This window comes from Gossypium arboreum, chromosome 8, assembly GCF_025698485.1.
Source record: "Gossypium arboreum isolate Shixiya-1 chromosome 8, ASM2569848v2, whole genome shotgun sequence".
NCBI classification, from domain to species: Eukaryota; Viridiplantae; Streptophyta; class Magnoliopsida; order Malvales; family Malvaceae; genus Gossypium; species Gossypium arboreum.
Window position 1 is genome coordinate 134281962 of NC_069077.1, and position 72089 is coordinate 134354050.

General features: G+C 32.3%; 2 protein-coding genes and 1 long non-coding RNA gene across 3 annotated transcripts; 1 reads left to right on the forward strand and 2 right to left on the reverse strand.

Moving 5' to 3' along the window:
* The first annotated feature begins 7114 nt into the window (after positions 1–7114).
* On the forward strand, positions 7115–7733 carry LOC128279439 (uncharacterized). The gene is made up of 2 exons (XR_008269614.1): positions 7115–7261; positions 7361–7733. It is a non-coding gene; the product is annotated as an uncharacterized LOC128279439 (long non-coding RNA).
* Positions 7734–22511: 14778 nt separating this feature from the next.
* Positions 22512–23857, reverse strand: LOC108469355 (fasciclin-like arabinogalactan protein 7). Its single transcript, XM_017770247.2, has 2 exons — positions 23721–23857; positions 22512–23547 (listed from the first exon to the last, which is right to left on the reverse strand). Exon 2 carries the CDS (start codon positions 23490–23492, stop codon positions 22695–22697), a length of 798 nt encoding a protein of 265 aa, XP_017625736.1. The 5' UTR covers positions 23493–23547; positions 23721–23857; the 3' UTR covers positions 22512–22694.
* A 9743-nt stretch (positions 23858–33600) lies between these two features.
* LOC108468410 (rho GDP-dissociation inhibitor 1-like) lies at positions 33601–35280 on the reverse strand. Its single transcript, XM_053018324.1, has 5 exons — positions 34793–35280; positions 34599–34665; positions 34278–34496; positions 34052–34176; positions 33601–33973 (listed from the first exon to the last, which is right to left on the reverse strand). Exons 1-5 carry the CDS (start codon positions 34967–34969, stop codon positions 33893–33895), a joined length of 669 nt encoding a protein of 222 aa, XP_052874284.1. The 5' UTR covers positions 34970–35280; the 3' UTR covers positions 33601–33892.
* Between the last annotated feature and the right edge of the window lie 36809 nt (positions 35281–72089).

Genomic DNA, 72089 nt, shown 5'->3' on the forward strand with positions numbered 1-72089 from the left:
ATTGCAGAAATTCATTGTAGAAATTGAGTTTCTTGTAATACATTTATCAAGTGCTTAGTGGACTATTCTCGTCAATGCAAAACGTAAATAGTCATTGGCTTCATTGTATCATCGAGGTTAATTTGCTTGAAACTCTTTTGCACATCGAAGATAATTTGCTTGAAACTCTTTTGCACATCGAAGATAGGTGAGGGAAAATATAACCTTAAAGATAGTGGTTTGATACATGCCTTGGAGCCTTGTCCTATTTCTTCATTTTCTATTCGAGTTCCGTTCGTGTGTTCGAGATTTTCCTCACTAGAGATTTGTACTAACAATAAATGCCTTAATAGGAGCTCTGGCACCCATGAGTGTCGAGTTTAGTTAATGTTAAATTTTAGCTATTTTCCTTAACCTAACCGTCATAAACAAAGACTCTTAAAAAAAAAAACAAATTTTGCCATACCTATAAATGCCCTCTATCCCCATTTGTTTTTTTTCCACTAAAACAAAAGTTGCCTCCATTGTTGTCAAGTACTTAAGCAAAAAATCTCTCTGATCCTTTCTTTTCACATTAAAATCAATCTTTTAAATCCTATTATGACTTTGTTAAGGAAAACAAATCATACTATTATGACTTTGTTGAAGAAAACGAATCATATAGCTCTAGTAGTCGACGATAACTTGATATGAATTTTTTTATTAACTTATTAATTATGTATTTATTTTTCATTAATATTTAATTTTAATATTATATTTTTATTATATTGAATTTAAAATATTGATTTATTTTTTCGGTTATTTACTAATTTAAGGAACGAAATCTTCAAATTCATCCAAACGTACAGTCTGTGATATCGAATTAAGAGAATGCTCAATATAGAATTGTCTAGATGTAGCAGGGTTTCTGAATGTGGCCAAAGTACCTCGTATTTCAATGTGATCATCATTCCTTACAGTCTTGATGGAAATGTGGAGATTGGAGACTCTTACCTTCCACTTCCATTATATTGAAATAATAATCATGGAAGTTGTAACTCTAGTTACAGGCTTTCCAATTGAATGAGTCATTGTCATTGGTGTGGCTAAATCTGACATTGAGCTAGAAATGAGGAGGTTAATTGGCCATTATCTAGTTGGCAAGGATAATTTCAAGGGATGACTACATACATTAGTCAGCCATCCACTAGCCGACAATGTGAGTAATGAAGAGTTCAACTAGTATGTTAGAGTGTATATATTGTATGTCATTGGTTGACTGTTTATGACTGAAGTCTAGGAGTCTCTGCCATTCAATGTATTCTCCATTACTGAAGGACCTTGCTTGTGCCCAAACATACAACTATGGGATCACGATATTGGCATTCTTGTATCAAGCCCTTAACATGTAATTAGAGGTTTCCATGGACCAAGTCTGACTGAGGCTCAGTTCCAAAAGGTTTTCAAGCCAATGCTCATTTTCGATTAGCCCGGCTTGTCCAAAAAATTGTTTTACTATTCAAAAATTAATTAAATATTAAAAATACATTTTTAGTTTATATTTTATATATTTTTATAATTAAAATTTAAATCTAAAAATATTTTTTACTACTTAAATTGAAATCAAGTTGACTCCACCCAAGGTGCAAAAATCCTTGTCCAATCTCAGCCCATGTCAAGTCAGGTGGACTACTCGGTCCTTGGACTGGTCTACATCCAACCAATAAAAAAAAAGAAATTGAACGGTTGCTTCACCCTCCTACAAGTATAGGCTTAGGTGCAAATGTCTTTACAGTGTTGATCCATTCTCATCCCTTATCTTTTCCACTAGCAAGAAGGTAGAAAGATATTTATACCTAACATTTAAAATGTATTTTAGGTTATAAGTTTTTTTTATAATGTCTTTGGTAAATATTTAAAATGTTTGTAGATTTATGGTTAGTTTGAACCACGCCACTTATTATTAGGAGCTTACATAGATCCGAGTTTACATTGATAAATATATAGTTCAAGAGCTTAGTTGTTAAAGTCGCGACACTAGTTTGGTAAAGTTTGGAGACTTTGCATTTTTGTCCTCAAATGGTCTCGGGTTATCCAAAAAGCTTTCGTAAGCTCGGGTAAACCCCGAACAAGATAATATATTACAATATGATGATGTAATGAACATGTTAGTGCGTATAAAGTATTGAATCGATAGAATTTGTGATTGTATTTGCTCCAGCAACGAATGTGGCATCTTGTAGCTCGAACCCGACGATGGGGTCGGGTATGGGGTGTTACAATTAATCTATTTTAGTATTTAATGAATTGATTGTTATCATCAATTTTTGTTGTTATTTGTAGTTTCAATGGACATCATATTGAGTTGAGAACATTTAGGCCGTGCTCCCGAGGGATGTAGTTGAAGAGTCACATAGATTGGGGATGATCTATACTTAGATTTTCCTCAAGATCCTCTTTTTCATGTTATGCAAGGCATCATTACTCTTAAAGGTCATGTTTGATTGGAATATGACTCTATCATCAGTCAAATGCATATCTTTATTCAAATAGATTTTTGCCAAGATTCAATTTGCCATCTTGAGGTGGCCAAATATTACATTTCAATTATTGCAAAATAAATTTATCAATTTCAACAAGTCTAAATAACAAAGAATCCAATCAAATTATCACCAACTTATACTATAATGACAACTATATGCAATAACACACCTTCTTTATACCATACATAGAACATATTTAACAAGTGTAACAATAATAATAACAACATAATAATTCTTACGATTTCAACAACCTTTAAAAAAAATCCAAAAATGTAACATCAATTTCAGAATTAACACTAACTTACTACAATGGAAACCATGCATAATAACACAAAATCCTTAGTTCCCAAAAACAGTAATATGATAACATTAGTTCCCCAAAGCACTAAAAATTTTATTTTCAACATTTGCTAAAACAAAGTAATAATATAATATTGTCTACAAAAACTAGTGACAACTATCATATCACTATTTCATGAATTATGAAAAGAACACTTAACTAATTAGCTAAGTTGTAGAAACTTTACACGTAGTGAAATGATTGTGAGAGAGTTTGGGATGAGAGGGCTTTGAGAGAGAGTTGTTTTTTAATGACTTTTTACCATTCTTTTTCAATTAAACTTTGCTGATGTCGCATACATGTAGATCGCCATATGAATGCTACATAACAATTAATTGATTTTTTTAAAATTTTAAAAAGTAAAAAATTTAAAAACATTTTAAAAATTAAAAAAGTATAAAAAGTATAAAATATTTAATATTTTTAATTTAAAAAATTAATAAATTGCTAATGTGGCATACATGTGGGCTGCCACATCAGAAAAGTTAACAAACGTTAATTTTTCCAACTATTTTAGAGTGATTTGACAAACAATACAAGTTTAAGAATTAAAAGAGACGAAAAATTAAATGAATAACTAAAATGACTTTTTCTTTATAAATTTGGAGAGGTAAATAAGTCATTATGCCTATATTTAACATAAATAACATAACTTGACACCTATGAATATCAAGTTACTCCTTAAAAAATGTATTTTCGAAATAAATTTTGGAGATACATATAATGGGAAATAATATTTTTTTGCTATATTGTAGTAAAAATTGTAATTAATACATTTATTTCACATTTACAAAATTTGATATATCATGAATACATTTGAATTGTTTTTTTAAGGTGCAAACTACAATTTGTAATTAATCGACATAAAGGATTATGTGACCCTCTAATTTTATTAAAAAAAATCATTTTAGCTCTTCATTTAACTTGTCATCTTTTTTAGCCCTTAAACTTGTGTTTTTTTTTTCAAATCACTCAGAATAGTTGAAAAAATTAATGTTTTTTCACTGTATTGATGTGACATACAAGTGAATTGCTATGTGGATGACATGTCAGCATTTAATAATTTTTTTAAAATTTATAAATTTAAAAATTTTTAAAAATTCATTTTTAAAATTAAAATTAATTAAATTTATATAAAAGTATAAAAATATATTTTTTTAATATTTTAATATTTTAAAAAAGTTAATTAAATGTTGACATATCATCCATATGGCAATTCATATGTATGCCACATCAGCAAAGTTAACCAACATTAACTTTGTAACCTCCCCAACCCGGCCTAAACATTAAACCCGAATTCAGAAGATTACATTAGCCACTGTAATGGCGTAGTAAGCTATCGAAGTTTCTAAAACAGCCATATTAAAATATTTTTTTGTTTTAGAAGAAAACTTAGTCTGTTTTTAGAAAAACTTACGAGTTATGAAAACCAGATTAAATTATCTAACCTATGTAATGGTGACTCCTTTTTGGAAACTTGATTAACTACCAGTTTATGTATCACTCAAAATTTTATCTATATCTTAGCAGCAAAAAAGTAATATCTATTTACGTATTAATAGAAATCGGGGTTCATGCATAACTAATTAATATTCATAATTTGATGTCCTAAAATCAAATTAAATGTCATGCAAGCTATAAAATAAAAACCAAATTCTATGTCTTATGCCACAATTCAAAATAAAATAATACAGTCTCTGAATAATTAAAAGACCAAATAATAAATCTAAAATATATTATTAACTAAAATCGAGCCGAGACCTTCCGGATGTCGTGTCCGTATCCTAACTTGGTGGGTTATCTATAAGGATGAAAATTAAAGGGAGGGTGAGCTATGAAGCTCAGTGTGAGTTCCATCACAAGAAAATCAGTGCAAAGTAATAAACCAAGCATATAATAACAATGTTCAGTACAATAACAATCATATAGCATAGAAAAAATTGATAGTTCATTCGATTATGCTTATGAGTGCCGATGTAATGCAATTTTATTTTAACAGTTAAGAAAGTTCCTACCTCACCGCTACATTCTACAATAAGAGTTCCTTAGAACTCTTATATCTTGGACACTCTAATTTGTGGATGAACAATAAGTGTTGTAGGTTAATACGCTGCTATTAGTTGTGAATACACAACAAGTTTGCAAATAAAAGCTGTCAGTAAAAGTTGTGGATAAGCCACAAGTGTTTGCAGGTTAATACGTTACCAGTAGGTTGTGAATGCACAACAGTTTGCAGATAAAAGCTGCCAATAAATTTGTGGATAAACCACCAGTGTTTGCAAATAAACTGCCAGTACTTACTCTTTTCAATCTTCTCACCCCATGCAATGTAATATGGCATGCTAGTAACAGTACAGTATATTAAAGAAATAGTAGACATACTTAGCATGTATTTAGACTAATAGTAGCAGTGGCTATGTATGACATGTATTCATTTTTCAGTAATAGTAGTCATGTCGATCATGCAATCGAAAACACAATGGTACAAGTAACAGTAACAGTTTATCAGTAAACCAATGACAATAAACATGAACTAATCACATATCATGCATTTATAGTAACAATTTAGTCAATTAGATCATGGATTCCAACATTATTCATAAAATGAAGGACTCAATTGAATGAGATAAAAAAATAAAAAATAGTTCGGGGACTATTCATGGATTAAACTGACCAATTCACAAAATTTTAGGCAAAATTGTAAATCAGGGGTCACATGGCCATGTGAGAGGCTCTAGGCCGTGTGGAAGGGTTACACTGCCATGTGGCCAGGCCTGTAACAAATTGTGACTGTGTGGCAATTGCAAAATTAACCTACATGAGGGGCACAACCGTGTGGAAGGACTGTGGCCATGTGGTTCACGAACTAGCCTAGGGTTTCAGGGGTACATAGTCGTGTGAGGGGCCATATGGCCCTATTCCTATACACAGTTTGCCACACACTTTTCATCGAGAGCCCAAACAACATTCCTCATGATCAAGAATGGTTCGGTTCGCCTAAATCAGGTCCTTCAACAATATATTTTGTATGTATTAACATTGGGTATCAAGATTCAACGATATTATCGAAATATTTTGGCAAGAACCATTAAAGAATTTTTAATCGATTGCAAGATTATCATTAGATAGAAATTCTATAAAGATTTTAGATCAAACATCAGAATTGAGACATATTTATCGATTCTTGACAACAATTAAAGAATGTTTGTAATAGCGATTACGATTTCGGTTGGAAAACGACTTGAATCGGAAAACAAAAATGATTTCAGCAATAGATAAAATATTATGCAAAGAAGAAAATGAAAAGAAATGGGAGAAAAAATAGGGAAAATAAGCAAAAATTATGCTTGGATTTGAAAAAGAAAGCAAAGCTTCTAATGCTCTATTAGGGATAGGACTAAATACCTAGGCTTTTCAAACTTTGAGGGGATGTTAAGTAATTTACCCCTGTTGCCGAATAAAAGGAAATGGAATTGGGTAAGGGGTGATTCAAACTTGGGTAAGTAAAGGGGAGTTTGGGCGTATTAATCATTGGGCTGCTACTCATTTCTTATTTAATTTTTACTCCAAATAATATTTGTTGTAGTGTGATTTTCATCCTAATTTGCTAAAAATAAAAAGGAAATAATTGAATAAGCAATGGCTTAAACCTAAGACCTCTAAAGAGTGCACTAACTACTTAACTGTTTAACCTAGGTCACTACTTGATTAATTATTTCAATTAACCCCTATATTTTGGGGTGTGACAAACTTTTCCATCCATTTTTAGGATAATTTGACAAAAAAAATATAAGTTCAAAGGCTAAAAAAGATGAAAAATTAAATTGAGGGTTAAAATAATTTTTCCTATAGAGTTGGAGGGCAAAAAAAAAAAGCCTTACAAATATAACTACAATTAGAATTAAATTACTACTTGTACAAATGGATAGTTTGATAATCAAAATATATGTGAATCTAAATTAAAATAAACAAGATTTTTAAGGTACAAATTACAATTACCAATTACAAGTATTACATTTATAAAATTACAATAACAGGCACAAGCAAATTGACATTGTTATCAAATTATATCTAAACCTAAATTAAAATAAATTTAAACAGGACACACACATAATAAACTTAAATCAAAATAAAATCAAAATCGAAAACACATATACGTGTAAATATAAATAATAAAATTTAAACTTAGATACTCAAAATCTGAAAACAACTTATTAACTATTTAAAGTATTATGTATTTATATAATAAAAAAACGTATTTTTTGTCAACTAAAGAAAAGTGTTATATATCCTATTCGCATTTTATAATTGTGTTTACATATGAAGGCAACATTAATACGGGAAATGCTGGTCTCATCTTCTTGGGAACACCTTTCCCTTTTTTTCCTGCCTCTTTTATAACATATATATATATATACACGTTGGTCTCATCTTCTTTGTGTTAACTCCTGTATAATCTCTTCATTTTTTGTTTTCCCTTATCATTTCATAACCTTTTGCTGTTTTCTTCTTGTTTCAGATAATCCCAGGAAAAAAAAAAACAAAAGTTATGAAGAGGATGAAGAATAAATATGATGTTATGGCTTGCTTACAAATTGATTACAGTAATTTCAACCATCTTTCTGGAAAATTTCTATCTTCTCAAGTTTCTCTTTGCGCGGTTGACTGAAGCACTTCCGGCGTCGACGTCGGCCGGCCGCCGATATAAAAATCGTTTCGAGAAAAAAAAAATGGAGCGGCGTACATGGGAAAGCCAGGCATTTCTTCTCTGTTATGTTCTTCATCTTCTGTTTGTTCATGCTGTTACTTTTTCTGGTGATTTTTTTTCATTAATTTTTCCTTTTGGTTTATGAAATTTACAGCAATGAAATAGTATATAATTTTGGTCCTAATTTTTATTTTTCCTATTTAATGACGTAATATATAGTATTTTTATTGATAGAATATAATCATATTAGTAAATTTTAGAAATCAATCCTTCTCTTTAATTTAATGTCATTAAGTAGGTTTAATAGCTATATATCTATTTAACTTTTTAGGCCTCTTAATGAGGGCCTTTACTTTGTCGAATGGTCATCTACAAAATTTTCAATTTTCCCCAACGTAACAAATTTTAGGGCTGAATTGAAATTTTATTTTTTATAGCATATATCTTTATAATTTTAAATGATTAAATCAATTTTTATAATTTTAAGGAATCAAAGTATAATTTTACCTTTACTAATTTAATATTTTAAAAAATTTAAAGAACTTCAATAATAATTTTCTATTTTAAGGGACGAGGCCATGCCAGCCCCCTAAATTTGACTCTACTTTTCCCTCAATTTTCATTTAAATGAGATAATCTAACTTCAAATACACTCAATAAAATTAAAATTAAAGAATTATACAAGATAAATGTTTAATAATTTAAGTTGCATTTACTCTGAATCCAAAAATACACCAATAAGTATTGAGTGTAGTGTTAAGATATATTACATTCTTAATAGGAGAACCAGGTTTGAGTCTTAAAGATAAAATTATTGTGAAGAATAACCACGAACCCCAAACATAAATCAAACACGAAAAATATAAAAAATAATCAATAAACTAAAATATAAATTATAATAAAATAATTATTAGGTCATGCTAACCTGAGCATACGTAAAGAAATAGTAGGTTAGTTTGGAAACCAAACACCTTAAAATAAAATAAGATCCATAAATTGTTTTTGACTTTTAAACTCTTAAATTAATATGCAATTTACCTAATTCGTTTTTTTCCTTTTTCGGTGTGCTTAATCTTGACCACTTAGCCCTATTAATTATACTTTAGATTGAGGGGGACATGTGCTTTAATTTTGTTGTTTCCATGATTAAAATAAACCAATCTTCATTTTACTATTAATATATTAGTTACTGACTGCTTTAATATATATTTTTAAAAAATATAAAATTTATACATGAATTTTGATATAATTTATAATGTTATACGTCAATTTTAATTTGGTATATTTGTATACATCAAATTTTAATTTTGTTTTAATTTTCATATTTCACTGACCCGTTATCTCACGTGACATAATTTTTCGTTAAGTTATATATAAATTGTTGAAATAACATTTTATTAGGTTTAAAATATACAATAATTTTAATTATTTTCATCTAGATTAAAAAAGAAGTGCACTTGAGAAAAGCATTTCTTATTTCCCCTAGAAAATCTTTTTTTTAATTTAATCCAAGTGAAAATAATTTAAATTTACGTGTATATTTTAGCCTAATAAAATGTCATTTCAATAATCTATAAGTGATTTAATGAAAAATTGGGTCATATAAATAACAGATCAGTGAAATGTAAAATAGAACCAAAATTAAAATTTGAAGTATACAAATACACCAAATTAAAGTTGATGTATAACATTAAAATTATATCAAAGTTTATATATAATTTTAGTATTTATCCTCTATTGTTTTCCTTAGATTCTAATGGATTGTGATTTATTGAAATGTTATTACTGAAAAAGTTACATTATTTGATATACATGTTTTACGAATTACGCTTATTAAATGAAAGTATAATTTTCTCATGTTTTAATGGAATCTATAACATAAATACAGTTGAAAAACAGCTTGTGTATTAACTCAAGATTATGAAAATGTACAAACTGCAATTTTTACATTACAATGTAAGTATAAATTCAAGTATATTTATATATAAAATATATAGCTTTAAATTATTTTAATACTAAAATTTGATGTTGATTTAAAATATTTATAATAAAATAATATATATTTACCTAGTGATACCACATAAACATATTTTGTTAAAAAAGAAAATATAATATATTTATTTGTGAATATATATGTTGAGTAGAATTTACATATTGGGAATAAAATCATAAAAAATAAAATTTATTTTAGAAGAATGAATTGAAGTTTAGAGACCAAAGAACAAGAGAACAAATAACATGTGAATTGAAGTTTAGAGACCAAAGAACAAGAGAACAAATAACATGCATTTTTTTCTTTTTTGTCATAATATTTTTTTTTTCTTTCAATTTACATAGGAAAATAACTCTACCACAAATTATCGAGGGAACCACTTTTCATTACTAGTGGAAAAGTAACTCCTAATGAAATGTTAAATTCCAAGAAGCAAATCAATTTTTGCATACCAAAACTTTGGAATCACATACCAAAACCAATTAAATTAATAGGAAAATGATAACTTTCTATTTTTACTAAATGCCCTCTAAAGGTTGAGATCAGTTTGATTCGATGTTTTTATGTATTTTGGATTTTTAATCCTTCATGATAATTCAATTTGATTCTTGATTTTTCATATTAATTTTGAGTTCTGAAATTTTAGATTTTATTTTGACAAAATAATTTTGTTTTATGGTTTTATAATTTTTTTAGAAAGTTTCATAGTTTTTTTAACAAATATTTCTTTAAAATTTAATTTTTCAAGTAAATAAAAAGTAGCCCAAACTTTTATATAATGTTTTTTTGAAAAAATATTTTTATTTTATTTTATATTTAATTTATTCACTTTTTACTTCATAAAAATAAAATTAACTATAAATTAAATAAAAATAAAAATTATTTGATTTGAATAATTCAACACTATTTTAAATTACAAATTTCACTCTATTGAAATTTATGAAATTAATTATCAATTGTGGTGTTTTAATATAAGAGAGCTTATTAATAATTGCTCTATAGACACTATTTAAATTTACTGTATATATAAGTAGTAGTAATATATTATTCAAGATATTGAAGATGATGTCTTAGTTCGGTTGATATTGGTATTATTGTCGAATACAAGGACGTGAATTGTATTTATCCTCCTATCTAAATGTCGAGAGAAGATATGGGTAGTTCAAGATGTTATATAAAAATATATTAAAATGATAAATAAAATCATTCATTGTCAATTAATATAGTATTCTTTTGAAGACATCTTACACGAGATTCAATAATTTATAAAATAGTATGAGAATTATGTTGAGTCTAAGTATCAATATTATGCATAATTGTCTAAGTCTAATTTAATCCGAAATATAAGTGTTAAAATTTGTTAAGTAGTGGCTAACCTAAGTTTAATTAGGTATTCCTATTTTTTATAAAAATAATTGTTTTTATTTGATATTTAGTAGTTATATATCTCTTTACTATCATTATATATTTTTAGCTTAATACCTCTTTTAGCCCTGTATTATAATTAAATTATCACTTTTATATTTGTATTTTGTTTATCAATATTTGACCCTGTACTTTCATTATGTATAGCATTGTTACACCAACCTGATTTTTGTTAAAATTTTAAATCAACCAATGAAAATTGCCACGTGGTAAAAATTACTTAAAATTAAAAATTCTTGAAAACAAAAATCTCGAAAAATATTAAAACTTAGAAAATTATAATCTAATTTTGAAATTTATATTTTTAAAAAATTTCATAATATTTAAAAATGTGTTTGTTTGGAATTTTAGGTTTTCGGAAAATTTTAATAAAGTTTTAAATAATTTTATGATGTTTTTTTTGGAATTTTTTTGCATTTTTATAAAATTTTTATATTTTAAAGAAATTTCTAGTTTTAAAGTAAAAAAAGACATAAAATTCTTAAATTTTTCATAAAATTCTAAAAGTTTTCTAAAACTCAAATTCCTAAGAAATATATATTTTTTAATTTTATGATTTTAATTTTTTAAGTTTTGTATATTTATTATTTTAATTTTTATAATTTTCACAAATATATTAATATTTTTTTTTTTTTTTTGTGTTTTCAGATTTTTAGGGATTTTTTTAAAATTTTTATAAATTTAATGATTTTTAATTTTTCTTAAAATTTTTTAAGTGAATTTGAATTTTTTTAAGTGACTGCATGCTATTGGTTTGTTTAATTTTTTAAATAGAAATCTGGGTTGAGATAACAGGGATTATCAATTAAAATATTTGGCTTGAAATTTAATTTTTTAGTTCATGAATTAACTTGGGCAAAAAAAAAGTTTAGGTCCAATGTAAGAAAAATTACCAAGTTAAAGCCCCAAAAAGTGATTTAACCCTGAGGATAACTCGTTAAACTAATCTAATAAAATAATTTAAATATTCTTAATTTATTTTGTACTTTAAACCCCTAGATATCATGAGTCAATCCGTCACTAACTTAGGTTCTATATGATAAAGTATTGAAAAATTTAATCAATTGACAATTAATATTTTCAACAACTTAATTTTTAAACACTTTTGGTAACCCAAAATAAAACTACTAGATAGATATTTTTTCTACAAAAAGTGTAGAAAATGATAAGTGGATGGGGATTTACTTCTCACTTAATAGAAAATAAATTCAATGGTTATTTTATTTTATTTCATTTAAGATTATATTATTTTTATCAATCAATTTAATTATATTCTATATTTAATTTTTAATAAAATACTAAACATATTTATAGCTTAACTTCAACACTTATTTTTCAGTTTATCAAACTAACCTTAATTAAAATTGATTAAAAGTCGTTTTTTTTAAAAAATAATTTATATTATTATTGAAATATTTTTATTTTTATATAAATTAAATACAATTTACATAATCAAATTTCAACTTAAAATATTATAAATTTTAAACTTTCAGTTTCAACATCTCAATTAAACTTTATTTGGTTCTTATATATTTTTTGGTGAACTACAAGAAGGAGCAAAACTCTAATAATAATGTGACTAGATTGATTTAAATTTAGACCACACTTAAAGCGGTGAACACCTTAAACTTTTTTAATCTGTATTTAAATACACGAGATTCTGTTTAGGTAAACACGGGATTCTATTTGATTCTTATATTATTTTTAATAAATAAATTATTTTCACGTGTATTTATTTAAAAAAATTTCCTAATAAATATTTACAAATACACGTTAAGCTAAACTAATAAAATTAAGGTGAAGATTTTCGAGAGGAGAAAAAGAAAAAAAGGGTAGAGCGTGTCGGAGGGCATGCATTGCGCCCGAGGTATTTCATTCATTTCTTGACTTTCAATGCTTCATTTTCATTTCCTATGATTCCTTCTCTTTCTTCATTTGACGTTTGTTAAACGTTGCCATATAATTTATTCACTAATCTAAATCTGGATTTTGTTACCCGGAAAACAAAATGTGGAAAATAAAAATCTAAAACAATTTAACCACATAATTCGAAATTAATCGTTAAAATGATTCGAATCAGAAATGATTTAATTCAGAAAAAATTAAATTTAAAATAATGTAGACTCAAAATATTCTAAACTTCATATGACTTGAACCCATAATAATTTAAATTAGATAAAGGTTAAAATGAATCGTAGAATTGTATTAGCAAGTTAAGGTAAGTTTAACAATACTATACTAGACTTATACTTTATGGTAGATCTATAGATGATATTTAATATAAATTATTAGTTTACAATTGTCATTAAAGTGAATGGTTTACATTGAAATAGTGTGAACAGTGAAATTGATTGCAAGAGACTTGAAGATTTGTATTGCAATATTACTTATTAGATAAAAGATAAGTAATGAAAAATTAAAACTTTAAATTACTTTTATAAGGCATAAATATTTGAAATTAATAATGCTATCAAATTATGAAAAGTGATATTATAATCATCATTTTAAGAAGATTGTAACAATAATATAAATTCTTGATTTGAAGAGAAGGATAGATGATAAATATTACAAAGTTTGATAGGATAACATTGACAGATGTCATAAGTTTACAATATGTAAAAATAGATTAAACATAGACTTATAATAAAGTAAATCACAATTGATCTAAATTTAAATCAGATTCATAAAATTAGATAAATTGAAAATGATATATTGATTATGATGTATAATGTACAGTAATATGTAATGTAATGTATATAGACATCATATTGTTAGTATCAATTGTGGAATCAGATTGCTAGAGTTCCAAAATTTGCTTACAAAGAGAACTGATTAAAGCTATTGATTGAAGTTGACTATTAACTTGAATTAATTTTAGTAAGGATTAATAGTTGTTAAATTAATTCATTGATTACAAATTAATAATACAAGTTAATTACTTTGACATCCTAATATCACATGAGCATAATGAAAATTACTAAATGTTAGAAAATTGATAATTTTATCTAAATTTATGTCTAATAAATAGTGATAAATACAATACTTTTATATTGGAATTAAGAATCATTAATCAAATTTAATATCAACTAATTTATAAGGTATTAAGCAAGTAATAATGATAGATTTAAACTTGATATAATGACTAATTGAAGCTTTAAATAATCAAATATCTATAAGTGTAGCAAGATAATTTATGTAGACTAAAGTAAAATATGATTCTAAATTGAATTATATTAAATCTCAATAAATTGACTCAAATTAATTAGATGTCACACAATTGTTATATGTAAAGTTGAACATCTATTATTGAGTATATGTGTTGACAGTACATTGTACTAGTAATAAGAAAATTCTTATATTAATTAGGTCCGTAATGAAAATAGATATGTAACTATAATGGCATAGCATATATTTGATATTAAATCTCAGAACTTATAAGGATCTACCTATGTAGAATTTGGTTAAATCAAGATCTATTGACTCAAAGTGTAGGAAATTAGACATTATTAATGTCCTATATACTATGATTACCATAATATACTTATGAATTAACATTTCATGCAAAATTATAGGTATCAAATAATGTGGTAAAAGTTACTCATGAATATTATATAACTATCTTTCACTATAAGTTAATGTACAATCTATAGAAATTCTTGAACAAAATTAAATTTTTGAGAATAATTAGTGTCCATGTAAAAGTCATAGATCTTGATAGATTTATATTTAATAATGGTATGTAATTTATCAAATAAATTTTGGATAGTTGTAATATAATGATAATTTAATATTTGATAATATAAATAGACTAAACTTGAATGTAGAATTAAATCTGATATCATTAATGTATTATTGATAGCAGTTCTAATTCAAGATTGAATCTAATGACTGATTTCAAGAAATATGATATGTAATTTATTTAAGCTTCTACAATATAAGACAATATAATCCATATATTAATGACTAATATGTATTATTTCAAATACATAATGTATTCAGCAATTTGTATTGATCTTAATACTATTATAGATAGTTTGCCTAAAACTTAACAATCTATGCAATTGTATTGTACATACTATGTAAAGCTAATCATACTATGAATGAAAGTTATAAGTTATCTAATATGATTCATTGATTAATGTAATCTGATATGTAGAGTCAAATTAATTTAATGATAGTGTTAGTATACATATGGATCATTTGTCATCTTAAAATTATAATTAAGTTCCTAGTGTGACAGTTTCTTGATAGATTTGTAATTAAATTAATTCTTAATAGTGATCTCATAGTACTATTATGAAGTTTCTACAATAATTCTAAATAACGTAATGATTAAGTAATACATTTCAATATTAAAATGACTAAGTTACAATTTAATTATCATTGAATATTGTCAGATTCGTTCATAGTATACATCAAAATTATAAAAAATTAATTTCTATACTTATCAAGTGTTAGCATATGGTAGTATTAAATTCATATATTTCTTCTAATGACCTAAGTGAAAATATCTAGATACGAACGATCTTTTAATTAAATAATTTTAATTCTATACTTAGGTTATGTAAAAATATTTAACATTAATTTTAGTTGCAATAATTCATCATTGATTAATTATGTCTTATTACTTATTTATGAATTTTAATTAGATACATTTTATCCTATTAATTGTTCTTAAATAACTATAATAGAATCGACGATTAGTATAGTTAATGTAATGTCAGTAATTTTCATTTAATCGTTATTGTGAATTATGGACTAACTTGCATTCATTAATAATTGAACATAATCTTAAGTGAATCTTTTTAATTAATGAATTATGCCATCAATTTGTAGTCATGAATTTCTTAATTATTATTTATGATAATTTTTGAGATATTGATTGTGACTTCAATTTATATTTCATGAATTATAATCTAATGATGGTAATGAATCAGATATGAGTTCAATTTGTATTCAGATAGTAGAGTTAATTTTAGTTGTTTAAATTAACATTATTTCAAGATCTTACATTTAAACAATTTACAATATAATCAAATCACTTATGAATATTTTATTAACTAATATGCAATTAATGTTTCATACTTACAGTAATATTAGAATTCAATTAATTATAAGTATTTAGAATTGTTACGAGATTCTCGCTTATGTTAATAAATAATTTAAAATAACTTTGATGATGATATTGGATATTCACATAATTAAATTAATTAAATTATATAATTTATTCATTTCAAGACTCAATAATGTATTTTCAATTGATCATAATATTCAATGTTCATAAATATAATTAATCACTATGTCTAAATTTAATGTAATAATGCAAATTAATTATCAATTTAATATATGTATCAATAGATATCAGGTCAAATTGTAGACTTTCATTAGCAATAGTAGTTAAGATTATCGTTCTTTAATACTTTGTAAGTTCACATATAATCTAAAATTAGATTGTCATTCAATGATTCAGACTTTATGAAACTTAATACATTGAAATCATATTCAATATCTATTCTATTAAGTTAAGCATGTAGTAATGTAATTAGTCAGCACACAGTTGAATTGAGACAGTTTCAAGTTTTGTCAAGATTCAATTTCTAGATGATTAAAACTTAAGTCTAATATAAGAACCTATAATTAAGTATAACTTAACTATTATGAAGTTTGAAGTTAGTAGTAGTTTTATATTTAATATTTATTCAATCTAACTTCCATTTATACTCATAGATGATCTTGACAATGTATTACAAATATTTCATTTAGATAAATAAGCTGTAATAATATAGTATTATTTTCATTTATCAATAGAATTATGGAATTGCGATGTTAAGTACGTTTAATTCAATTTAGATAAAGCAATTGGATCTTACTTTATAATTAAATACATCTTATCTTATTAACTTATCTAATTAGTTTTAATATATTTATATAGATAAAATTATTATATCTTATAATTTTAATAATTGTTGGAAATATTAAATGCTAATTTAGTTACTAATTAAATATTTAATTAATTAATATTATTAATGTTACTATTTAAATTAATATTAAATTGAATTGTCACTATCATATGTAAATCAATGTATTTGATATCAATATTACAATAACTTTCTTTACTAAACATATTAGTGCCAAATGTATTACATTCGAATTATTAAATATTTCAAATTAGATTAAAATGTCTATAATAATATTTTAAATATACCATTATATTAAACAATTAATATGAATAATTATATGATAAATATCAATTAAATTTATTTTAAATATTCATACAACATATTGTAATTATGTTCAGCAATTAAACATACTGTATATGAAATGTTAATTATGTAATAACTTAATCAATCTAATTTATGTAAATTATCAATGAAATGTATGTACATATTTGGAAATATTGATTGAAATGCATGTTAATGATGATACATTAGTCAACAAACTGAAATGTCCATTTAATGTGCTAACATTAGTTAATAATATTATTTCTAACTAAATAATTTATACACATCAATTTGTCAATATTTAGTAATATGAAAATGCAAAATATTAAAACTTATTAATCAAATTGATGCATAAGTTACAGTATAACAATAAAGATAATAATTATACATTACAGATTTGCATTATGCACATTTCATTCTTAAGGACTATTACATGAATATAACTAATGTACGAATCATATAAATCAAGATATTACATTACAACTTAAATTCTAACATAGTATAAGCATAATTAAGTTATCATTATCTTAAACAATGATAAATATTAACAAATCTAGTAATAAAAGTATCATAATTAATATTCATAATTTCGAAAATTAATAAATAATTATTATACATTACAGTTTAAATTGCAAAATAAAGTAATCCTAATAATTTAAGTACATAACTAATTAATATCATATTAGAGATTAAAGTTAAATGTAATAAATACATTTTCATAAATTGATGCATTTCTTTATAAGACCCATGTAAATAAGTTTATTCAAATATAAAGTTAAATATATTAATTAATTAATATAAATAAAGAATTGTAGGAGTACAATTAGATCAATTAATGATTAAGTTAAATTAAATTTTGATAAATATTAAATTATAATTACATATTATATCAAATACATATTTAACTATATAATATAAAAATTTTAAATTTACTACATAATGGATATTTAATTTATTAATTTAATTTATTTATTAATATTTTAATTTTTAATCAACTTAATTTGAAATTAACCTTTGATATTAGTTGTAATTACATAACTTATTTTAATTAATAGTAATTTAATTAATTTTAATAAAAATTAAAAATTTTAAAAATTAAAATTTTAAAGTATTAAATTATTAATTATTTAAATTAAATAATATTGTAATGTATATTAAACCTATTAATGTACCCAACTTATTTCCATAAAATTAAGATTAATTGACTAACCCAAATATGAATTAAAACAATAAAATATTTTAACATAAATTTTTTTAGAAATTGGTTAAAAATAAATTTATTCTAATTATCTAAATCCTTTGAAACTTGATATCAGTTATACACTCAAAATTCTTTAAAATTAATCATAAAGATAAATAATTTATATTTATTTAAAATAATTATGATATTAATAAAAATTTAGATGCCTTAAAAATTAAGTCTGTATAATATAACAATTTATTTAATTTTTACCCTCGAGAATCAGCTTGTCTTTTGATTTTCAAAACTCATGTATTTTAATTTTAAAAGGGTATTCGGTCATTTGAGTCAAACGAGAAAAATCGAAACTCAGTACGTTAGGCCACGATCTCTCAAATTTCTAAACAGAGAATATTGCCTTTATTAAAAACTCCTTTTTTATGAATTTAGGTGGAAATTAGTGAAATGCTAAAAATGATACATATATGTAGTTTATTTAATTATGTTAAAAAAAGAAATTGTTTAAAACTTTTAAAAAGGGTCATACGCGGCTAATAACAATAGTACAACACACATTTAAAGTGACAATAATATTGCATAAAAAAATAACACATAGCATTGGCATTAACGAACCATAATGTTGTCAAGCATAAACAACAACAAGAATAATGATGCAAACGATAATATGGGGAACACTAATGAGAATAACAAATAACAATAAGATAAATAAATAACTGACAAACTAATTATCAATAAAGACAATAAGTAAATAAACAAATAAAAAAGGTCTAAATAAAAATTAAAAAAAGAAAATAAATAAAAGAAATAAAAATATTAAATAAAACACATAAAATGATAATAATATAAGTAACAACCACAATAATAATATTGAAATCTAAATTTTGCAATAGATATTGAAAATAGTAAATAAGCAAAATAAATAAGAGAAATAAAAGGTATAATAAAAGAAAATAATAAATAATAAATAATAAAAAGTGTGGAAACGAACCTTACTTCTCTTTTACCCAAAAAAACCTAATTTTTATGCAAAAAAACCTAATTTTTAGGGTTTCTGAGCATTCTAAAGTTTATAAATACATATTAGAAGATAACTAAAGGGGGCATGCAGAGTAAAAAAAAATAACTCGAAGAACGCCGTTGGAATCAACTCAGAAGTAGATCTCCTTCAAGATTGAAGATCTCCAGTCAAATTTCCTTCGAATTTTTATTAGGTTTCTTATGTCTTGTTGTTATTCTAATTTTGAGATGTTTCCCTCCCAGATTATGAACTAAATTCCCTAGATACATAGGGAAGATGAAACCTATGATAGATCTTATTATTTGTTTTTTTGAATTATATGATAAATATTTGATTCCTGTTCTCAATTATGTATGCTTATTTCTTGCTTTAATATTTTCAAGAAATTAATTCAAGTGTGATGTACTTATTTCAGTGGAGCAAAATTCCCTGTTTAAGAGTAGATCTGACATAATTGAGTGGAGTTACATGCAATCTTAGAAATAGGACGACATAAATCTATCAGATTAGAGTCAAATCTAATAGGGGAATCCATAGATCGGGTTAATGCGACAATAGGGGTTTTAATTAGAAAGAGATTTCAATTAATCAACCTAGAGTCAGTTGTTCTTACTCTCAAAAGAGATATTAACATGATTTAGGGATTTTTTTGGATCAAGGCACAAGTGAATAAATAGTCTAATTCAGATTCAAAATAATAAGTGAAGTCTAGTGGATTTTTTCCTGGATATTGTCTTTCTCTTTGGTTATATTCGAGTATTTTCTCATTCTATTCTCTGTCGCATTCATAGTAATTAGTTTAGTTAATTTTAGAATAAAAACAATTCCTCAATTTATCGGCTAGATAATAAAAAGATAATAATTACTAGTACTTTTAGTCCTTGTGGATACGATATTCCCGACTCACCATAGCTATACTACTATTCGATAGGTGCGCTTACCTTTGTCGTGATTTTAGTTAGTTTAGTGACTCATCAATACCCTTAGGCTTACTATTAAATTCTTGCAATAATTACTAACCTATTTTAGCTTAACACGTTTTCTTTTAATGCGTAGGTTGAAATAAAAAAGGAAGCTAGAAGTAGTCCGAGACTTGCTCGTCTCATCACATCTTAAAGCTTGATTAAGAGTATGATTTTATATTTGATGATAGTATGGCATGTACATAGGCTTAACAAGTAGATTTTAGTAGAAGGGACTAAATCGTTAATTGTGTGAACTTTGTTTAAGTTGAATTTCTATAAAATTATAGTATGTTTAAAGTTTGATTCCACAAGTTTGATACTAATAGAAATGAATGCGTCATGAATTATGGATAAATGGGGTCATATTGGAATGTTTTGAACTATTTTAAAATGATTTTAAGTTGTTGGATTGATTTCATAATCTTGCAGGGGATTTTAGCAAATTTTTTAAGGTATTTTGACTAATTTAACTTAAGGAATCAATACCAGGAGGTTAGGTATTGATACCTGGAGCTTAATTTCAAGATTTTTTTAACATAATGTCAATTTGGTATCGATACCACACCTTGGTATCAATTCCTAAGGCCTGGAAACGATACCTAAACTTTGAATTAAAAAAAATTCCAAAAGTCGGTTTTAGTATCGATTCTTGTCAGGGGTACAAATACTTGTTTTAGGTATCAATACCTTATGAATTAGTACGATACTTTCCCCCTGTTTTAAGTGAAAATCATGTTTGTTACATTTCCAAATGTAATCAGTTAATCGATAATGTACCCGAATGTCCGTAATGATAATATAAAGTTGTATAAGTTAAAATTTTATTGTTAAATTTTTAAATTTCTTAGTGATTAGCCAGAATCGTTTTGACACCAAATATAATATTCTTATATCAAGTTTCAAGGGTTGAAATAGGTATAAAGGTGTTACAGTACTCATTCCAAAACATGTCAAATGAAAATTAGACACAAATATTTCAAAAAAAAAAAATTGAACTAACAAGGGATGAAAAGAGCATGTTACCTTATCATCTTATTTGCTTTCAATAAGTATACGGTGTTTCATTGAGTTCCATCATCCATGGTTGACAATGATAGGAAGCAAAACAAATAAGAGATGTTATTTATGATAAAGTATATTTTTAGTGTATAAGTAGAATTTCAATTATAAATAATATATATCTGAATCAATTATAAATAGAATCAAGCATCACAGTGTGCAGTTGAATTACAGTTTAAAGCTAAATTAGAATAGTTATGAAGTAGACTCAAGTATGGTAAAATTTAAGTTTGAATAAATATGAAGACAACCTACAGATGATTTATGCAAAGTGAGAGTTGCAGTATCAAAGTCCCAAGATCTCTATCATTGCTAATATTATCAAGGTTTTGATCTAGGCTTGGGATTGGTATATGTCTTGATTCCCAAAAATAGCAAAATAGCAATAGTCTCCTTCAAAAATTATAAAATTTTAAATTAATATAATCATAAAATTGTATTGGGTAACTATACAATTAGTCACTAAATTATGGGTAAATTTTCGTTTTGGCCACTTAATTGAAAAAAAGTTACAATTTGGTCACTGAACTATTCGAAAGTTTTTATTTAAGTCAATGAGTTGTTAAGTTTTTTTCTTAAAAAAAAGTTCCACCAGCGAGCTCCTAGTGACGATTTGATTGGATTAGTTACCATTGATGAGTAAAAGAACATACCTTAAATCCAAGTCGATCTGATCGGAGAAAATAGTTGCTTGAATTTTAGTTCTCAAATTTGCGATATCTAAAGTTGTTTCATAAAAAAAATCTAAACTATAGAAGAGAAGGGGAAAGTGAGTTTTCGATTGTTACAAGTAGTGCGAACAGAGAAATCCATATTGCATCGGTTTAAACCAATGGCTTAAATGAAAACTTTTGAATAGTTTAGTTACCAAAATAAAAAATTAACCATAATTTAGTAACTAATGGTGTAGTTTACCCGGTTACATTTTAACCCTTAAAAAAAGAATTGATAATTTAATTTTCTAAAAGTTTTTTCTGCTTCGCCCCCTGCTAGGAGTTTTCTTTCCTAAGCTCTCACTCGCCAAATAGTTATAGATGGGGCCAAACTTAGAAACAAGTATGAACAAGTGAAAAACAGAGATTTAAGGCAAAACTCCATTAAAATTGAAATGGTAATTATAACACAACCATATTCTTAACACACAATAACATTCTTTTTATAATAACACACAGTAACATATATATGAAAGAAAATGGGGTCTAAAAATCACAGAAAATTGAGAACCCCATATGTGCCCCCCTTTCAACATAAAATTATAACGTCTCAGAAAAAGAGAACCAGCCATCCACCTAAGAATGCCAAAACCAGCTGAGTCCAAATGCCCGAGTTCATCATGATCCTAGGAGATGATGAACCCGAAAACGAAGGCTTTGATGAGGAACCAGTTTCTTCGGATTTTGCTGCTGATGGAGTGTCAGCTGATGGGCCAATACCAAGAGCCGGGGCAGGTGCAGGTGTCGGAGGTATGTCGGTCCCGAAAATGGCCTCCGGAAGAAGGACCTTATCGATTTGATAGACTGCGACTGGCTTGGACGTGTGTACTGCGCTAGTGACTTTTGTTTTGCTCCATCCGGAATCGAGGCGGACGGTACCAGACTCATCGTTGAATTGCAAAGTGTATTGGCCACCAGCAAGTGTACTAATAGGGCCTTTCTCACTTAGGTCATTGAAGTCCGCAAGGGCATAGTATCGTGGCAAGGCATGGTAAAGGAGCACTGATTTGAACTGATCATCAGTTAGATTTGACAATGAAGGCTTCTTAAGAGCCTTGAATGCGCTGTCTTTCGGTACGAAAATCGTAATGCCTTCAACCGTGTTGTTGGCTTGGATTTGGAACGTGTCGATTAATTTAGTCGACTCGAGGTAGCCCAGGAACTTGTGATATGGACCTGCCACAGAGAGTAAGTCTTTGATATTTGTGTATGCCGGTGTCGGTGCCGGTGCCGGTGCTGGTGAGGGTGACGGTGTCGGGCTTGTGCTCATTGCAACTTGACCATATGCCAGTGAGGAGCACAAAATCAATACAGAGAAGCTAATCATAAAAATCATGGAAAACTCCATTTTCTTTTCCCCCAAGAAATTTGTTTTGCTTCAGCGGTGACCACTCTCCAAACTCCTACAAGAATCAAATCATTGGCAATTACATTGCAGATAAACAGCAAAATATCCAATAAATTTACATTATGAACAAAAGACGAAAAGTAAACCCCATTTCAAAACATAGACATGCATTTAGAACTCTCAAGAGAAACAACTTTTAACACAAAAATGCAAATGGAAAACACTAACCTAACTTGGAGGAATTCAGAGAGAAAGTTGAGTAGTTTTGGATACCAATTTAGCAGATTGGAATGAATATATATATGTGTGTGTAGTTTGGATGTTTTGGTTGTAAGTTGTAAGATATAAACAGAAAGAAAACAACGTGTGGGGTTATACCAATTGTTGGTGATTAAATGGATGTGAAGTTTAAGGTAAAAAGTAGGTATAGAAAATTAACAAAAAAACTAACCATGATTAAAAGAAAATATTTGAAAACCATATATAGGATTAGATATGGGTGTTTTAGGGGTGAGTAAAATTTTATTTGATTTGAAAAAATTAAATTTTCTTTTGAATTTTGAGTTAATTGAATCGAGTTATTCGAGTCAAGTTGAATTTTACAATTCGAATAATTTGAATAATAGATTGGCATAAATACCCTTTTGGTCATTGTCAAGTTTGAAAATGAGTAAATTGGTCTCTCTTTAACAAAAATTATAAAATAATTCAAAATAATTTTAAATTTTTAAAATATTTATAAAAATTCCAAAATTTATATTTTTAAAACTTATAAAATTTCAGAAAAAATTCTAAAAATATATAAAAAGTTAAAAATAAATTTTCTAGAATAATAATTTTTGAGACTTAAATTAATTAATTAATTATTCAAGTTTATCATACTAAAGTAATTTTTATTTTTCTTTGAAAAAGTTTTCAAATATATATGGTTTCAAATTTATGTGCTTCAACATTGAATTAGTTATATTGCAACAATATTTTAATTTGACATGTTTAATGTTTTAATTTAACTCGAACATTTCATTCGATTCGACTTAACTCAAATTTCATTTTGAAAAAATTTTAAATCGAGCTAGAATGATAAAATAGGACTCGTCAATTCAATTAACTCAAAATTTTTCACTCAATTCGATCGCACTCACCCTTAATTGTCTTTATTATTGTGGATTGAATGAGATGGGGATGATACTTGTTTGTGAAAATAACAATAAAAATAATGAAAGCATTTGCTTAACAATCATTCAAGGAAAAAGGACCATATATGGTAGCCTTTCTTATTCACATTTCTACTTGAGAAGTTTTCTAATGCTTTGGGACACTTCTCCGTATCCTTTTCAATAGGATACCGTAATTTGGTTATACAGTTCCGAAAAAAAATTATAGTTATGGAAATTAAAGAGTAATTCATTATAAATTAATTTGTACATAATATGATTTATTTTTAACTCAATCACCGATACTTTTTCCCTAGAAAAGTTAGAAAATCGTTGATTTACAATAAAATATTTATTAAAGTAAGTTCCTTACACGAACAAAATAATCGTTTTCAATCTTGTACATAAAATTATAACGACCATTATAATTGACGTGAAAATCTATCTCTTTAAAGTTGGCTCGATAAAATCTTTAATATGAAATAGAATTAGTGGATATTTTTTATAATATATTTTTTAGAATTCAAATCTCTTCAAATAAGTAAACTTTGACCCTTGAAAGTATTCATAGAATCTTTGCTTGGCTTGATTTTATTCACAGTTTAACTCAATATAGTATTGCTAGAAATCCTCCAAGTATGCGCATTAAAAAATTCAAAGTTTTTTTTAATCAAAAGGTTCCGTTCAAATATGGCAAATTGAGTTGCAACTAGAGTTGTATATGAACAGTGTAATTGTCACTAACAAAGTTTATGGGTTATAAGTTTAGTTGACACCAATATTATTATAGTTTTTTAAAATTTATATGTTCATGTGGACTAACACGTATAATGTCTTATGAAGAGTATAATTAGTTAGCGGTCTAGGGTTAAGAGAAATGGCAAACCTAGGAATTTTGTGTTGGAAGATTGAGAAAATTTTTAAAAATTCAAGGGTTAAAACTATAAATTTTGGGGTAAAATTATTTAAATTGACTTAATTTTTTTTCCATTTGAGTAAAAGGTTAAAAAGGATTAGATTGCAATATCAATTTTAAATGAGACTAGAAAAAATAGTATATATATCATTTAATCAAGAGGAGCCAATGTCTTTACCTACTGTCTGACTACGTTTAAGGGTGTAATCGAGTTGAGTTAAACCTTAATATTGACAAGCTCAATCTCAACTAAAAATTTGGGTCTCAATACTCGACTTGAGCTCCATCGAATGTCGAATTTTATATTCAAGCTCAATTCAAGACATAATCAAACTCGAATAAGCTCATTTATCAATTTCCATACTCATTCTTGAATTAAAGCTCAATCAAGCTTGTTCATACTTAAGGGTAAGATTGTAACTTTATAATATAAAAGATATTCAAATAAAAAATTTGGTTAAGTTCACAAGTTGTTCAAATCGAGTATTACAGTGCTCAAATTCAATTCGACAAATAGTTTGAGAGTTGACATGCTCGAACTCGTCTCAATAATTATCAATCGAATTTGAGTGTTTTTAATCAAACTCAAATAACTTATGAATATAAATATCTCATTTACATCAAAATTTTAAGGTTTTCAAAAATTTCTTTAATAGATTCATATACATATTCACCATGTATTAAACATAAATAAATTTTACTTTCATCTCATTATCATGGTCTAAAAGCTTAAACCAACATCAAAGAGTGGAGAGTGGACTCCACCTGTTTTGAGACTGATCCCTAGACTTGTACAAATCTATTATCTAATTCCATTCACAATTAATTTAAATATTATTGAATGCTTCTATATGGTTTAAGAAATTGTTTAATGCTTTAATACTATACAAATAGCACATGTAAATAAAAAAAAGTTTAAAAACGATTGAGATCTAAATTAGGAAATTTTTTTATTTGCACCTTCTTAAGTGATTAGTTATATTGCCGGTTGAGTTTTAGTTTGATTGGCATGAGTATTGTAGTCAATATAGAAAGACGTGGTTTTGAGTGTGCAGAAGCGCATTATCCTCTTATTATGGACTTTGAGTAGTTTTAGGCATTGTGTCAAAAAGAGCAGATATGATCAAAAATGAGATTGTTCAAAAGAAATAAGTGTTTAGTTGAATTTGAATGCACATAATAAATATTTGAGTGTTTAATGTATTGTACTAAAATAAAATAAATATAAATGAATTTTTTTAATTTACTCCTTATGTTAATAAAGACTTAAGCACCGGTCATTTGTCACTACCCCAATAACTAATTAATATATTTAAATTATTATCTGGTTTTAGTTTAACTTTTATAATTTTTTAAAAAATTAATTAAAAGAAGAAAACTCAAAATAAAGCTTAATGGAAAAAAGAAGCAAAATATTGGAGTGGAAAATAAGAAATGAAAAGAGAAATTAGGTGCAAGATTAACATCAAACTTGTTGTCTTAATATTTGATTTAATTTTTGCACAAATTAATCAAAATCCTTGGATTATAATTTAATTAGCACCCATAGGTTATCTAACTAATTAATTTGATTATCCACACTCTCTTCCTTCAAACTAATATTTTCATATAAATGGTTACATTTCACAACTAATCCATATCCAAAAATAGTACAATAAAGTAATTGTATTTATGAATTGAATCAAGTTGAATTATATTCTAATTTTTCTATTGTTTTTATCTAAATTCAAGGATGCAACGTGTTGAACAAAATATAAATTTTATATAAATTTATTAATTAAATTAAATTATTTTTACAAATTTGTTAAACCCAAATGATCTCATTTAACTCGAAAGATATGTTATTTTTAATTATTATATTTTTAAAATTTTAAAATTTTAATTTTATCTAAATAATAATAATTAAATCCGTTAAGTTAAATATTATTATTTTTAAAATCTTTTAAAATAAATATATTATCATATTTATAATATCATGTAAATTTATTGATGAGTAAAAACTAAAACGACACTTGTGCGCTCCACAATGATATCAATACTTGTGAAATGCGTGGGATGCCTTTGGGTGCTATAATATATCTTTTTCAATGACATGCCCTCTTATCACACACATGTTTATACATTTCTGCTTTCCTAAGAAACAATTAAGGCAGCCCAAACACAAAGGCTTTGCTTCTGCAATTTTCTTTCATTTGAACCACAGTATACTCAATCACTTTAATTCTTTATCAAGGCTCGAGTTTGTTTTCGTAAATAGGGTATTTATTGTCGATAATAATGATTAATTTATTTATTACGAGTGTTTTTTAAAGAGATAAATAGTTGATCATGAAATGTGTTTCATTCTTATAAGCGGGAATCAAACCTCAAATGACATGGTTAAGAGTAGGGGTGAGTATTCGATCAAGTTGAGTCAAATCAAGTCAAAAAATTTCGAGTTAGTCGAGTTGGCGAATCTTATTTTAGCAACTGAACTAAATTTGAATTTTTTTTTCAAATCGAATCGAATGAAAAAATTTCGAGATGAGTTAACGAATTCTATTATTTATACTCAATGTTGCGTTTATATAGACCGATTGTTTAACTAGTAGACGAAGTAGAAGATTATTTAACTACATAAACAACATAATGATTTTTAACTTTTAACTTAATGGATAAACATTTATCAAAACGACGTAGTTTTGTCTTTTCTTATTCGAATTTTCGAATAACTTGAATTGTGTAATTCATATTCAAGTTAAACTGAACAATTTTATTTTTTATTCGAATTGATCTGAATAACTCGAATAACTCAAACTATTTAATTTAAAATTTAAATTTTTTTATCTAATTTTTCAAATTAAAACAAATTTTGCTCACCCTAATTAAAAGATGAGGTAAGCAGCCACAATACCATACCTCATAGTTAGCAAAGTTTTTCTTTACTAAGGCACATGTTATTTAATTACATGTAGTAATTAAAGTTTTTCTTTGTTCTCGTTCCACTTTCAGTAACCACTAGAGCTAGCACTTTATTTTGTTTAACTTATTTTATTTGTAACTATTTGCTATAAGTTTTAACATAAAAGATTATATATGAATATATATTTGAAATAAGAAAAACATAATTGAGTTGTTTACGCGATTTGATTTTTTATATTTACAGCTTAACTCAGAGAGATAATTCACTATGTAACGCCCCAATTTTCGGGAATTCGTGAATGTTGGCATAGGTTTAATTATGTTAGTGGGCCTCTAGAAGGCCCAAGCTAAGATAGAACCCGCAATTTTAGTTAATTTTTGTTCCATAAGAAAAAGGGGTGAAATTATGAAATAGAACCTATGTGAAAATGTTTGAAAATGCTATAGGCTAAATTGAAGTGGCCAAATAAATAGGAGTGCAAAATAGGAGGATTTGCATGACAAACCTCCCATTTTACATGAAGTGGCCAGCCATCATGTTGTTGTAGACAAAATGTGCACTTGATATCCATAATTTATGGTACAAATTGATACAAATTGATAATGGGTTAGGTAAATGTTCCATGATAATGTGTTAGGTAAATGTTTCATGATAATGGGTTAGGTAAATGTTCCATGATTGGAATTTCATGTCTTTTGTATTAAAGAATTAAATGGATGAAATATGAAATTTTATTAAAAGAAAAAGGGGTGAAAAGAACAAAGTTTTGTCCATCTTTGTTCATCATAGCCTAAAGTTAGAGAAGAGAAAGGAGAGGAGAAAGCTCTTGAATGTTCGGTCACTTGGGGAAGAAAATTAAAGGTAAGTTCATGGTAGTTTGCTTCTATTTGATGTTCATGAGTTCTTCTTGATTCTACCTTAACTCTTGAAGCATATTTTGGTTTTTAGTTGTGTTGTGAGCATTTAGTCATGAATTAAAATGAAGGAAATGGTTGTTGTTTCATGTTCTTTTGATGAAAAATGGAAGATAGGTGAAGTTGAGCCAAACAAATGAGCATGCATGTGCCTTAGATGTTAAAGGGAAAAATCGGCTAACATGTTGTGCTTTAAAATGATGAAATGGAGATTATACTTAAGTAAAATCATAGATATGTGATGATTGATTGGTGATATACATGTTTAAATAACATGCATGCAAGTTATGTGTGAAAGAGTGATTTGGTAATAAATCTGCTTGGGACAGCAGCAGTAACGTGACTTTGGAAAATCACCATAAATTGTGAGAGATGAGTTAGACGGTGAATAACTTATGTAATTAAAGCTTAATGAGTCTAGTTTCAAATGCAATAAACTAGAACATATTTTGAATTCTGTACAATGAGAAATTTGATTCGTAATGAAGAGTGGTCGGATTAGTCAAACAGTGAAACATGGGAAACTTTAAGAAAAATCTGGTATTGATTGGCCAAACCAAAAATTCTGAAAATTTTATGGATATAAGATATATGAGTCTATTTTCAGGGAAAATTAACGGCACTTGATTTGGAGTTTCGTAGCTCCAGTTATAAATGATTTAGTAACTGTTGCTCAGGAAGACAGCTTGCAGTGAAATTATGATTATGTGGTAAACATTGACAAAAATTTGTTAATGAGTTGCTTATTGATTTCTTATAAGCTTACTATGATCTGTAGGTGTGGTTGGCCGAATATTGTAAGGGGTTAATACGTAGTTCGTATTTGAATAGTTAGATTAACGTGTTAGTAATCCAATTGTAGGCAGTTCGTGTGTGGATCTCGTCAGCATATCGTCGCAAACAGGTGTGTAACTAACACCCTCTTTCTTAGTCTGGATCGGCAAAAGTCGAAAAGCCGAAATGCCGAAAATCGGTATTTTGTAGATTTGCGAGTGTGCGAATGCTCGTGAGGTAAATCGATTAATGTTTTTGGTAAGCTGCAAAATTTGGACTATAAAGTGCATGATTTCTGTGCCATCGATATTTTTGGGCTTAATGGGCCAAAATTGGAATGATGGGCCAACGGGCGCAATTCGGTAAGAATCCTCGGTACGTGATTCTGTAGTACGTGAAAGGTAGAAATATGCATGAAAAACCCTAAAATAGATAAATTACTGAAATACTTTTAAAAGTGGAAAATTTACAGTTTTACCCCTAAGAGATAAATTACCGAAATACCCCTAGGGTTAAATTGACTTAAATGCATGTTTGATCGTTGTTATTTATCGCATGCCATGTTGTTATTATCTGATGCATGGGATTGGGATATTGACGGAGGAAGAAATCTGAAAGTGGCTTGTCCACGATTGGAGGCTTTGCCTCAATTTATCGATAATTGAGCAGCAAGGTCAAGAATCGTGGAGTGTTGGGTGGGTGGCTTGAGCTATTCCCACATGGAGTGTATGGTGGTATGGGTGGAGTGTAGTGGTTGGTGGGTTGAGTAGTCTCCCCAAATGGGCTTGCATATGTTTCTTGATGTTGCATGTATTTTGAAATGGGCCTATGGGCCATCTCATTATCTGAATAAGGGCTTTGCCTCAACTTATGATAATCGAGCAAAGCAAGGCAAGAACTGTGGAGTGTTAATGGGTGGCTTGAGCTATTCCCACATGGAGTGTATGGCTGGTATGGGTGGAGTGTAGTGGTTGGTGGGTTGAGTAGTCTCCCAAATGGGCTTGCATATGTTTCTTGATGTTGCATGTATTTTGAAATGGGCCTATGGGCCATCTTGTTATCTGAATAAGGGCTAAGGCCCGCTTTATTGTAATCTGAAAAGGGCTCGCCTAGTATCATCATTACTGAATGGGCTTAGGCCCAATGGGCTTGAGTGACTTGGGTTTTGAATGGGTTTTCCTTACACTGAGTTTCCCAAACTCACCCTTTTATTTTCATCCACGCAGTAATCCCCAACCATAGTGGGCTTGGAGTCGTGAGGGAATCTTGAGTGGCCACCCGCTCGAAAGTTTGATTTTCTTCCGTGAACTAGACATCCTTTTTTTACGTTTGAAGTTTTAGGTTTTTAAATGTAATAAGGCCGCTTAATTATTTTTGATGGTGTTAATATGTGTTACTAAGATAAGTATTACTTATTTTAACTGTTGAAGTTGGAAAGCTTTAGGACGCGTTTTCAAAAACAACAATTGATTTCAAAATAATACGACAATAAGCAAAGCTTCCGCAATGAAAGTATTTTCCAAAATTAATCACTTTTCCTAAAAATGACCTAATCAAAATCGGTTTCCTAGAAATATCCATGACGTTAAGGTATGGCAATGGCGGTATGCATGTCTAGGATTGGATCCGAAGGGAGCTTGGTACTTAAGCAGTCCGATGGACTCACCACCTCTTTTCCGGTTTCCTACTTGGTGCACAGCTTCCATTCACTTTAACCTATAATGAAATTATCTTTTAAAACACTAAGTAAGTTTTTTCTGGATCAACAATATAAAATGTTTTGAACGCTTCGATATGGCATGTCGGATCCGGTCATAACGTCTGGGCCGGGTTTGGGGTGTTACACACTATCTTTAATCCTAATACAACAAGTGGTTTAAGAAAGGTAATCAGTACCGTATGGTAGATGTACCGTTTTTCTATTGATACTGATACATATTAATACCAGTATGTTTTGGTATACCGTTCTGTATTTACCTTTATTTTTGTATAATTATTAGTTTAATTTTATATGTAATAGTAAATATATCATATAATACTATTTTTGAAAGGTATCATACTATTATTTATTACTAATAATAAATAAAATAATATTTTTATAAAAATAAATTTTATTTATTCATTTATTAACAATTTTAGTTATTATCAATATATATATTAAAATATAATATAATTCTTATTTAAATTAAATTTGTAGATTAAATTAATATTATTTTAAGCTTGTAAAATCCCAAAACTTATCTGTCGAGATGTTTTGTTTTTCCATATGAGATTTTAATTTTGTTTTTTTTATTCTCTTTTCTCTCTTCTTCCTTCTTTTTCTTTTCTCTTACCGTAGCCAGTTCGTCTTTTTCGGTCGCAACAGACAAAACAGGTCGGAATATGTCAGTACAGGTGAAATAGGCCAAACTTTGAGACATAATGAATCATATATTATATTGCTCCAGTTTACGTTCGAAACGGAGTATATCAACTGGTACAACTGGTACCGGAACGAAACCAACTGCCATGGATCTAAGACCTATCACAGCTTGATATAGTATATCAACTAGTACAATTGGTACCGGAACGAAACCAACCGCCATGGATCTAAGTCCTATCACAGCTTGATATATAAACTTCACTTTTATATCTAAATCTAGATCACTCACTTCTAAAGTTTTCTCATGAAAGCTTAAACTGTGAACCAAACAATAAACTTGTTTATATTCTCAATGCACCTTCCATAACAAGTTTCTCAATGAATAAGTGTTATAAACTTTCAATACAAAACTCATACAAATTTCTTCAAATATATAAGACTTTGAGATTTGTTAAAATAGTAGATCAATTACAATAAATTTTCTTTAAAAAATTGCAATTAAAATAACATACCCAATATATTAATAAAATCCAAGATAAAATAGAATTGTTCGATATAAGTCTTCAATGCAGTCCTAATCTAAATTCTTTATTTCAAAGGATTAGATTGCTTGATCCGATCTAATCTAATTTTCAAAATATGTTGCTTCAAATAGATCGTCATTCATATGAGTTATCATACTTCTGCAATATCAACAAAATTTACGCCTTAAAGATTTTGTTTCAAAAAAATACAAACATAAAAATTGACAAGATGGGTGTGATTTATGGATTTCTTTCTAATTGAATTATTTAATAAAAACATAAATTAAATGTTAAATAGATATTAATTATTGTATTTATTTAAATTATAACATTTATTTGACTTGATGGTATATATAGGGATCAAAGAATGGATTGTATGAAATTATGATTCCACGTCATCCCTATCTCTTTTTATTAGGATAATGGCAAAGTAGGTTTTCTTTGTATTTTTAAATTTTAATTGAATCAAATTTTAATTGAGATTTAATTTGGGTTGAAGTATATCATGTTGATGAGTAATAAAAAAAAAAAAAAGAGAGAGCAGTTTGATGATATAAAACAAGAAAAAAAGAAAAAATCAATGACTGATCACTCATTTCTTATATATGCACATAGATGGAATGCAAGAACAGAACATGAACAACATCCAGAGTTCTAGACATCATTAATTATCAAAATGTCCCTACCAAAAAATGCTAATCAAGTGAAAATCTTGTCATCTCTCATCACTTGCGTTTATTTTGGGAAAAAACTAGCTGCTTGAAAATTGTCTGAAAGTGAATATATATATGTATATATATATAAGCATAATAAGAACATGAAGCATTGAATGAAGGGTTCTTGGAGCTGATCTATTATTCAGTAGCAGCCCAATCTTTTCGGATATCAAATGTATAGTTGATCTCCAAGTAGCACTTGTTATCATCATCAAGGAACTGAAACCATTACAACATACTATGTCACTCGAATTTAGACATAATCAATGTCGGATACAAGTATGTTATCATACAAACCTTTGATTTTGCAGTGTATGATCCTCTAGCCAAAAAACCAGAAGGGGCTGTCTCTTCGGGCATTTCATGTGTATAAGGCTCTAACTGAGGACTAAAAGTTCCAATCATATCTTTTGTGCTGTCAACTGAAACCCCAAAAGAAAAGGATTGAATTTTATTATGTTGGAAACAGTTTTGGGGGATGAATTATTATTACTTATTGAGAGGGTTTAGAATTAATGTTTACCTTTGACGCCAGTTTTCCAGACAGTGTTGGTGTACCTGAGACCAGATACAATGTTGTTGCTAACTTGGAAAGAGAACTTCAAGCGATAATGGCTAGCTTCTTTCAGTGTAAACCATAAACCCTCGGGCTTTCCATCTGCAGGGATTGAAAGAACTATGTCTTCCCTATCTGGTGACACGATTGCCACACTAAGGAACTTCACTTCCGGTTCAAGTGTTTCTGTAATAAAATGGAGACCATTATTTCCATGTCAAATTCTGCAAATTCTTTAAAATTAGCTCATATATATATACACACAATCTAACTAAACATAATAAGTACCTCCAATGTTGTTAATATCCACACCTCCAAGAAGCTGTTCTTTCCATTTCCTTAAGCTCTCATCATCCTACACTCACGCAACGATCACCAACATAGAATAATGATAGTAAAATTTTAGGCATTCATGCATGCATGTAAAATGTAATGGATATGTGTGTGTGTAAACCAAAAAAAAAAAAAAAAGAAGATTTAACCTTATCTTTTTCAAGCTGTTCTTTGAGAGTGTACTGAGGACCCAAATGCAAATTGCGATTCTCCTCTTCGTTATCATCATCGCTCTCTGGACGGTGGTTGGTGGTCGTTTTTTCAGCAGAGACCGCTTTGTCATCCATATTACTGGAACTTGGACCAGCTCCAACGGCCAAAGACATCAACTGCTCATCCAACACAACATCAAAATGCAGTACCAAACATCAAAGCGTTGTCGAGGAGAGACAGCTAACGAGAATAATAATAATAATGATCAATGTCTGTGGATAAGAAGACAGAAGAAAAGAGTCATGAAATCAAAGGACGCCATGGGAAAGACATGATGTGTCTGCAACTATTGGTCCACTTTTGGTTTTTGATTTTGTTGAAAAAAAAATCAAAAATGAAGGAAGGATGCAAAGGCTAAAAGAGAGTGTAAGGGGGCGGGTAGGTTTTTGAGGTGGTCGTGGTCCTTGGTTGTTGGAACATGGAAAGGGTTAAGAAATGGTCATCTGGTGACCCGAAATAATAGTAGTGTCCCATGTCACAAATGGAAAGCTTCAGTTATTAGGCATGGAAGGAAGAGCTTGAGTGTAGGGAGAGATCGTTTCTATCTCACAATATTGCCTCAAATTATGGGTGTTCCCATTAGCTAGCGATCTGATTATACGATATCATCACAATGGCCTCATTTAATTTTATTTTAGGTTTAAAACAATATTTATAAAAAAAAAATCAAGTGCATAATCTCAAAATCCCACATTTTTATTAAAAATAAAATTGATATATATTCTCCTATCCAATTAAAATAAGAAGTTCTATCCAATTAAAATAAGAAGTCGAATTGTCCAAGTAAACAAGAGCAAAGTCAGAAAATTTTTCTAGGGGCCGAAATTATATTGTAAAAAAACTGTAATTTCACCATTTGAATAAAATTTATAATTTTTAAAGGGTTAAATCAAATTTTATTATTTTTAGAAGGACAAAGTGTAATTTTACCTTTATTTAAAAATTTTAAATGGCCTAAATAAAAAAATTTTATTTTAAGGGGGCCAGAACCCTGCCAGCCCCTAACTACGCCCCTCCAAGCCAACTATTCATTGACTCTTTAATAAAAGATTTTATACATATAAAGTATATCCTATTTTGTTGGCAATTTTGACTTGTACAAGGATAAGATATAAATATTTCCAATTAAGTAGCAAATAGAGGATACATTGGACATGTTTTTGTGAACAAACAAAAACTATATTTGAAAGAGTTTATCGTTATCCAATTGAGGTGACAATTTTGACTTGAATTAAAAGTTTTACTTCGATCAGAACTTCTTGATATCTTAAAGGATAAATTGTTGATCAGATTTACTTTAGGAGATTTATTTACCATAAAGTTAATCATGTACTCAGTATTTTGACACTCTTTTCTCAGACATTCTTTGAAGAGTTTAATTGATTGTATTACGAGGTTTTAGGAGAGTGATTGTAATAATTGGGATCAACTTTGAAGCTGCAATTATTTACTGGTCTGAGGGCAAATTGGACTTAATTCAAGAGTTCTATTATGTTAATGGTTAATAAAATCATTCTTTGAGTGAGACTGTAACACACTCTAACCCTAAACTATCACTAGAACAGGGTTACGAGGCATTACCGGACAATCGGACAATTTACGATTAATATTCAAATAATTATCGAACATATTATATTATAAAATAATTATAAAGTCTCTTGATTGGACCCTTAAGGCCCAAAATACATATTAGAGGGGAATTTGGACTTGTTCGGGTGCTATGAGGATATTTTTTTTAACTCAATATAACCCTTTTATAAATATCTAACCTTCCCTGCAATTTCAAATCGGGACCAATTCAAAACCAATATTTCAACCAATGCAATTTCATGTTTAATCGTATTAAAATCATACCTATAACATTAATTTGATAATTTACTCTATGAACATTTATATTACCATTAAAAATTAAATTAGAATTTCATTCATTCCATTCTAAATTTAACACCAATTATATCATGTATATCATATAAATTTTCATACCATTTCATTAGTTTAAACACCAAAATACCAAATATCATTCTTTACAACAAAAATCATATAGTATTTTAAAGTGACCAAAATAACACCTATGTACATGCCACTTTTACCAAAAGAAAAATACATAATTGAGTTTTGCGCTGGAATCGGGATCGCCTGGATGCTGAACCAAGACCCTTAACACCTATTAACTTGCATACGGAAATAACCGTACATTGAGTATTTTATACTCAGTGGTATTACCATAATTCAAATTATAAACATAATTGTTGAGGCCTAATTTTGAATAAAATAAAATAAACCCAACTAACCTACCCTAACTCAAATTAAAATACCCAAATAATTAAAAACCCTAAGTCCACTAAGCCAGCCCAAAACCTTAATACACAAAACAAATTAGAAAACCCTTGCCACTGCCTTTGCCATGCCGCCGCCCTAGCCTTGTCAGCCACCTGCTCCACCTGCCACCACCAACTCTGCCACCATTGACCTCATCCACCTGTAACAGAAGTGATAGAAAGATAAAAAAAAAAAACAACAACTTGTAAAAGGATGGCTATGAAAAGGCCATTCAAAAATCATGTAAAGAGGTGAGATTTTTTGGAGGAAGCAATAAAACAATAAATCTCATTTTTAGCACATAATAGTCTCAAAAAAACAAAGAAAATCCAGCAAGTATTGAAGAAAAAAAAAAACAGATTCCAAAGGCTAAGGTCTCATCTCTTTTCCTTTTTTATTTTCAGTACATACATATATATTTTTTTTTCTTTTTTTTCAAAAAAAAACAGTATATACATATTTATATATAAACATAATAAAAAAATTTAAAAAATTTACCTTCGGTGGCCGACAGTGGTGACTGGCCGGAGTCTTCACCGGCGTTGAGGGTCTCTGCAGAGGAAAATGAGAGGAGGAGAGAAATTTCATTTTAGAACAGAAGAAGAATGAATTTTTTAAAAGAAATCGGATTTAAATAGCCCCCAAAATGACGTCATTTTGGGGTTGGCCATTAAACCCCAAAATGACGTCGTTTTGCCTGACCCGACCCGATTTGACCCGCTCCACCAAGGATCCGCGTGTTTTTCATTGGAGGGGCTAATTGCACTTTTAGCCCCTCCGCTTTTTTATGGTTTTGCAATTAGATTTATTGTGCTTTTAATTTGGGCCCAAAGTATATAGCGCTTTGCGATTTAGTCCCTCTTACTGTGTTGCGTTTTGAGGGGAGGAATAATTGTTTTTTTAGTCCTTTGTTTTGCGCGCATCCAAATTAATCTCTTTCCCTTTATTTCTTTTTAAATTGGCCCCAAAACTTTATTTTTGTTTCGAATTTAGCCCCTTTTCCAGATTTAATTTGTTTTTTTATATTATTTTTACCATTTTTATTTTTAATATTATTTATTATTATATTTACTATTATCGTTATTATCATTATTATTAGTATATTTTTACTATTATTAGAATTATTTTTAGTTTCAATTAATACTTATATATATTATGTATATATTTATAGTTGTTTTTTATATTATTATTATTCCTAATATATATATTATGTATATATATTTAAATACTATATTATACACATATTTTTAATACCACGTTATATACATATTATTATTGTGTCTATTTTTACCCTATTATATTTGTTATTAATATTAGTATATGTTTTATTATATATGTATATATCTTTAATATATATATGTATATATTTATGTAGTATTATTGATAGTTGTTTTAACATTATTATTATTTCTAATATGTATATATTATGTAAATATTTTAATACTATATTATGTATACATTTTTATATATATTACGTATATATATCTTTTAATATTATATTTTATATATATCATGTATATTTTTAATACTATATTATTTATATATATATTTTTTACATATTATTTTATGTATATATTTTTAATAACTATATTATGTATATATTGTTAATACTATGTATATGCTTTTTAATACTATTATTATGTTTATATTTTAATATATATACATATGTATATAGGTAACATTATTAGTATTTTTAATATCATGTTTCCATCACTTTACTAACTATTATTAGATGTATATATATATATTCATTGTTTTTATTTTGTGTTTAATACTATTATTACGTTTAATATCGCATGCGTTGTTATTGTTTTTAATACCATTGTCGTATTTATTATTTGCGTCGATGTATTTCTAACTCTTTTAGTTTTGTTCTTACCCATTCGTATCGGTTTGCTTTTCTTATTATATTATTAGCATATCATTATTTTTATTATTATTTTCTTTTTATTGTAAATATTGTTTTTATTTTTATCCTAATGCTCTTATATTATATGTTAATATTTTTCATTCATTATATCATTGTTTGCACTGTTTATTTATTTATGAATTTTATTTTAAGAATTATTTTATTCATTTTTATTAATTTCAATAAATAAGGCAACGTGCCGATTTACCATTAAGTCGTTGATTTCATCGCTATGTTGGGTGAATATCATCGGCTCGTGTTAAAAACGGAACGTCCTTATCAAAAGAAATCGAAATTATAAAAATTCTCGTGTTTTGATCGAATCATGATTAAATGTTACATTGAACTCGCATTTTCAAAAATTAAGACAACACATGTTTAACAAGATACCAATTTTGGGCGTCGCGAGGGTGCTAATACCTTCCTCGTGCGTAACCGACTCCCGAACCCTTTTTTTCTCTGGATTTTCACGTAGACCTAACCCCGGCCTTCTTTTTGTTTAAAAAATAAATTTTCTTTTAAAAAAAGAGGATTTATTAGGTGTCCGATCACACCTAGGAAAAAGGATCGGTGGTGACTTCCTTTTTAAATAAAATCGAAAGTCGATTTTCAAATTTTCAATAAATCGCCTCAATTAGCGACCAAAGAAAAAATTTTACGTCGCTACAGCTGGCGACTCCACTGGGGACTTATTTTTGAGAGTCGAGTCGAATTAAACGCGTGTTGTCAAAAATTTCGAATTTCTTTGTTCAAATTAATATTTAGTCGTGATCCTCAAATTTTGTTTTCAAAAAATCATGCATTTGCATCATGTTGTAAGTATTTTCTCTAACTTGTTTTATCATTTTGCTTTTCAGCTTTAAGTCTTTATAGTTTTAGCTTCTTTTAGTTTTAAATAAAAACGAAAAAGTTTGTGAGTTTTTCCCCATACACCGATCACTTGCATTTTTGCATAACATAAGCTTTCTACCTGGGCTCCGTCTGTTTAAGTGAAAGTAAACGCTATGCCTTCGTGAGTTAACTCGTCCCTCCGCACAGGCTAGTGAATACTTTCGGGTTACATATGACTTATGCTTTCGTGAGTTAACTTGTCCCTCCGCATAGGCATAAGTAAATGTGATCCCTCGAACTGAACTCGTAAGCCTGTGATAGGCAATGACCGAGGCTTCGTACTAATCTTAGCAGATGACAGTACGGACAATTCGAGTACCTATCTAGAACCGAAACCGCATATAGTGAACCATATGAGCCACCTAATTAGAGCCATGCCGAACCTTTGTCTGTTTAATAGTCACCAAAATAAGTACGCGGGAGAAACGCCTCTTGCTTTTCATTTCCTTTACATTTACACTGTTTATGCAAAAGAATTAAACTGAGTAGCTTAATTTGTTGAAATTTCCATAGTTTTTCTCAGTTTATATTTGTTGTGATTACTAACCAAGGTTGTTTGTCTTTATTTTTATTTTTCATCATGCATTATAGGCATCTTGATTAGGAAGGTGTTGATTAGAGATTGGTTGCCAAAAACGGGTTTCTGATGGAGGAGTCAATTACACAAGTAATCGAGAAAAATGGCGTGGTTCAAGACTGGTCTTTGAAGACTCAGAAAGCGAAATGGGATAGTTTAACGGAAGGATGTATCTCCAATCTTCCCGAGCAAGTAGCTACAAATGTTCGTCAGAATAATCTCGAAGACTTGACTCAGATTTGGAAACAGTAAGACTCAGATACTAGGGGGATTTTCACTGAAAAGTACGGGGATATAGCTCACTTGATCACCATCAACGTAGACGAACAGTTGATTCAAGCCATGGTTCGATTTTGGGACCCAGCTTACCAGTGCTTTACTTTCAATCAGGAAGATATGACTCCGACCATAAAAGAATATGCTGCTTTGCTTCGTGTTGACAATGTACAATTCAACAAGATGTATGTGAAAGAGCCTAAGCCAATGAACTTCAAGAAAAAGCTAGTAAGGTTGACCGGAATGACTGATATATGGGCTGAAAAATAGATAAAGAAAAAGAATGAAGTCAGTTGTGTTCCATGGTTTTCTCTGCGAGACTTAGTTCAAAATCATCCAGATATTGCGAAGAGAATGAATCTGTTTGCTTTGGCCATTTACGGATTGATCGTCTTCCCAAAGGTTTTGGGGCATGTAGAAGTCGCGGTAGTGGATTTCTTCGAAAGGTTGGGTCAAGGGATCAACCCCATCCCAACTATCTTGGCCGAGACTTTTAGATCTCTGAGTAGTTGTAGCAGAAAAGGGGAAGGGCGTTTTATCGGATGCGCGCAGTTGCTTAATGTCTGGATTCTGAGCCATTTCTGGAAAGTAGAGCACACACCTTTCCACATGTTCTCAAAAAATATTCGCCCCATTAAAGGCTTACTTTAAGAAAGATTGGCCGAAAGATGTCACCGAACAGTACTGGGTTTTGGTTTTTCAAAACCTTCACGCTGAAGAGATAACCTGGAGAGCACCATGGATTCGTCCTTCAATTCTGATATATAAATGCAGAAGCCAAGATTGGGTGTCTTTACTAGGATTATGGGGAGGAATTGGATACACTCCGTTAATGGTTCAAAGACAATTTGCTTCACGACAGTTCATACCTGCTACTGAAGGATTGGCACAATCAGAGTTCGCCTTTACGGGTGAAGGCTACATGAAAAGAATTCGAGATACTGCAAAGTCTTGGAAGGAAATTCACCTAATGGAGTTAGCCCTTTATGTTGATACTATCACTCAGGATTATGGCTTATGGGGAAAACGACGAGTGAATAGTCAACAAATCTCATCGACGAGTTACACTTTCCAGAATCCTTTCTTAAAAAAAATGCCATCCGAGCTGGAAGTAGCAAGACATGAATTTGAACGTGAAAAGGCCAAGCTGTTACGGGATATTAGTTCTCTTCAAGAGGAAAACTACCAGCTGAATATCAGGGTTCAAATTGAAGAATCCAAAACCATGAAAGTTCAAAAAGAAGTTGAGATCATGAGAAACGACTTAAGGGACCTTCATTTGGAAAATAAGAAATTAAGAAACACTATAAAAAGTAGTGGTTTGGGCAAGTCGTCAGCAGAATGGAAGGAAGAAATTAGCAACATCAAAGGAGGGATAGAATTCTGGAAAGGGAAAGCAAAGAAAGAAGAGGAAAAAGCTGCGCGTACTATGATAGAGTTAAGAAAGAAGAATGTTGAGTATGGAACTGTGACTGCAGAATTTGTGACTAGTCAGTCCGAACGTCAAAAGCTAAGAAGGAAAATACAAGATCTAGAAAATATGCTGTAATCTCATCAGCAACAGTTTGATACTCTTCTAAAAGCTCTAGAAGAAAAGAATGATCAGTACGACAGAGACACTCGCACTTATGAAATAGCTCTCCAAGAAAAAGAAATGCAACTCGGCTTTTTGATCAATGAAATTCGCAAGGCAGCTATGCAAGTTGTGCAATTATCAGATGAAGCCGAAGCTTTCAGTTGCCAATTCCCTCCGAGCCAAAGATCAAACATGTCAGAGTTCTTAGAGCGAGGGAAGAAACAAGGCAATGTGGCTGGGAAATTTGTGTAACTGTTGAATAAAAAAATGGCGAAATGTTTTGTAATAGAATCTTTTGATAAATGAAATGCCTAAGTATGGGGCTATCTTGAAATCAACACCAAATTCTTGCATATTTATTCATGACTAACATTCATTCGTCATTTATTCAACATTCATTTGTCATTCATTCATTCATTCATTCATTCATTGCATGTACATATCACCATAATCATTCACTGAGGCTAAAACTGTATAATCCGCAGTTGTGACACTACAAGTCTGGAATCACGCCATTCTTATAGGACGCGCCGAAAAGCTAGATTTATGGAAGCCTAGTTCAATGAAAGAATTGAAAGGATGGAAAGGGCCCAAAGAGAATTGCAAGAGTAGTTGACCAAGTCACAACAGGAAGCAAGAGATTTGATGTTAAGATCTCGAGAGGAATCGCTCGAACAAAGAGATTAGATGGCCAAAATGATGGAAATGATTACAACTTTGGTCAAAGGAAAGGAACCTATACAGAACCCTGACACTATGGAGCCTCAGCCAGGAACTAATCATGATCAGGATCCACTCTATCCCCCAGGATTCACTCCACCTCATGCACACACAACGCAAAGAGAATATCCTCAAAGGGAACCTGCAAGCCTCGAGCAACGAATTGTACCACCTACTCATCTAGGTCAAGGTACATTCGTATCAAACCCAGGAGCTAATCTTGCTGATCCCAATGTTCCAGATTTGGATGACCCGATAGAGATAGCCAGGTTGAAAATGGATGATCATGATGTTCAAGATAAGTATAGGAGTTTGGAAGAAAGACTCAAAGCGATATAAGGTACTGAAGCCTTCTCTGCATTGAGTGCCAAAGAGCTCAATTTGGTGCCCGATCTGGTTCTGCCTCCAAAATTTAAAGTGCCCAATTTTGAAAAATATGATAGAACGAAATGTCCAAAGGCACACCTTGTCATGTTTTGCCGGAAGATTACTGGTTACGTGAATGAAGATAAATTGCTAATACACTGTTTCTAAGATAGCTTGGTCGGATCGGCCCTTTGATGGTATAATCAACTTAGTAGAGAAAGGATCTAATCATGGAAAGACTTGGCATCAGCATTTTGTGAACAATACAAGTATGTATCCGACATGGTGCCTGATCGACTAACTCTGCAGATAATGGAAAAGAAGCCAACGGAGACTTTTAGACAATACGCGCAAAGATGGAGGGATATCTCGGCCCAAGTAGAACCCCCATTGACCAAAACTGAAATGACGGTCCTCTTCATCAACACTTTGAAAGCACCGTTTTATGATAAGTTGGTAGAAAGTGCCACGAAAGACTTCACAGATATTGTAATATCCGGGGAACTTATAGAAAATACCATCAAAAGTGGAAGGATGGAAGGTTTTGAGAGCTCGAAAATGGCAGCACCTGTAAAGAAAAAAGAGGCAGAAGCCTATATGGTGGGAACTGAGAATTACTACACTTCTAATCCGTATCCAACCCAGTCACGACCTCGATATCGCCCACCTCCAAACTTCTATTATCCTCCCCAAAGCCCTTACTATCAAGCACCACCTCATTACCCTTCTTACCCCGTCTACGCCACAAATAACTAAAGACTAGTCACTATGTTCCCACAGAATACCATGCCAGCTCAAATCCAACCTAAAGATGAACAAAGACCGACAAGATCCAATCCTGAAAAACCCCAGTTCACCCCAATTCCCGTGTTATATGGAGAGTTGTACCCAAAACTGTTGGAAAAATAATTAATATCCCCATATTATATGGCACCCTTGAAGCCTCCATACCCAAAATGGTACGATCCTAATGCCAGTTGCATATACCACGCCAGAAACCAGGGGCATTCTACAAAAAATTGTCTGGCATTTAAAAGGAGGGTTCAAGGCCTCATTGATGCAGGCATCTTACGATTTGATGGTACTAGCAATAGAACTGGAAATCCGCTCCCTCACCATACTGAAGGGAATATGAATGCAATGACCAAGGAAGACAAGTGGCAAACCAAAAGTTGCGTTTCTAAAATAAAGACACCTTTACAGAAGATATGGAAGGTGATGGTTGAAAATGGGCTGTTCTGTCGCCCCTACAAAATTTTTAAAGAAGGAAGTATAAAAAGTCAATGTTTTTATGACTTCCATGGTATTGAAGGGCATGACATTCAGTCTTGTGAGGAATTTAGAAAGTTACTTCAAGATATGATGGATAATAAGGAGATTGAGATCTTTAACAAAGAGGCCGATGATGGAGAAGTATGCGCTTCTGACAATCAATCATGAAGTTTCCCTTATAGCGCCAATCGACCATTAGTGATTTATTACGATGCAAAAAAGGAGCAAGTGAAACCAAAAATGATAATTGAAGTATCATCTCTGTTCCCTTACAAAGACAACAAGGCAGTACCATAGAAATATGATGTCAACATTATCATACCTGAAGGTGAAAAATCCAAAGTCACGACCGAAAATATTGGAAAAGTAAGACACTTCACCCGTAGCGGGAGGTGTTATTCTAAAGTGGTCGAACCAATAAAGAAGACTAATGACTTGAAGCAGAAAGGAAAGACACCGATACAGGAGGCCGAGGTTGAACTTGAGACTCCTTCCGAACAAGAAGTTAAAAGGCCTGTGAATGAAGAGGAAGCACATGAATTCTTGAAGTTCATCAAGCATAGTGAATATAACATCGTGGAACAGTTAAGCAAACAACCGACACGAATCTCGGTATTATCCCTACTGTTGAATTCAGAACCACATCGGAATGCTTTGCTGAAAGTGTTAAATCAAGCTTACGTAGCAAACAATATATTTGTCGAAAAGCTTGATAGGTGGGTGAATAACCTGAACGTGGATAATTTTATTTCTTTTAGTGATGATGAAATACCGCCAAATGGTAGGGGCTCCGTAAAAGCATTATATATCACAACCCGTTGCAAGAGTTATATAATACCGAATGTGCTCATTGATAACGAGTCAGCACTCAATGTCATGCCTTTGGCTACGCTTTCTAGAATTCCAATTGATTTATCCTATCTGAGGCCTTATCACTCTATAGTAAAAGCATTCGATGGGACAAGATGAGAAGTCATGGCAAAAATTGAAATTCCTCTAGAAGTGGGCCTCTATATATATGACATCGAGTTTCAGGTCATGGACATCATGCCTTCATATAATTGCCTTTTAGGAAGGCCTTAGATCCACTCTGCTGGGGCAGTTCCTTCATCTCTCCATCAAAAAGTGAAGTTTATCATGGATAGACTTTTGGTCACTGTCGTAGGTGAGGAAGACATTGTTGCATCTATCTCTGCGGATACACCATACCTTGAAATAAGCAAGGATGCAGTAGAATGTTCCTTCCGTTCCTTTGAATTCATCAATGCTACGTTCGTTGCTGAAGGAAATAAGATTCCTATGCCTAAGCTGTCAAGGAATACCAAGATGAGAATTAAACTGATTGTGATAAAGGAAGCCCGAGCGAGGAAAGGCTTGGGAAGATATCAGCAAGGGATAGTTATAGCTCTAAAACCCGTGCCTCATAAGGCTCAATATGGTTTAGGGTTCCATCCAGATATGCGACAAAGAAGAAAACAGTTACAGAAAGATTGAGAAAGGCGGATTGCAAGAGCCTTAGGCCGAGAATTAGAATGGGAGCCCATAACGTATCTTCCTTTGTCAAAAACATTTACATCTACAGGAATGATATAGTCCGGGCAAGATAATCCACGAAATACGCTACTATTAATTGAAAAGGGTCTTCCGAATGTCAGTATAAATGTCATTGATAAAAAAAATGATGCAATTAAAGATGTTTCAATGATACGCTCTTGTCTTCCTGGATTCGTTTTGAACAATTGGACTGTTGTGGATCTCCTTGTAGTTTCTAAGTCTCTTCCAGAGTAATGCTCAATGTTAACACTATTCTTTTTGTGTGTCCCCAAGTAATAGTGGGATTCTTTTGTAAGAGCTTATGTTTGCTCTTTATCATTTAAATGAACATTAATGGAGATGTATTTTGTCATGGTCCTTTCATTCTCATTAAATTCATAATTTTTCCCTCTTCACACAGCCTGTCATTGCATATATCTCACATCATGCCATGCTTGTTGGTCCCAATACTTTGATGCTCCTCTACATTTTTCTTTTCCATTCAACTTTCAAGTGCTCGGATATCAACGATATGAACAAACTCGTTACAAATCTTGAAATCGATTTCGAGAAGGCTATTTGTTTAGGAGAGTTTGAAGCTGAGGAAAATACTGAAGACTATGTCTCATCTCCTGACTTACTAAGAATGGTAGAACAAGAAGATAAACAGATTCTACCTCATCAAGAATCTGTTGAGATAGTAGACTTGAGAAATGAAGAAAAGAGGCAAGAAGTGAAGATTAGGACTTCCATTTCAGATAACACCAAACATGATTTGATCACTTTGCTTCATGAGTACAAAGTTGTATTTGCATGGTCATATTAGGAGATGCCAGGATTGGATAAGGATGTAGTGGTCTATAGGCTCCCATTGAAACCAGAATGCAAACCCATTCAACAGAAGCTAAGACGAATGAGACCTGAAATACTGTTAAAGATAAAAGAAGAAGTCAAGAAACAATTCGATGCTGGCTTCCTACAAGTCTCTAAGTACCCACAATGGGTAGCTAACATAGTCCCAGTACCGGAGAAAGATGGTAAGGTGCGAATGTGTATGGATTATCATGATCTGAATCGAGTAAGTCCTAAAGATAATTTTCTTTTGCCACACATCGATACATTGGTGGATAACACCGCCAAACATTCATTGTTTTCGTTCATGGATGGATTCTCAGGTTAAAATCAGATAAAGATGGCTCCTGAGGATATGGAGAAAACTACTTTCATAACGATGTGGGGAACATTCTGTTATAAGTTGATGTCGTTCGGATTAAAGAACACTAGGGCAACATATCAGAGGGCCATGGTGATGTTGTTTCATGACATGATGCACAAAGAAATAGAAGTCTACGTCAATGATATGATCGCTAAATCCAAAGGGGAAAGAGAGCATGTTGAGAACCTCAGGAAGTTGTTCGAGAGACTGAGAAAGTTCCAGCTGAAGCTTAATCCAACCAAGTGCACGTTTGGGGCAACCTCAGGAAAATTGCTAGGCTTCATCGTCAGCGAGAGAGGCATTGAAGTTGATCCAGATAAGATAAAAGCCATACAAGAACTGCCACCTCCGCGCACGCAAAAAGAAGTCAGAGGATTTTTAGGGAGGTGAACTACATCGCTCGGTTCATTGCTCAATTTACCAACCAGTGTGACCTAATTTTTTGATTCCTTTGAAAACATAATCTGGGAGAATGGAACGAAGAGTGCCAAGTGGCTTTTAACAAGATAAAACAGTATTTGTCTAGTCCCTCGGTGCTAGTACCTCCAACTCCAGGAAGACCGTTAATATTGTATCTGACTGTGTTCAAAAATTCAATGGGTTGCGTACTGGGGCAACACGATGAGTCAGGGAAAAGAGAAAAGGCGATTTACTATCTCAGCAAAAAGTTCACAGAGTATGAGGCAAAGTACTCATCAATTGAAAAATTCTGTTGCACTTTGGTTTGGGTAGTTCGGAGGCTTAGGCAATATATGTTGTATCATACGACATGGTTAATTTTGAAGCTAGACCCAATTAAGTACATGATGGAATCACCTGCCCTCTCAGGAAGAATGGCACGATGGAAGATCTTACTATCAGAATACGACATCGTCTATGTGAGCCAAAAGTCAATAAAAGAGAGTGCAATAGCTGATTTCTTAGCAACTCGAACAACGGAGGAATACGAGCCATTGAGATTTGATTTCCCGGATGAAGACTTAATGTGCATTACGGGAAAAGAATATGATTCATCCAAAGAGAAGTCATGGAAGATGAGTTTTGATGGTGCATCAAATACATTGGGGCATGGGATTGGAGCAGTCTTAGTATCCCCAGAAGGGAACCATTATCCGTTCACTGCCAGGCTGAATTTCTTCTATACCAATAACATAGCAGAATATGATGTCTGTATAATGGGACTTCGTGCAGCTATTGAACGAAACGTCAAAATCTTAGAAGTGTAAGGGGACTCAGCGTTGGTGATATACCAAATCCGTAGAGATTGGGAAGTGAGAGATTCAAAATTAGTCAAATACAGCGATCTAGTGGCAGGGCTGATTAAAGAATTCAAAGAAATAACTTTTAATTACTTCCCACGAGAAAAAAACCAATTGGCTGATGCCCTGGCCACTTTGGCCTCAATGTTCAAAGCGAACAGAGAAACAAAAATAATGCATCTCCAAATGAGCATATATGAAGTCCCTGCACATTGTTTCAGCATTGAGAAAGAGCCAGATGGATGGCCATGGTTCCATGATATCTTAGAATATGTCAAGAATCAAAAGTATCTCGAATAAGCAAATGAGAACGATAAAAGAACAATCAGAAGAATGTCAGTGGGATTTTTTCTTGATGGGGACATCCTATACAAAAGAGGAAAAGATAAAGTGCTCTTGAGATGCGTAGATGATATTGAAGCTAGAAAAATACTTGAAGATGTCTATGAAGGAATTTGTGGGACACATGAAAATGGTTTCACTATGGCCAAGAAGATTATAAGACTCGATTATTACTGGCTGACGATGGAAAGTGACTGTATTAGTTATGCAAGAAAATGCCACAAATGTCAAATTTATGGCGATAAGATTCATGTAGTCCCTTCGCCCCTTCATGTAATGACTTCTCCGTGGCCTTCTTCTATGTGGGGTATGGATGTTATAAGGCCAATTTCCCCAAAAGCTTCTAATGGACACCGGTTCATTTTTGTGGTTATTGATTACTTCACAAAATGTTTAGAAGCCGCTTCGTTTGCCAATATGATGAAGACTACAGTTTGCAGGTTTTTGAAAAAGGAAATCATTTGTCGATATAGTTTGCCTGAAAGAATCATTTCAGATAACGCCTTGAATCTGAACAACAAGATGATGAAAGAAGTGTGTGAGCAATTTTAAATAAAGCATCATAACTCATCAACCTATTGCCCGAAAATGAACGGAACTGTTGAAGCGGCCAACAAGAATATTAAAAAGATTATTGGGAAAATGACCGAGACATATAAAGACTGGCACGAAAAGCTACCATTTGCTTTGTATGCATATCGCACATCTGTGCGGACATCTACGGGAGCAACTCTTTTCTCTCTGGTCTATGGAATGGAAGCTGTGCTACCTATCGAAGTTGAGATCCCCTCTCTACGAGTCTTAATGGAGTCGAAACTAGAGGAAGCAGAATGGGTTCGAGCTCGATATGACCAGTTAAACCTCATCGAAGAAAAACGTCTAAAGGTAATTTGTCACGGATAGATGTACCAGAAGAGAATGATCGCGGCCCATGACAAGAAAGTACAACCAAGAGAATTCCACGAAAGGGAACTCGTGCTGAAAAAGATTCTCTCAATACAAAAAGACCTGCGAGGAAAATGGGCACCAAATTGGGAAGGACCATACGTCGTAAAGAAGACATTCTCAGGTGGAGCTTTGATTCTCACTGAGATGGATGAGAAAGAGTTACCTAACCCAGTGAACTCAGATGCTATAAAGAAATATTATGCCTAAAAAAAAGTGAGATCAAGGTGAAAACCCGAAAAAAGCGTCTTGATTAACACAAAAGATTAGGATGAAAACCCGAAAGGGCTTCTTAATGGAGTAAACCCGGGCTTAAAGAGCAAGGCGGTTGAACGGTGGGTCAAACAGCGAGACTACAGTATTTGAAGCATTTCTGAAAGCTCGAAATCCTCTACACAAGAAGCCACACTTGAAAGGATTCTTGATTAAGAAACATGGAAGAGTTCATGCATTGAATATCTAGAGCATTTGTATCTGTTGAATGCGATCTCTTTTCTCTTTATGACACTTTTTTTAATATCATTGGTTAACTTTCTTTGTTTGCTATATTTGAAATAAATAAATGTGAGGTACCCCTGTTGTCCCTACCTGACCATTTTTATGCATCTCATTATGTGGTTTATTTAAATGATAAATAGTGAAATGACATACTCTAGACAAAAGAAATGTTGAGCATTACCCGGATAAGAATTTGATAAGTACAATAGTCTCAAAATAAGGACAAAGTTTAACCAGGGGAAAAAGAGTGATATCTGAGAAATGTTGATTACTCGTGAAGCTTGAGGATGGGTACAGGGCCTAAAGAGAAAGTCAAGAGCCAAAGTAATGAACGTAGATCATCACAAAAATCGTGACGAAAAAGGACATACGACAAACATGCTTAAGGCGCATAGCATAATCATGTAGGCATAAAAGCATTTAAGACAAACATGTGCATATCATGATAACATCATGCATGACATATACAGGTACTCCAGTAGAGCAAGAGGATGTGATAATAACTGTACTAAATCAAAGGAAAAAACACCTGAGTTCCACCAAATGACATGTTTTGGTATTTTGATGTTTTTATTTCTATTTCAAAAATCAACTCATATTGCGAGAGGTGAGTTGAGCCTCAAGACACGTTGAGGTATTTTCAATTTCTGTCTTTCAAAAAAATCAACTCATATTGCGAGAGGTAAGTTGAGCCTCAGGACACGCTGAGGTAATTTTAATTTCTGTTCATCAAAAAAATCAACTCATATTGCGAGAGGTGAGTTGAGCCTCGACTCACATGCTAAGGTATTTTCAATTTCTGTTTTTCAATTTATGTTTCAAAAATCAACTCATATTACGAGAGGTGAGTTGAGCCTTGAGACACGCCGAGGTATTTTTAATTTTTGTTTTTTCAAAATTCAACTCATATTGCGAGAGGTGAGTTGAGCCTCGGGTCATACGCTGAGGTATCTTTAGTCTCTGTTTTTCAAAAAAATCAACTCATATTGCGAGAGGTGAGTTGAGCCTCAGGTCACACACTGAGGAATTTTCAATTTTTTTATTTTTTTCAAAAATTAACTCATAATCCGAGAGATGAGTTGAACGTCAGTTTATATGCCGAGTTATTTTCGATGTTTGTTTTTCAATAAAGAATAAAGATTAGAGCTAATCGAATATATAGATTTTGCCTCCCCGAAGTTGCAATGGAGCAGTGAAGCAGATCGAGGCTAGGAACTTCAGACCCCTAAAGAAGCGAGCAAAGTGAAGCTACGAGTCGTATCTCTGAAGTTGCGGTGAGATAGATTAAAGCTATAAGACACAGTGCACTAGAATGAGGCTACCTGAAGAAGAGGAGCATCAAAGAAGTCAAGACTCAGCGAGACCGGCCAAAATTGGCCCTTTTAAGGTCTTTGCTCCATTCCCGTTACACGACAATGAGCAAAGAGGGGCAGCTATTGAGGCCCAATTTTGAATAAAATAAAATAAACCCAACTAACATACCCTAACCCAAATTAAAATACCCAAATAATTAAAAACCCTAAGCCCACTAAGCCAGCCCAAAACCTTAATACACAAAACAAATCAAAAAACCCTAGCCACTGCCTCTGCCATGCCGCCACCCTAGCCTTGTCAGCCACCTGCTCCACCTGCCACCACCAACTCTGCCACCGTTGACCTCATCCACCTACAACAGAAGTGATAGAAAGATTAAAAAAAAAACAACAACTTGTAAAAGGATGGCTATAAAAAGGCCATTCAAAAATCATGTAAAGAGGTGAGATTTTTTGGAGGAAGCAATAAAACAATAAATCTCATTTTTAGCACATTATAGTCTCAAAAAAACAAAGAAAATCCAGCAAGTATTGAAGAGAAAAAAAAAACAGATTCCAAAGGCTAAGGTCTCATCTCTTTTCCTTTTTTATTTTCGGTATTCGACTATACATACATATATTTTTTTCTTTTTTTTTCAAAAAAACAGTATATACATATTTATATATAAACATAATAAAAAAATTAAAAAAATTTACCTTTTATAATTTCATGCCACCATGCGCGGTGGCCGGTGACGATGGCTAACAGTGGTGACTGGCCGGAGTCTTCACCGCGTTAGGGGTCTCTGTAGAGGAAAATGAGAGGAGGAGAGAAAAAAAATTTTAGAACAGAGGAAGAATGAATTTTTTAAAAGAAATCGGATTTAAATAGCCCCCCAAAACGACGTCGTTTTAGGGTTGGCCATTAAACCCCAAAACGACGTTGTTTTGCCAGACCCGACCCGCTCCACCAATGATTCGCTTGTTTTTCATTGGAGGAGATAATTGCACTTTTAGCCCCTCTGCTTTTTTATAGTTTTGCAATTAGATTTATTGTGCTTTTAATTTGGCCCCAAAGTATATAGCGCTTTACGATTTAGTCCCTCTTGCTGTGTTGCGTTTTGAGGGGAGTGTAGCGACGTAAAAATTTTGTGGATTCGGGTCGCTAAATTGTGGCGATTTATTAGGAAATTGGAAATTGAAATTTGGTTTTAAAATAAAGAGGGAGTTGCCACCGATCCTTTTTCCTAGGTGTGATCGGACACCTATTAGATTCCTTTTTTAAAACAAAAGGAAGGCTGAATTTAGGTCTACGTTAAAAGCCAGAGGAAAATTAGGGTTCGGGAGTCGGTTACGCGCGAGGAAGGTATTAGCACTCTCGCGACGCCCAAAAATTGGTATGTCATAAACACATGTTGTCTTAATTTTCAAAAATACGAATTCAATGTAAAGTTTAGTTGTGATCCGATTAAAAAGACGAGAAATTTTAGTTTATTCCGGTTTTCGAGAAGGGTATATCGCTTTAACACGAGTCAATTGACGTTCACCCAACGTAGCGATGAACTCGATGACTTAATGTTAAATCGATATGTTGCCTTGATTATTGAAATTAATTAGCAAAACAAGAATACGATTTTCGAAATAATGCAAAGTAAAATAATATGAAATAAAAATCAATAAATGAAAGAGCTAGGGATATATTGAAACAAATAATCGAGGTGACAATAATATTAGAAAAGATGAAGGTATAATGTAATAATAGAATTGAACACGAAATTAAAATAATGAATGTATACACATAATAATAATATTAAGAATGCGTGTGTAAGATGAAATATATATTTAGCGATATTAAAAATCCATACAACATACATAGAACATATATAGTATATGCATACCTTAGAAATGATAAGAATAATAATAAACTATTTTGTACACTACACAAATACATACACACACATATATATATATATAGATATATAAACAATAGTATTAGGAATATACAATATAATATTAGAAACATGTATATAATAGTGTAAAAGAAAAATATGACAAATAAGATTAAAATATATATAATAATATATAAAATGTAGTGTTAAAATCTTATATACATAACGTATGTGCACAACACATATAAGATTAAAACATTTATATAATACATACATATACAACGAAAATACATATATAAAATAACATGAGAAATATACGTAGGAATTTAGTATACAAAACTAATAATTAAATAAAATCATATACATACACGAAATAATGCGTATAAAAATATAACCAACAATATAAGAATATGTACATGAAATGGTATAAGTATATATTATTAACATTAAAATACCTACGTAATATATAAAATATATGTAATATATAGTAGAGACGATCATAATGATATAATATATAATAAAAACTGTTCACATATTACATAAGTATGTACATAAATATATATATAATAATGGTACTAGAAATATACCTATAATAGCATAAAAGATAATATTAAAATATATATATGGGGCAATATGCAAACTATATACATAACATAATTATAAAATGCATGGCCTTAAACACACATATAACGTATGCATATATAATAACATAAACACAAACATTATAAAAATAAAATAAGATAACGATAATATTAAAATGAAGTAATCAAAAAAACTATATAAAGGTCAGTATGTACATAAAAATATATATGTATATATAAGTAAAGATAAACCATAGTAATAAAAATAATATAATAATAATAATAATATAAAAAGTGGATAAAATATAATGACATAAAAATAAAATAAGAATAAAGTAATAGGTAATAATAAATACAATAACATTAAAAATGAGAAAAGGTAAGAAAAAGGACTAAAATTAAAATAAAATCGAAGTTATGGGGCCAATTTAAAATAAAAACAAAGAAAAGAGACTTAATTATAATACGCGTGCAACTTGGAGGGTCAAAAGCGCAATAAACCCAGGTATTAAAACGCTGCGCAGCGTGGGGACCAGAATGAATTCGGGGCAAAACCATGGGGCCAAATTAAAAATAAAAAAAACCTTGATTGTAAACTCCCAGAAAAGCGGAAGGGCTAGAAGTGCAATTAGCCCTTCCAAAGAAAAACACGCGGATCCTCCCTGGTGCGGGTCGGGTCGACCCGACCCTGGGCCTAAACGGCGCCGTTTTAAGGGTTAAGGGGGGGACCAAAACGGTGCGTTTTGGTCCCCTATATAAGACAAAAAATTTTAAAAAAATCATTTGGGCATAGCAGAGAAGAAAAAAAAAAAGAGAAGGAGAAAGAGAGAGGGAGGAAGGAGGGGGAAAGGAGGAGTTCCTAGAAGGGGTGGTCACCGGACGGCCACCGGAGCCTCGCCCGGCCTTGGCGGCCACCACCGTGCAGTTCATGGTGGCGGAGAGGTAAAAACTCAATTTTTTATTTTTTATTTATTATATTTTATATTATATTTTCGTATATTTGTCGTATTTTTGATATATGTATTTGTGAGAAAATAAATAAAATGACAATAAATATAAAATCACCTTCTATTTTCGATTTGCGATTTTGTGTTTGGTCTGTTGATTTGGTGTTTTTTTTGTGTGTTGATATCTGTTTGGATGATATTCTGCTCTATCTATCGGCTTTTGTTTCTCTTTTGAAATATATATACGTATTGATAAAATCTAAAAAAGAACCCCTTATGTTGTTTCATTCACTTTTTATAGCCTGTTTTGTTACATACTTTGTTATTATTTTTGCTATTCTTGCTTCGCCTTGCTTGTCTGTTGTTTTTGCAGGTTCAGAGTCTGTTGTCATGCGTACGGGGTGTGGGCGTGGCGTACGAGGACTGTGGAGGTATGGGACTATTGTAGTGGGGTATGGGGTGTGGCAGACGTCGGTGGTGACAGAGGCAAGTGGGCGCCGAATGCCAGGAGGGCTAGGGTTTGGGATTAGGTATTTTTTGTTTCTGATTTTGTGTAATGGGCTGTTAGTTTAGTGGGCTGGTAGTTTAGGTTATTGGGCTTCGGGTATATGGGTTCAGGGATATTGGGTTCTGGTTGTAAATGGGGTTTGAATTTTGGGTTGGCTGATGTATTAGTTAGGCTTAATGGGTATTGGGCTGTTTAGGTTAGGGTAGGTTAGTTGGGTTTTGGGGTTTAATGGGTTAGTGATTTAATGGGTTTTGAAATTGGGTTGAGGGATTACAAAATTGTAAATGGGTTCTCTGTAATAGTAGTTAAAATTGGCCTGTACAGCTGCCCCTCTTTGCTCATTGTCGTGTAACGAGAATAGAGCAAATACACAAAGAAAGGCCAATTTTTCCCTGTCTTGCGAGTCTTGACTTCATTGGTGCTCTTCTTGTTCAGATAGTCTTCTTCTAGTCCACTGCATCTTGTACCTTTAGATTCAATCCACTACATCTTCTGACATATGCCTTGTAGCTTCAATCTACTCCAATGTGACTTCAAGGATATGAGATTTGTGTCTTCGATCTGCTTTATTGTAACTCCAGAGAAATAAAGTCTACAGCTTTGATCTGCCCTTCTATCGCTTCAGTGAGATAAGGTTTGGGTCTTCTCTTCTGCAACTTTAGAAAGGCAAGATTTGATACCCTCGATCATTTCCGCTGCGACCTCAGGGAGACAAGACTTGCAACTTTTGACCTGCTCCACTGCAGCTTCAGGGAGACCAAGTCTGGTGTCTTTCATCAGCTTCAATATTTATTCTTACTCGGCATGTGATCTTGAGCCCAACTCATTTCTCGCAATATGAATTGACTCTTTAAAAATAGACATTAAAAACAAAAACTGAAAATATCTCAGCATGTGAACAAAGGCTCAACTCACTTCTCGCAATATGAGTTGATTTTTGAAAACAGATTTTGAAAATACCTCGGCATGTGACCCGAGGCTCAACTCACCTCTCGCAATATGAGTTGAAATTAAAACACAAAAATTGAAAATACCTCAGCGTGCTCCGAGGCTCAACTCACCTCTAGCGATATGAGTTGATTTTGAAAAACCAAAATTAAAAGGCTTAACTCACCTCTCGCGATATGAGTCAACTTTCTAAACATAAACTAAAAATACCTCAGCGTGCCCCGAGGCTTGACTCACCTCTCGCAATATGAGTTGATTTTGGAACATAAATTGAAATTACCTCAACGTGTCTTGAGGCTCAACTCACCTCTTGCAATATGAGCTGATTTTTGAAACAACAGGAATTAAAAATACCTCAGCGTGACCTGAGGCTTGACTCACCTCTCGCAATATGAGTCAATTTTTTTGAAACATAAACTAAAAATACCTCAACGTGTGACCTGAGGCTCAACTCATTTCTCGCAATATGAGTTGATTTTTGAAAACATGAATTAAAGATACCTCAGAGTACCCAAAACATATCATCTGGTGGAACTCATGTGTCTTTTCCTTTGATTCAATACAACTATCATCACGTCCTTTGCTCTATTGGATTAACTGTATATACCATGCATGATGTTATCATGATATGCACATGTTTGTCTTAAATGCCTTTATGCCTACATGATTATGCAGTGCTCCTTAAGCATGTTTGTCGTATGTCTTTTTTCGTCACGATTCTTGTGATGGTCCGCATTCATTACTTCAGCTCTTGACTTTCTCTTTACGCCATGTACCCGTCTTCAAGCTTCACGAGTAATCGACGTTTCTCAGATAACACTCTTTTTTTCCTGGTTGAATTTTGTCCTTGCTTTAAGGCTCTTGTACTTATCAAATTTTCATCTAGGTAATGCTTAACATTTCTTTTGTTTAGAGTATGTCATTTCACTATTTATCATTAAATAAACACATAATGAGATGCATGAAAATGGTCAGGTAGGGACTAAAAGGATATCTTATATTCCTTTATTTCAAATGTGGCAAACAAAGAAAGTTAACCAATGATAGTACAAATGTTCAAAGAAGAGATCGTATTCAACGGATACAAATGCTTTAGATATTCAACACATGAACTTTTCCACGTTCCTCAATCAAGAATCTTTTCGAGCATGGCTTCTTGCGTAGAAAATTTCGAGCTTTCAGAAATGCTTCAAATACAGTAACCTCACTGTTCGACCCATTGTTCAAAATGCCACGCTCTTTAAGCCAGGTTTACCTCATTAGGACGCCCTCTCGGGTTTTCATCCTAATCTTTTGTGCTAATCAAGACGCCCTTTGCGGGTTTTCGCCCTGATCCCCTTTTTTTTTTTTTAAAGATGTCCTTTTTCGGATTTTCATCTTGATTTTCTCTTTCAAGCATAATATTTCTTCACCGCATCTGAATTCACCGGATTCGGTAACTCCTTCCCATCCATCTCGGTAAGGATCAAAGCTCCTCCTGAGAATGCCTTCTTTACAACGTACGGTCCTTCCCAGTTTGGTGCCCATTTCCCTCGCAGATCTTTTTGTATTGGGAGAATTTTTCTCAGCACGAGTTCTCCTTCATGGAATTCTCTTGGTCGTACCTTCTTGTCATGGGCTGCGACCATTCTTTTTTGGTACATCTGCCCGTGACAAATTACCTTAAGATGCTTTTCTTCAATGAGGTTCAGCTGATCATATCGAGCTTGTACCCATTCTGCTTCTTCTAACTTTGATTCCATTAATACTCGCAGAGAGGGGATCTCAACCTCGATAGGTAGCACAGCTTCCATTCCATAGACTAGAGAGAAAGGAGTTGCTCCCGTAGATGTTCGCACAGATGTGCAATATGCAAACAAAGCAAATGGAAGTTTCTCGTGCCAATCTTTATATGTCTCAGTCATTTTCCCAATGATCCTCTTAATGTTCTTGTTAGCTGCTTCAACAGCCCCGTTCATCTTTGGGCGATAGGGCGAGGAATTATGATGCTTTATTTGGAACTGCTCGCACACTTCTTTCATCATCTTATTGTTCAGATTCGTGGCATTATCTGAAATGATTCTTTCAGGCAAACCATACCGGCAAATTATTTCCTTTTTCAAAAACTTGCAAACTGCAGTCCTCGTCACATTGGCAAACGAAGCAGCTTCTATCCATTTTGTGAAGTAATCGATAACCACAAAAATGAATCGATGTCCATTTGATGCTTTTGGAGAAATTGACCCTATAACATCCATGCCCCACATAGAAAAAGGCCACGGAGAAGTCATGACATGAAGGGGCGAAGGGGCTACATGAATTTTGTCGCCGTAGATTTGACATTTGTGGCATTTTCTTACAAAATTGATGCAGTCACTTTCCATCGTCAACCAATAATAACCGAGTCTTGTAATCTTTCTGGCCATATTGAAACCATTGGCATGTGTTCCGAAAATTCCCTCATGGACTTCCTCAAGTATTTTCCTAGCTTCAACATCATCCACACATCTCAAGAGCAACTGATCTTTCCCTCTCTTGTATAGGATATCCCCATCAAGAACAAATCCCGTTGCCATTCTTCTGATTGTTCTTTTGTCGTTCTCATTTGCTTGTTCGGGATATCTTTGATTCTTGATATATTCTAAGATATCATGGAACCATAGACATCCGTTTGCTTCTTTTTCAATGCTACAACAGTGTGCAGGGACCTCGTATATGCTCATTTTGAGGGGCATTATTTCTGCTTCTTTACTTGCTTTGAACATTGAAGCCAAGGTGGCCAGGGCATCAGCCAATTGGTTTTCTTCTCGCGGGAAGTAATGAAAAGTTATTTCTTTGAATTATTTGATTAATTCAGCCACTAAATCACTGTACTTAATCAATTTTGGGTCCCTCACTTCCCACTCTCCACGGATTTGGTAAACCACTAGTAGTGAGTCCCCGTACACCTCTAAGATTTCGATGTTTCGTTCAATAACGCACGAAGTCCCATGATCTGAGCCTCATATTCTCGCTATGTTATTGGTACAGAAGAAATTCAGTCTTGCAGTGAACGGATAATGATTCCCGTCTGGTGATACTAGGATTGCTCCAATTCCATGCCCTAAAGCATTTGACGCACCATCAAAGCACATCTTCCATGACTTCTCTTTTGATGACTCGGATTTTATTTTTGTGATGTACATTAAGTATTCGTCTGGGAAATCGAATCTTAAAGGCTCATATTCCTCTGTCGTTCGAGTTGCTAAGAAATCAGCTATTGCGCTCCCTTTTATCGACTTCTGACTTACATAGGCAATGTCATATTCTGAAAGGAGGATCTGCCATCGTGCCATTCTTCCTGATAGTGCCGACGATTCTATCATGTATTTTATTGGGTCCAGCTTTGAAATTAGCCATGTCGTGTGATACAACATATATTGTCTGAGTCTTCGAGCTACCCAAACCAGAGTGCAACAATATTTCTCAATGGACGAATATTTTGCCTCATATTCAGTGAACTTTTTTCTGAAATAGTAGATCATTTTTTCTTTCTTTCCTGACTCGTCGTGTTGCCCCAGTACGCAACCCATTGAACTTTCGAACACAGTCAAATACAATATCAATGGTCTTTCAGAAGTTGGCGGTACCAGCACTGGAGGACTGGACAAATATTGTTTTATCTTATCAAGGGTCACCTGCCATTCCTCGTTCCATTCTCCCGTGTTATGTTTTCGAAGAAGCCGAAAGATTGGGTCGCATTGGTTGGTAAGTTGAGCGATAAATCGGGTGATGTAGTTTAATCTCCCTAAAAATCTTCTAACTTCCTTTTGCGTGCGCGGAGGTGGTAATTCTTGGATGGCTTTTATTTTATCTGGATCAACTTCGATACCTCTTTCACTGACAATGAAGCCTAGCAACTTTCTCGAGGTAGCCCCAAATGTACATTTGGCTGGATTAAGCTTTAGCTGAAACTTTCTCAGCTTTTCGAACAACTTCTTGAGGTGCACTACATGCTCTTCTTCCCCTCGGGATTTAGCAATCATGTCGTCGACGTAGACCTCTATTTCTTTATGCATCATGTCATGGAATAACGTTACCATAGCCATTTGATATGTTGCCCCAGCATTCTTTAACCCGAATGGCATCACCTTGTAGCAGAACGTTCCCCACATTGTTATGAAGGTAGTTTTCTCCACATCCTCAGGGGCCATCTTGATCTGATTATACCCGAGAATCCATCCATGAAAGAAAACAATGAATGTTTTACTGTGTTGTCCACCAACGTGTCAATATGTGGCAAGGGAAAATTATCTTTTGGGTTTGCTCGATTCAGGTCACGGTAATCCACGCACATTCGTACTTTGCCATTTTTCTTTGGTACCGGGACTATGTTAGCCACCCATTCTGGATATTTGGAGGCTTGTAGGAAGCCAGCGTCAAATTGCTTATTGACTTCCTCTTTTATTTTCAACAGCATTTCGGGCCTCATCCGTCTTAATTTTTGCTGGATGGGCTTGCATTCTGGCTTTAATGGGAGCTTATGGACCACTAAATCTTCATCTAGCCCTAGCATGTCTGGTATGACCATGCGAAAACATCTTTGAATTCATGAGTAAAGTGATCAAACTATGCGGTACTTTTCAAATAGAAGTCCCAATCTTTACTTCTTGTTTCCTCTCTTGATGCCCAAATTTATTGTTTCCAGATTCTTCATGAGGCAGAATCTGTTTATCCTATTGTTCCACCATTCTTAACAATTTAGGAGACGAGACATAATCTTCAGCATTTTCTTCAGCTTCAAATTCTCCTAAGCAAACAGCCTTCTCAAAATCAATTTCAAGATTCGTAACGGGCTTATTCATGTCGTCAATATCTGAGCACCTGAAAGTTGGATGGAAAAGGAAGCTATAGGGGGACATCCAAATATTGGAAACAACAAACAAAATATTATGTCATGGCAATGAGGCAAATGTAAGGATAGGCTATGACATGAGAAAATGATTATGAAATTAGTGATAATGCGAAAAATCGTGACAAAATGCATCTTCATTGATATTCATTTAAATGATAAAGAGCGAATGCAAGCTCTTACAAAAGAATTCTATTATATCTAAGGACACAATAGAAGGTTAATGTTTAGCATTACTCTGAAGACTTATAAACTACAAGAAGCTCCTCAGCAGACCAATTGTTCAACATGAAACCAGGAGGGCAAGGGCATATCCTCGAGACATTCTTACTTGCACCAGCCTCTTTGTCAATGACATTTATACTGACATTCTGAAAACCCCTTTCAATTAACCCCAGCATGTTTCGTGGATCATCTTGTCCAGGTACATCATTCCATGAGATGTAAATGTTTTTGACAAAGGAGGGTACTCTATTGGTTCCCATTCTGGTTCTCGGCCCAAAGTTCTTGCAATTCTTCTCTCTTGATCCTTCTTCCACTGTCTTCTTCTTTGACGCATGTCAGGTTGGAACCCCAAACCGTATCGGGCCTTGTGGTGCACTGGCTTTAAAGCCCTAACTATTCCCTACAAATGTCTCCCTAAACCTCTTCTCGCACGAGCTCCCCTTCCCACAGTCAACTTGACACACATTCTGGTATTTCTCGATAGTTTTGGCATAGAAATTCTGTTTCCCTCAGCGACGAAAGTGGCATTGATGAATTCAAGGGATCGAAAAGAACATTCCACTGCGTCCTTGCTTACTTCCAAGTATGGCGCATCAGCAGAGATAGATGCGACGATGTCTTCTTCGCCCTCGACTGTGACCAAACAGCCATCCATGATAAATTTCAACTTTTGATGGAGGGATGATGGGACCGCTCAGCAGAATGGATCCAAGGTCTTCCCAAAAGGCGCTTATAAGAGGGTGTAATGTCCATGACTTGGAATTCGACCTCATAGATGTAAGGCCCACTTCCAAAGGATTTCGATCTTTCCCATGACTTGGCGCCTCGTCCGTCGAATGCCCTTACCATGGAATGACAGGCTTTAAGTAGGACAAATCCATCCAGATTCGGAAAACGTAGCCAATGGCATAACATTTAACGTGACCCATTATCGATGAGTACGTTCGGTATTATGTAGCCCTTGCAGCGGGTCGTGATATGCAGCGCTTTCACCGAGCCTCTTCCATTTAGCGGTATCTCATCATCACTAAAAGAGATGAAGTTATCTGCATTCAGATTGTTTACCCACCTATCAAGCTTTTCGACAGATATGTTGTTGGCCACGTAAGCTTGATTTAACACCTTCAATAAAGCATTCCGGTGTGGCTCTGAATTTAACAAGAGAGATAGGCGAGATTCGTCTTGGTCGCTTGCTCAATTGTTCCACCACACTATACTCATTTGTGCTTAATAAATTTCAAGAATTCTTGAGCTTCTTCCTCATTCACGTGCTTTTTAGTTTCTTGCACGGTGGAATTTCTTGCTCGACTTGACTTCGTGCATCATTGCTTTTCCTTTTTGCTTCGAGTCGCTACTTTTCTTTACCGGTTCAACTTCTTTAGAATAGCATCGCCCACTTCGAGTAAAATGACCTACCTCCCCAACATCTTCAGTTATGGCTTTGGACTTTTCAACTACCTGTGTAACGATATTAACATCATATCTCCACGGTACTTTTTTGTTGTCCTTATACGGGAAAGGAGACGGTACTTCAATTACCATCTGTGGTTTCAATGGCTCTCTCATCGCGTCGTAATAAATTACCAACGGTCGATCAGCACTATAAGGGGGCCCTGATGATTGGCTATCAGAGACACACACTTCTCTTTCGTTGGCATCTTCCCTCTTGTTAAGGACCTTGATCTCCTTATTATCCATCCGGTCTTGAAGTAACCTTTTAAAGTCCTCACATGACTGAATGTCATGTCCAACAATCCATGAAAATTGCAAAAACTTTGACCTTCTTCTCCAAAAATTCTATCGAGTGACAGAGCAATCCTTTCTTAACCAATACCTCCAGATTTTCGTAGAAGCGTCCTTATTTCAAAGAACACATCTTGACCTTCCATTCATCCTCTTTCCCCTTGTGCTCACATTCCCTTGGTATGGTTAGGGAGCGGGTTCCCGTGGCGTTACTGGCACTATCGAATCGTAGGATACCCTCGTCAATAAGTCTTTGAACTCTCCTTTTGAAAGCGAGATAGTTCTCAGTAGAGTGCCCCTGGTTCCCTGCGTGGTATGCACAACTAGCGTTTGGATCGTACCACTTTGGGTATGGAGGTTTAAGGGGTGCCATGTAATGGGGAGAAATTAGTTGTTTTTCCAAAAGTTTTGGGTACAATTCCCCATACGACACGGGGATGGGGTAAATTATGATCTCTCGAGGTTATGGCTTCTTTGGTCTTGGTTCGTTTAAGGGTGGCTTTGGGCGGTACCGTGTTTTGTGGGAAAGTGGTGACGGGTCTTTGGTTGTTCGTGGCGTTCTGAGGGTAGGATGGATGTGGTGCTTGGTAGTAAGGGGTTTGAGGGGGATAATAGAAATTCAGTGGTGGATAATTTCGAGGTCGGGGTTGGTTAGGATACGAATTGGGAATGTAACGACTCCCAGTTCCCACCATGTGGGCTTCAGGCTCTTTCTTCCTTACGGGTGTTGCTTTTCTTGAGCCTTCTGATCCTTCCATTCTACCGCTCTTGACGGCATTCTCTATGAGTTCACCGGATATTACAATATCTGCAAAATCCTTCGTAGCACTTCCCACTAATTTGTCATAAAACGGTGCCTTTAAAGTATTGATAAAGAGAACGGTTATCTCCGTTTTTGTTAGTGGGGGTTCCACTTGAGCTGAGACGTCTCTCCATCTCTGCGCATACTGTCTAAAAGTCTCTGATGGCTTTTTCTCCATCATTTGCAAGGTCATACTGATGCGGCACCATATCGATACATGCTTGTCTTGATCGCAAAATCTCGACGCCAAGTCCTTCTAGGATCGAATCTTTTCTCTACTAAGTTGATTGTACCACCGAAGAGCTGACCCTGTTAGACTATCTTGAAAGCAATGTATAAGTAGTTTATCCTCGTTCACATAACCGGTCATTTTTCGACAGAACATAATGAGATGTGCTTTTGGGCACCTTGTCCCATCATACTTCTCAAAATCAGGTACTTTGAACTTCGAGGGCAAAATTAGATCAGGTACCAAACTGAGTTCCTTGGCACCTAGTGCGGAGAAGACTTCAATGCCTTCTATTGCTTTGAGTCTTTCCTCTAGACTCCTATATTTTGCGTCATGGTTATCCAATTTCAACTTGGCTACCTCTGCTGGGTCATCCAGATTTGGAACTAGTGGATCAGCAGGACTAGCCCTTGGGTTCGACGCGAATATTCCTTGCCCCAAATTAGTGGGTGGAGCAGGTGGCATAGGTCGATGTTCCAAGCCAGTGGGTTCCCTTTGAGTATACCCTCTTTGTGTTGTATATGCGGGCGATGGAGTGAATCTCGGGGGATAGAGTGGATCCTGATCGTGGTGAATTCTTGACTGAGGTTCCATAACATCAGGGTTCTGCATTTTTCCTTTGACCAAAGTTGTCATCATCTCCATCATTTTAGCCATCTGATCTCTTTGCTCGAGTGATTCCTCTCGAGATCTCACCATTAGGTCTCTCGTCTCTTGTTGCGATTTGGCCAGTTGCTCTTGTAATTCCTTTTGAGCCCTTTCCATCCTTTCAATTCTCTCATTGAATTCAGCTTCCATTACTCTAGCTTGTCGACGCGTTTTATAGGAATAGCGCGGTTCCAGATTTGAAATCTTGCAACTACAGATTATATGGTTCTTTAGTTTCGGTGGATGATTATAGTGATGTGTACATGCGATGAATGAATGACTGAGTATATGCACGGATGAATGTCTAAAGAATAAATGATGCATAAATGTTAGTTATGAGTAAACATGCAAGAATTTGGTGTTGATTTCAAGATAGCGTCATATTTAGGCATTTCATTTATCAACATAGTCTATTACACAAAGTTTCCATTTTTCCAACGGTTACACAAATTTCCTAGCCACATTGCCTTGTTTCTTCACTTGCTCTAAAAACTCTGATATGCTCGATCTTTGGCTCGGAGGGAATTGGCAATTGAGAACTTCGGCTTCATCTGATAATTGAACAACTTGCATAGCCGCTTTGCGAATTTCATTGATCAAGAAGTCGAGTTGCATTTCTTTTTCTCTGAGAGTTCCTTCATACGCGTGAATGTCCCTATCGTCTTGCTCACACTTTTCTTCTAGAGCCTTGAGAGGTTATCTAATTCTTTGTTGCGAGATTGCGGCATATTTTCTAGATCTCGTGTTTTCCTTTTTAATTCTTGATGTTCGACCGACTATTAACAAATTCTGCGATCACTATTTCATACTCGGCGTTCTTCCTTCTTAACTCTATCACGGTAGCATGACCTTTTCCTCCTCTTTCTTTGCTTTTCCTTCCAAAACTCCATTCCTCCCTTGATATTGCTAATTTCTTCCTTCCATTCTCATTGTCGACTTGCCCAACCCGCTATTCTTTATAGTGTTTCTTAATTTCTTGTTTTCCAAATGAAGGTCCCTTAAGTCGTTTCTCACAATCTCGGCTTCTCTTTGTACTTTTTCAGTTCTGGACCTTTCAACTTGAACTTCAATTTCAGTTGATAGTTTTCTTCTTGAAGGGCACTAAGGTCCTGAGACATCTTGGCCTTTTCTCGTTCGAATTCTTGTCTTGCCATTTCTAGCTCAGACGGCGTTTCCTCCGAGAAAGGATTCTGGATGGTGTAGTTTGTTGACGAGATTTGCTGACTATTTACCCGTTGCTTCCTCCATATGTCGTAGTTTGGGGTAAGGGTATCAGCATACAAGGCTAATTCCATGGTATGAATTTCCTTCCAAGACTTTGCAGTGTCTCGGACTCTCTTCATATATCCTTCACCGCGAAAGCGAACTTCGGTATGCTAATCCTCCGATTATGGGTAGGAATTGTCGCGAAGAAAATTACCTTTGGACTAATAGCGGAGCATATCCAACTCCTCCCCATAACCCGAGTAAAGGTACCCAATCTTGGCTTCCACATTTGTATAGCAGAACTAAAGGACGGATCCAGGGTGCTCTCCATGTTATATCCTCGGTGCGAAGATTCTGAAAAACTGATACCCAATGTTGCTCGGTGACTTCTTTCGGCCATTATTTCTTGAGGTAAGCTTCTAGCGGGGAGAATGTTTTAGAAAACATATGGAACGGAGTGCGCTCTACCTTCCAGAAGTGACTCAAAATCCAAACATTGAGCAACTGAGCACATCCACTAAATCGTCCCTTTCCAACCCTTCGACAAGTACTCAGGGACCTGAAGGTCTCGGCTAGGATAGTCGGGACAGGGTTGACTCCTTGTTTTAACCTTTCGAAGAAATCAACTACTGCAACTTCGAGATGTCCGAGAACTTTTGGGAAAATGACCAAACCATAAATGGCCAAAGCGAATAGATTTACCCTTTTCAGCATGTCAGGATGGTTCAGAGCCAAATCTCGTAAGGAGGACCATGGAATGCAAATGGTTTCATTCTTTTTCTTTATCTGTTTTTCAGCCCATGCATCAGTCATGTCTGTCAGTCTCACTAAATTTTTCATGAAGGTCATCGGCTTAGGCTCCTTCACATATATTTTGCCGAATTGTACATTGTTGATGCGGAGTAAAGCAGCATACTCTTCTATGGTTGGAGTCATGTCTTCTTGATTGAAGGTGAAACACTGATAAGCTGGGTCCCAGAACCGAACCATGGCTTGAATCAACTGCTTGTCTACAAGGATGGTGATCAGGTGAGCTATATCTCTATACCTTTTAGTGAAAATATCTCTAGTGTCTGAATCCCACTGATTCCAAATTCGAACCAAATCCTCAAGGTTATTTTGGCGAACATTTACAGTTATATGTTCGGGCAAATTGGCAACACACCCTTCCACTAGACTATCCCCCTTTTCTCTCTGAGTTTTTAGAGACCAGTCCCGAACCACGGCATTCTTTTCGGTTATTTGTGTAATTGACTCCTCCATCAGAAACCCGTTTTTTGGCAACCAACCTTTAATCAACACCTTCCTAATATGATGCCTATGATGCATGATGAAAATAAAAATAAAAACAAACAAACTTGGTTAGTAAACACAACAAATATAATTTGAAAAACAAATTAAACTACCCAATCCAATTATTTTGCATAAGCAATTGTAAATGAAAGGCAAAAGGCATTTTCCCGTGTACTTATTTTGGTGACTATAAGCGGACAGAGGTTCGGCATGGCTCTAATTGGATAGCTCGTATGGTTCGTTATATGCGTCTCGGTTCTAGGCAATTACTCGAATTGCTCGTACTATCATCCGCTAAGATCAAAGACGAAGCCTCGGTCATAACCTATCACAGCTCACGAGTTCAATTCGAGGGATTACATTTACTTATGCCTATGCGGAGGGACAAGTTAACTCACGAAAGCATAAGTCATATGTAACGTGAAAGTATTCACTAGCCTGTGCGGAGGGACGAGTTAACTCACGAAGGCGTAGCGTTTACTTTCACTTAAACGGACGGAGCCCGGGTAGAGAACTCATGTTATGCGAAAATGCAAGTGCACGGTGTGTGGGGAAAAACTCATAAACCTTTACGTTTTACTTAAAGAAATTAAACCAAAATTAAAGCCATAAAAATTGAAAACTGAAAAACAACCAAATAACAAGTTAGAAAAAATATTTATGACACGATACAAACGCATGAATTTTGAAAACGAGATTTTTGGATCATGACCAAATATTTACTTTGAACAAAGAAATTTGAAAATTTTGACAAAACGTGTTTAATTCGACTCGACTCGCAAGTTTTGTCCCCAGTGGAGTCGCCAGCTATAGCGACGTAAAAATTTTGTGGATTCGGGTCGCTAAATTGTGGCGATTTATTAGGAAATTGGAAATTGAAATTTGGTTTTAAAATAAAGAGGGAGTCGCCACCGATCCTTTTTCCTAGGTGTGATCGGACACCTATTAGATTCATTTTTTAAAACAAAAGAAAGGCTGAATTTAGGTCTACGTTAAAAGCGGAGGAAAATTAGGGTTCGGAGTCGATTCTGCATGAGGAAGGTATTAGCACCTCGCGACGCCCAAAAATTGGTATCTCATAAACACATGTTGTCTTAATTTTCAAAAATACGAATTCAATGTAAAGTTTAGTTGTGATCCGATTAAAAAGACGAGAAATTTTAGTTTATTCCAGTTTTCGAGAAGGGTATATCGTTTTAACACGAGTCAATTGACGTTCACCCAACGTAACGATGAACTCGATGACTTAATGTTAAATCGATATGTTGCCTTAATTATTGAAATTAATTAGCAAAACAAGAATACGATTTTCGAAATAATGCAAAGTAAAATAATATGAAATAAAAATCAATAAATGAAAGAGCTAGGGATATATTGAAACAAATAATCGAGGTGACAATAATATTAGAAAAGATGAAGGTATAATGTAATAATAGAATTGAACACGAAATTAAAATAATGAATGTATACACATAATAATAATATTAAGAATGCGTGTGTAAGATGAAATATTTATTTAGCGATATTAAAATCCATACAACATACATAGAACATATATAGTATATGCATACCTTAGAAATGATAAGAATAATAATAAACTATTTTGTACACTACACAAATACATACACACACATATATATATATATAGATATATAAACAATAGTATTAGGAATATACAATATAATATTAGAAACATGTATATAATAGTGTAAAAGAAAAATATGACAAATAAGATTAAAATATATATAATAATATATAAAATGTAGTGTTAAAATCTTATATACATAACGTATGTGCACAACACATATAAGATTAAAACATTTATATAATACATACATATACAACGAAAATACATATATAAAATAACATGAGAAATATACATTAGGAATTTAGTATCTGAAACTAACAATTAAATAAAATCATATACATACACGAAATAATGCGTATAAAAATATAACCAACAATATAAGAATATGTACATGAAATGGTATAAGTATATATTATTAACATTAAAATACCTACGTAATATATAAAATATACGTAATATATAGTAGAAACGATCATAATGATATAATATATAATAAAAACTGTTCACATATTACATAAGTATGTACATAAATATATATATAATAATGGTACTAGAAATATACCTATAATAGCATAAAAGATAATATTAAAATATATATATGGGGCAATAAGCAAACTATATACATAACATAATTATAAAATGCATGGCCTTAAACACACATATAACGTATGCATATATAATAACATAAACACAAACATTATAAAAATAAAATAAGATAACGATAATATTAAAATGAAGTAATCAAAAAAACTATATAAAGGTCAGTATGTACATAAAAATATATATGTATATATAAGTAAAGATAAACCATAGTAATAAAAGAATATAATAATAATAATAATAATAATATAAAAGTTGATAAAATATAATGACATAAAAATAAAATAAGAATAAAGTAATAGGTAATAATAAATACAATAACATTAAAAATGAGAAAAGGTAAGAAAAGGACTAAAATTAAAATAAAATCAAGTTATGGGGCCAATTTAAAATAAAAACAAAGAAAAGGGACTTAATTATAATACGCGTGCAACTTGGAGGTCAAAAGCGCAATAAACCTGTGTATTAAAAACGCTGCTGGCGTGGGGACGAGAATGAATTGGGCAAAACCATGGAGGCCAAATTAAAAATAAAAAACCTTGATTGTAAACTCCCGAAAAGCGGAAGGGCTAGAAGTGCAATTAGCCCTTCCAAAGAAAAACACGCAGATCCTCCCTAGTGCGAGTCGGGTCGACCCGACCACAGGCCTAAACGGCGCCGTTTTAAGGGTTAAGGGGGGGACCAAAACGGTGCGTTTTGGTCCCCTATATAAGACAAAATATTTTTAAAAAAAATCATTTGGGCATAGCAGAGAAGAAAAATAAGAAAGAGAAGGGAGAAAAGAGAGAAGGGAAGAAGGAGAGGGGAAAGGAGGAGTTCGGCAGGGGCCATCACCGGACGGCCACGAGCCTCATGGCTGGTTGCAAACCACCGTCTGATTCACGGTGGCGAGAGGTAAAAACTCAATTTTTTATTTTTTATTTCTTATATTTTTATATTATATTTTCGTATATTTGTCGTATTTTTGATATATGTATTTGTGAGAAAATAAATAAAATGACAATAAATATAAAATCACCTTCTATTTTCGATTTGCGATTTTGTGTTTGGTGCTGTTGATTTGGTGTTTTTTTGTGTGTTGATATCTGTTTGGATGATATTCTGCTTTCTGTCTCATGGCGTTTGTTTCTCTTTTGAAATATATGTCTGTATTGATAAAAATCTAAAAAAAAGAACCCCCTTACAGTGTTTCATTCGGCTTTTTATAGCCTGTTTTGTTACATACTTTGTTATTATTTTTTGCTATTCTTGCTTCTGCCTTGCTTGTCTGTTGTTTTTGCAGGTACAGAGTCTGTTGTCATGCGTACGGGGTGTGGGCGTGGCGTACGAGGACTGTGGAGGTATGGGACTGTTGTAGTGGGGGTATGGGGTGTGGCAGACGTCGGTGGTGACAGAGGCAAGTGGGCGCCGAATGCCAGGAGGGCTAGGGTTTGGGATTAGGTATTTTTTGTTTCTGATTTTGTGTAATGGGCTGTTAGTTTAGTGGGCTGGTAGTTTAGGTTATTGGGCTTCGGGTATATGGGTTCAGGGATATTGGGTTCTGGTTGTAAATGGGGTTTGAATTTTGGGTTGGCTGATGTATTAGTTAGGCTTAATGGGTATTAAATTTGTTTAGGTTAGGGTAGGTTAGTTGGGTTTTGGGGTTTAATGGGTTAGTGGTTTAATGGGTTTTGAAATTGGGTTGAGGGATTACAAAATTGTAAATGGGTTCTCTGTAATAGTAGTTAAAATTGGCCTTTACAGGGAGGAATTATTTTTTTTTAGTCCTCCTTTGTTTTGCGCGCATCCAAATTAATCCCTTTCCCTTTATTTCTTTTTAAATTGGCCCCAAAACTTCATTTTTGTTTCGAATTTAGTCCTTTTTCCAAATTTATTTTTTTATATTATTTTTACCATTTTTATTTTAATATTATTTATTATTATATTTACTATTATCGTTATTATCATTATTATTAGTATATTTTACTATTATTAGAATTATTTTTAGTTTCAATTAATACTTATATATATATTTTATGTATATATTTATAGTTGTTTTTTATATTATTATTATTCCTAATATATATATTATGTATATATATTTAAATACTATATTATACACATATTTTTAACATCACGTTATATACATATTATTATTGTATCTATTTACCCTATTATATTTGTTA

What these genes read in the sequence shown, in the direction of transcription:
- LOC108469355 (XM_017770247.2), bottom strand. Translation starts at nt 23,492, where the DNA reads ATGGAGTTTTCCATGATTTTTATGATTAGCTTCTCTGTATTGATTTTG.
- LOC108468410 (XM_053018324.1), bottom strand. Translation starts at nt 34,969, where the DNA reads ATGTCTTTGGCCGTTGGAGCTGGTCCAAGTTCCAGTAATATGGATGAC. An exon ending in GGATATTAACAACATTGGAG is followed by an intron (nt 34,497 to 34,598) that starts GTACTTATTATG and finishes ATTTTATTACAG; the next exon opens with AAACACTTGAACCGGAAGTG. An exon ending in CTGGAAAACTGGCGTCAAAG is followed by an intron (nt 34,177 to 34,277) that starts GTAAACATTAAT and finishes TTGGGGTTTCAG; the next exon opens with TTGACAGCACAAAAGATATG.